Source organism: Euleptes europaea, chromosome 3 (genome assembly GCF_029931775.1).
Source record: "Euleptes europaea isolate rEulEur1 chromosome 3, rEulEur1.hap1, whole genome shotgun sequence".
In the NCBI taxonomy this organism is placed as follows: domain Eukaryota; kingdom Metazoa; phylum Chordata; class Lepidosauria; order Squamata; family Sphaerodactylidae; genus Euleptes; species Euleptes europaea.
Window position 1 is genome coordinate 6815655 of NC_079314.1, and position 70708 is coordinate 6886362.

At 49.7% G+C, this 70708-nt stretch overlaps 3 protein-coding genes across 3 annotated transcripts in view; 2 read left to right on the plus strand and 1 right to left on the minus strand.

Annotated features, from left to right (window-relative positions):
* Window positions 1-1991: 1991 nt before the first annotated feature.
* NOVA2 (NOVA alternative splicing regulator 2) lies at window positions 1992-45903 on the minus strand. Its single transcript, XM_056846093.1, has 4 exons — window positions 45795-45903; window positions 22053-22196; window positions 10124-10290; window positions 1992-3366 (listed from the first exon to the last, which is right to left on the minus strand). Exons 1-4 carry the CDS (start codon window positions 45877-45879, stop codon window positions 2350-2352), a joined length of 1413 nt encoding a protein of 470 aa, XP_056702071.1. The 5' UTR covers window positions 45880-45903; the 3' UTR covers window positions 1992-2349.
* A 14299-nt stretch (window positions 45904-60202) lies between these two features.
* Window positions 60203-63271, plus strand: MYPOP (Myb related transcription factor, partner of profilin). The gene is made up of 2 exons (XM_056845794.1): window positions 60203-60653; window positions 62595-63271. The coding sequence occupies exons 1-2, from the start codon at window positions 60203-60205 to the stop codon at window positions 63269-63271; spliced, it is 1128 nt and encodes a 375-aa protein (XP_056701772.1).
* Window positions 63272-69973: 6702 nt separating this feature from the next.
* Window positions 69974-70708, plus strand: part of IRF2BP1 (interferon regulatory factor 2 binding protein 1) — a 1830-nt gene continuing 1095 nt past the window's right edge. The window contains exon 1 of the mRNA XM_056846955.1: window positions 69974-70708. This exon is cut by the window's right edge and continues 1095 nt beyond it. Within this exon, the coding sequence (XP_056702933.1) occupies window positions 69974-70708 (735 nt within the window).

A 70708-nucleotide genomic window follows, 5' to 3' on the forward strand; every position in this document is an offset into this window, starting at 1 on the left:
AAGAAACGACAGGCTGCAGCCACCAGCTGAAAATGCAAGGTCCCCAACATGACCTAACTTTCCAAGTGACCTTCTGGTCAAAAAGGAGATACAAACCAGCATGGGACCATGCTGTCAGTTTGTTCCGACTGATGGCAACCCTTGTCACTCCATATGTCCAAGAAGCAGGGGGGGGGGGAAGACACTCCTATTCAAATGTGGGGACCTTCAAAAGCAGGTAGAACTAAACCCTCCCTATGATTTAGAGGGTGTTGCTAGACCTGTATGTAAACATTGCAGGGAGACACCCTGATTTTCTTTTGTACCCCTTTAAAGGGAACAGGTGGGGCAGGTGATCAACAGCATGCATCACGGAAAGGCTGGCAAAATACATCAGGATAAGAAACGATTAAAACAACACACAGCCCTGTACTAAATTGAAAGGCTGCCTGTTTGGATGGCGGGACGGTCAGAGGGTGAAAGGGAGGGCCATGTTACCATCCACCCCCGCATCACCAAGGGCGCATGCATCAGTTGCCATCCAAACAGCGGGCATTCAGTGGGAAACGGGAATGCACAGAGAGTGCAAATTTTCACAAGAGAGAAGGCCCTCACGGGAAGGAAGTTGAGTCCCTGCTGTGTGACGGTCAGCATCAAAGGCCTCCTGACAGCTGCGGGCTGATAATACTGCTTGTTCATGCAAGGGCTTGGAGGGGGGGAGATAAAGAGAGAAAGGTGGGTCAAAGAGAACCCCCCAACTGAGTTAGGATCTCAAGAGCTGATGGACTTGTAGTTCCTTTACGAAGCCACGCCAGGAGCTAATACTGATAGGGGCGTGGGCATGCCCTAGTGCTTTCGTTGCATGGGGGGGGGGGAGCAGGGACTGTGCAACTTTAGTTAACTTACTGAACACACCAGGCTGGGCCCCTGGAGAGACAGGAAACATCTGGAGTAAGCAAGTGGGTGTTTTCTTTTCCATTGATACCACCCAAACAGATGCAAAAAGAATAGCACTTCTTGTCACAAGGTATTATGAAAAGACATGGCTGGTTTAGACAGCGGCCCCCGAGAAACCAAGGAGAGCTTTCTTCCTACTATCGAGAGATATACTGCGATGCCAAGAGGCCATGCCGCTTCTCTACGAGAGTCCTCGCCTGCTGGTTACATACCCCACAGCTGAGAGACACTGGTGATGCAACAGCAAGCAGACCAATGTATCTCAGGAAACAAACCACAGCACACGGCTCTGTGTGACAAAGTAGCTTACTACGTCACTGGAAGGAGTCCAAGTGCCCCCAGAGCATCACAAGACCCTGCCTTCCACTTCATGGGAAGTAGCCCACTGTGCTGGTTCTTGGACAATCGTCTCATCTCGGGAGACTCATTATTCTTCTAAATGGTCTCTCTAACATCCTCAGTACTTATCAAACCACAGCAGAAGCCGCCTAGCCACCTCAGTGCCCTGTTTCCAATCAAGTCATAGCTTGCTCTTTCCAAAAAACCCTCCACCATGGACACCATGATCCAATCTCTTTGACATCCCCCAGCCACTTCTTAGGTATATCACAGGGTCATTTCTCATCACCAACCCTTTGCTCCAAATACCTCATTCTTTTTTCTTTTTCTTTTTTTACAACAGGAAGGATACACATATGTAATCCCTCCCAAATGAAAATATGCATGGGTAAATAGCAATCCCACCCCACCCAGTTCCCCATTTCAGATTCCACCCTCTCCTACCTCAACCTCATCTCAAAATGAGCAGGGATAGCGCCAATTTTAGGGTTCACAGTCACAGGGAAGATGGCACTTTGTGAACCGCCACGCCAGGATTCAAACCCAGATCGGCTTCCCTCCCCCATGCATTTGGAAACCCAGCCTGAGCACCTGTATCCCGTAAAGGTCTGAGTGGGCATCAAGAGGGGAACACACACACACACACACCCGCCAGGAAATTCTGAACCTGATCTACACACGACGGTGTGGAGGAAGGGGGCTTAAGAGGCAGACCCTCCCCCTTCAAGACGGTTGATTCAGGACATAAGAAATAAAGAGGGAAAGAGATAGGATATTTTTTTTCTTAAAAAATGATTTTTTTCTATTAAAATCCATCAACTCAAAAAGAAAAGAAAATGTTGCCATATATATACATATACAGGATCGCACCAATGGCGAAATAAAGGTCCAGCAGAGGAAATGCTGAGCTGTTTCCCGACCAGAGGAATGAGAGAGAGTGTTTGTGTGTATGTGTGTGTGTGTGAGCGCGAGATGGACATTGGGGGGGCTGGTGTCAGGTAGGTTACAATTTGAACGATTTAAAGACTTGTTTTGAATTCTACTCCTTCCCCCAGCCTTCTCTCCAGCCTTCTCTTATCCCACTTTCTGCGGGTTGGTCGCTCGAACTCCTTGCTCGTATGTTACTCGCTGGCTGATGAGATACTGGGCTGCTTGGGTGGCGGCTGGCGTGCCCGTGATGGTGACTTTACGGTTCCTAGTGCCTGGAATAAACTCCCCCTTTTTGGAAATCTGGATGCGGGCACCTGTCAGCTCTTGATACTCAACCAACGTTTTGCCTCCTTTCCCTAAAATGGCGCCCACTAGGTTCTCCGGCACTGCGATCTCCACCATATCTTTGGCGCTTTCCACGAGCTTCTCGGTGGCCAAGAAGGAGCTGGCCACCAGCGGGGAGGCAGTCCCCAGGTAGCCGTTGGCTGCTCCTGTGGCTGCAGCTAACGAGCCCAAGGTGAAGGCTCCGACTGCACCGGCTGGCGTGGAGGTGCTGGTAGAAGCCTCATTGGCATAGGAAGCTAAGAGATTAGCGGCGGCAGCGGCGGCCGGGTTGGCACCGGCGGCGACAGCTGCCAGCACCCCAGAAGCAGCTGCTGAGTTGAGGCCTAGCCCCAATGAACTGGTGTTGTATCCATAGCTTGCCAATGTGTTGAGAGCCGTGCTGATGGCTAACAGATCGCTCCCGGAGAAGCCCGGCAGAGCGGCTGGGAAAGCCCCGACTCCGGCAAGACTGGTGTGACCCAGCAAGCCCGAAGCTGTGGCTGCGGCTGCAGCCGCTGGCAGCACGTCCGTGGAATTAGCATAGGGTGATCCTGTTGGGTTAGAGTTGGCCACAGGGCCTGTGATGTTGGCATAGCTAATGTTGAGGCAGCTGCTACTCTGCGGATCCTCCTGGATCTTCTGGACGATGATGTCGACTGCCTTGTGGATCTGCTCGGGCTCCCCGCTGATGGTCACCACGCGTTCCTGAAGGTTGATGCCCTCAGGCTTCTGGCTCAGCTGTACCCAGGCGCCCGACTGTTCCATGATGGCCTTGACCGTGGCCCCGCCTTTGCCGATGATCAGCCCAGCTGTGCTGTTAGGAACAATCACCTTGGCCTGCATTGGAGGGAAATGAGAGGTGTGTGAGTGGGATATTTGAGTCACTCACATGTCAGTTCCTGCCCACCACCTAAAGCCGAACAGTTGTCATTGACTGTGAGATGAGCTTTGCTGAATGTCACAGGAAGCAGACTATTAACTCACAGGATTGCATCATATCTGAAAGGAAGTGGCAGATTACCTGACTCATGAAGTTCTTCTTCACCAAAGACCTCCAGTGTGGACCTCCCATATTCTGTATCAAACCGGCCATTTGAGTGGTGACCAATGCCTGGCATAAAGGGCTTGTATGGTGGGGATGTGGGGTTGGAGGGGTGTCCCTAACTGTATCACAGCCCTGCTGGTCAAATGCAGTTTTTCAATCTGGTCTGCAGACCACCACGCCCATGTTGCAGGGAAAGGAAGTGATCCCTGCAGTGTGACAGGAAGCAGCATGCTGCTTTACCATGAGAAACATGAGGACAGAAAGATCCACCAGAATGTTGAGAATCTTTCCTTCCATTGACAAACACAATCAGAGCAGGTTTCTAGCTCTCACTGGCGAGGCAGTAGTTTTGAATGGTAAAGGCTGTGGCTCAGGGATTTCTTTTTGCCAGATACTCCTCTTGCAGTAAAACCACACAGGATTCTAATGGCACCTTAAAGAATAGCATCATTTGATTCCAGCATCAGTCTTTGTGGACTGGAGCCCTCTTTGTCAGAGGCAAGGGTATTGTCTCTGATGAAGTGGGCTATAAACCATGACAGTTTCTGCTGTGGTAAAATGCCGTTGGCTTTTAAGGGGCAGACAGGCTCCTGTTTACCATTTTGGTATGGAGAGGGTTCCTTGCCATCCCTTCTGACGGACAGACTCCTAACCCCCCCCCCACACACCTGCCATTGATCCCACCCCTCCTTCCTTTTTAAAAGGCATCCCACTATTATTCGGCAATCAGTCCCAAGCGCCAACTTGGGGGAAGGAAGTTCCTTTCAGCACCACGGAGAGCAGCCAGCACCCTGCATTCAAGACCTGCTCACCATCTCTGCTGGGGAAATCTCCACCAGAGGTGTTCTGACCCCCCCTGCACCCCCACAAAGCTCGTGAAGAAGGGGCAGCCCGGAACCAATGGGACTCTTCCACGTTTCCCAGCACCCCTGTAAACTGGGACTGTTTTGTGACAAATGGACAGACAGGCCTTCCGCCCAGACCAAGTGAGAAACTGAGGCACACACATAAAATTAGGGAAGACAAAACTATCTCCATTTCCCACCAGAGTGGCAAATGCCACAAGATTTTTTAAAAGATCCATAATTCTGTGTCAAGAACCATTGAATTTCACAGCCTGAATAAATTGTGCAAATTAAGTGTATTTGCGTGACATCTTTTATTTTGCATGGTTTAATCCGTTTCTGCTCTCTATGGGGAGGTGCTCTCTATGGGGAGGGGCAAGAGAGTAGGGTGCCAAAGTCCTGACCCCAACCATCAGAAATCCTATTCAGCAGCTAAATTTTAGAAAAGGAGTCCGTCAGTACCTTGAAGACCAGCATAATACATTCCAGTATAAGCTATTGTGAGTCAGAACTCAGATGCGTAGGAGTATAAATCCATCAGGCCCATTTATTCAGCAACAGAAATATTATTTGCCTCAAGTTTCAGGTCTTTGCCCACCAGCTTTCAAGCATATCTTCACAAGCATGAGAAACAGAAACTTTGTTGTTGTTTTTAAATTAAAATAGTGAAAAGCAGCTTTTCTTAGGAAGTTGGATACTGAAGGCACATTGTGGGGCTGTTCTGTACTCATGAAGAATGCATACAACTTTTATTCAAGTCTGTGGTAACAGCAGCAAGAATAATATTTGCAGCAAAGTGGAAAGCAGACAGCTCTGGAAGAATGGAAAGACGAATTGGCAGAATATGGTGTCGTGGCAAGTCTAACATCTTATATACATATCAGACCAAGACTGGAATTTCAGGAAAAATAGGAAGTCTTTTATACATATAAGGCTGGAAACTCAGATGAGAATTAAAGTACCAAAGGAAAGATTTAAGGAAGAAATGTTTTAAAAGAAGTTCAATATATATCAGACCTTTAATGGAATAAAAGAAGCAGGTTAAGATAATACAGAGCTTATCGGATTCAATAAAATACAGTAGTAAAAATACATTATAAACACAAGTATCGTTTGCAATAGACAAGCTATTGCTTGTCAGTGCAGAGATTCATAGTTAAATTTTTGCCAAATATTCGGCAACTGCTTCGGTCAAGTAGGGGCACTTATCGACTAATAAGAGTTGGGTGGTCCTCTTTGCTGGGCCAGGGAAATTCTTAATATTTGGGACTATGAAGCGATTTCTTAGACTAGAAAAGAAGGGGCAGAGCAGTAAAATGTGAGTTAAAGAGTCAGGTTCAAGGAGACAGTATTTGCATAATCTATCTTTAAATGGGATATTATGAAATCTCCCAAAAAGGACAGCCAAGGGGAAGACATTCAGCCTGGCGAGCATAAAAGCACGCCGATGGAGGGGATTGGTGATATTTTGAATGTAAGGGGCTCCCCCTGGGGGATAGTTCGACAATCCGTGAAATCTGGGGGAGCATGTTGTCTTGGAGCCTGCATATATAATCTGTCCCTCAATGTCCCTTATTCTTTGCCGGATGATAAAAAAGATATGGGACTCACCACAATTATTTAGAGAGTCTAAATTAATTCCTAAGGAATTAATAATCAGCCAAATGTGCTGATACCCGGAAATGCCCCTTCCTGCAGCGGCGTAGCCATGACACCCTTTTTGGTGTTGTACCCCCACTTTTTTCAATGGGGGCATTTCCCTTCTTTTATATTTTAAATTCCTTTTATTTTATTTTCAGCGTGGAGGCAGTGCAGCTGCGTTGCTCCCGGCCACTACCTAACTGCCCTCCCCTTCAGGAATGGGCTGTAAGAGTTATTGTGAAAGCATTGTAATGAAACCCAGTATAGAAACAAATTATTAGAAATGTAAGTAATAAGTTCTATATATAGATGTTAAATTTATTCATTGTTACCGGTGTGTTGCAAAAATAATAAAGTCTTTTTACAGCTAAAAAAATAAGAAATAAATAAAAAAGAATGCATACAACTTTGCTTATAGCATTCCCCTAGCAGAATAAAGTGCATGTGTTTGTGTATGTACAATGTAATTAAATATATGTATGGTTTTGCCCCAGGGCGGAGGGGTTTGAACTAGATTTTCTTTGACTCTTACTCACCCACGTGAGTCTACAGTTCTATGAGTTGAAGAGAATCAGAGGAATGGGGGAGTGAAACAGTGGGTACAGCGAAAAATGGCTTCAGGGACTCCTCCACCCTGCCTAGCCTTTATATAACCACGGAGAAAGAGAGAGCTGTTCAGATTTAGCAAGGAAATGCTCTTATGTAATCAAGTCACTGGCATCCCTTGAAATCCATCGCCTCGGTCAGCCGGTCTGTAACGATGGGGTTGGATTAGAGAGGAGAGTAAAGGGAGAGGAGGAAGTTCTGCTCCTCTGCTGGCAGAATGGGGCAGCGGTCCCATTTGGAAAGCCGAGAATTAGTCATCTCCTCCAGGCCAGTTGGACTACACAAATTTGGAATTGGTTATCATTAACAGCTCAGATCCCTGACTTGGAGGGCCCAGGCTGGCCCTGGTCTTTTATGCATGGCTGTTTCCCTCACTGTCACCCCTCCGATGACTTTGGGTTTTTGCCATTTCTCACCCTCAGAGGCCGCCTCGCTCTCCCCCTGCTTTCCCCGCATTTTGCCCGCGTTTTGAGGGAACTGTTTTATCTCAAATTTGAAAATGTGGGGGAAACGTGGGGAAAACATGGGGAAACGCAGGGGGAGAGTGAGGCAACCTTTAACATGGCATGCATAATCAACACAAAGACTTGAAGTCATCGGAGGGGTGACTGCGAGGGAAATCACCATGCATAAAAGGCCCCTATCAGATCTTGGAAGCGAAGCAGGGCAACTCTGGTTTGTGCTTGGGTGGGAGACTGCCAAGGAAGTCCAGGATTGCTAGACAGAGGCAGACAATGGCAAACCACCACTGATCATCTCCTGCCTTGGAAACCCTATGGGTTGCCATAAATTGGCTATGACTTGACGGTACTTTCAACCACCACCACCACCACAACTAACAGTTTGTTCCTGAGCCCTGCAGCAGCCGAGGACAGCGTGGCCATGGTGTTGCGGTGGCACCTCCAAGAAAGTTTCACGGCTGCAACTAGCATAAAAAAGGGGTTTTCCCATGGAAAAACCGAAAATGGGGGGAAATGGCCCATAAGAAACAGTGAGGCTGCGCCACCAAAAAGGTGGTGCAGCAACGCTGCAGCGTAAGGGGGCATTCCCAATCCGAAAGGGTTAGGAATCTGCCTAGTGGCAGCTCAGCCCCCCACCCCCAGAATTCCCTGGAATGTGTCCTGGGGCACCAGTGCAAGGACTTGTGCCGGGAGGATGCCAGCGGGAGACCACGCTGGCGTCCTAGAGCCTAGCTGCTGCGGCCGTCCAGAAGGGCAAGAGCAAGTGGTACTATGCCGGCGTCTGTGCCAGTTTGCACAGTGCAAGTGGCTCGGACACCAGCATAGGGGTCATGGCGCCTCCTAGGCTCAGGAATGCACTGTTTTATGCTTCTTTGTTCCAAGTTTGCATGAGCCCCCTTTCAGCCCCTTCCCAGTTAGTGTCCCTGTTCTGGTGTCTTTAAAACCAGTACCTTCCCTTGCTCTGATGTTCTTAATGTTAGCAATAGCCACTTAGACAAATACTTCACTTTTTCTTTATCCCAACATTGCCTTCCTCTTTATTGCTGTCAGGGCTTTACATCTTTGTCCCCACCTTACCATTTTGTTACAGTACAGACCTATTTACCTGTGCACCCTCCCCCCCCCCGAATAATAATTCCGTTTTGTATAGTTTGCGGAAAGCCAGGAGAGTGCTTAGCTTCTAAGATCTGATGAAATCAGGCTAGGTAGCCATGTGAAATTGCAATGACACTTTGACCATCCACACTAAAAAGTTTGCAGCATGTTGTTGTCGTTTTAAATCACCACCGGGGATGCCAAGAAGGAAAACACTGGAATGCAACAGAATGCCAAAACTCCCAGGCTGCTCAGAGTGAATGAATCACAGCTACTCCAAACTAGCAGTGCAATCATAAGCAGGGCTTATGATTCGGCATCCTTCTATGTCCACTGATGTCAATGGGTTTAGAAGGATGCCACTCTGCACTGTAAATGGGTAGTATAAGAGAAACACCCCCACCCCCAGTTTTATAACAAGGAGCCTAAGCAGAGTATTGCAAAAGAAATTCAACACAGAATTTCCGCACAGCTTCATAAAGAGAGACGAGGCAGGTCATTCTGCTTGCAAGGGGGGCAGTAATGCACGCATCCAGTGGGATCCTTTGGGAGCAGCCCCAGAAAGCCCCTCTCTTCCACTCCTGCCCTGTGCTACACACAACTAAGGTGTCTGGGCCATAATCCTTGTGCTCCACTCCAAGCCCATAGCTGGCTTTCCTTTGCGCTGCCATGGAAACGGCACAGCCGACCAACAATGAAAACCTGCATTCCCGCCTCTTCCACACACCAACCTTCAGTGGGCGAGAGATACAGCCTCCCCCTCTTCCTTAGGCCCCTTTTAAGCCCTTTTTTCTCTTGGCACTCCAATCTCTCTATAGAGACATGATCCTCAGGCAAACAACCAGTTTTTATAAACAACCAATATTTCAGCTTCTCTCCCCCTCCCCTTTACATTGCTGTGACTAATTTACTTGGAAACGGTCGATTTTTCCCTTATTTGGCCTTAGGTTTTGTATGCTACTTTGGGCAACTCTGGAAAAAAAGGCCTGCTAAAAAGAAGCATTAAAATACAAAATTAAGAAGCAATGATTTTTAAAGGATCTCCCTGACTCAGATATGCCTTGACCCCGATAGCTGAGGCTAGCCTGATCTCAACAGATCTCGGAAGCTAAATAGGGTTAGTCCTGCTTAGTACTTGGATAGGAGACCACCAAGGAAATCCAGCCTGCCCTGGCCTGGATAGCCCAGGCTAACCTGATCTTGTCAGATCTCAGAAACTAAGCAGGATCAGCCCTGGAAGACCACCAAGAAAAAGTCCAGGGTCGCTATGCAGAGGCAGGCAATGGTAAACCACCTCTATCTGTCTCTTACCTTGAAAACCCCAACAGGGGTCACCATAAGTCAGATGTGACTTGATGGCAGACAAAACAAAACAAAAACTCAGTTATGAATTTTTAAAGGAACATGGGCCAAATGTGTCACTTTGGTGTTTTTTTTTGGGGGGGGGTCTACCATGGGACACACACACACACACACACACACACACACACACTCTGTGGTGTTATCATCATCATCCCAGAAGAAATTCATGGAGGTTTTAGGTTTCTCAGAGCTCCTAGACAGGATAGGTGGATGGAACCACAAGATGCTGGTTACAGGAGAGTAGATTAGGGTTGAGGATTAGCAGAATTTCTGGAATGGTCAATGCAATTTGATAAAGTTGCCCACCTGTGTGGTGGGCGGGCTGTCCTGCACAAGAAGTCTTCAAACAAAGGCTGGAAAATGCTCTAGCTTGGGATTTCCTGCACTTAGCAGTGGGTTAAGCTAGATGGCTTACAAGACCCCTTTTGATCCCATGATCTGATTGGTCACGTTTTGAAAAATAGCACCCCTGGTTTGATCCAGTAAAACCTCTCAACTTCCTCACAAGAATCAGATGGCTTATCTGCAAGATCACCCACCTGCTTGGCCCGGTCAGGGTTCATGGTTGTTTGCGGTTGCAAAATATTGACCGACTCTGGCTTCACCACGGACTGGGGGATCTCCCGGACCTTCTCGGCAATAAAGTTATGCACGGCATTGAGGGCTTCCGACGTGCCTTGAACCAGACACACACGTTCTGTGGTCCCTGTATCAAGAGGAAGAACGAGACAAGTTTTAAATGGAGGCAAAGGGCATGGAAGAGGGGCTGGTTTCAAAAACATGGTCTCTCTTGTGCAAACTTGCAGGGTCAAAGGGGACAAGAAGGGAAGGGAGGGATCTCTAACCTGGCAAATAAAAAGAAAGCAAGATGTGGCTATGCAGATGAAGGGGCAGGGCTGTGCAAACAGAGAGAAATCCGGGTCTCCGTGACTCACACCCAGTTCTTTTGGGCAATGTCAACAGACTGTATTCTGGGACATACCTAAAGGAAGCAAAAACCCCTCCTGATGCAAGCATTGAGGCCTATGAGGAAAATACAGCCCTCCCAATTCCTGGCATACCAAAAACAAGGCTAGCAGTAGTTTCAATGGAGTAGATTTGGATGGGGTGGAGAAGGCTGTCCCCTCCCCCTACAACCCTAATAGCAACCTTTCTGATTGTTTTTGAAGCAAGGGGGGGTGTCACATCTTTCCTCAGATCCCCGCCCATGTTGCATCTATTCAGACCCTCAAAGTGGGTTTACACACGTACAATGGTCTCGGCAATCATTGCTCCTACACATTTTTTCAACACCCTTGACACATTGTAGAAAAGATGTGGTTGGACCAGGGACTCAATTAGTCCATGGACTCTTTTAAGGTGTAAAGCAGGTGGGGTGGCACACAAGTAAAAGTGAAGAAGCAAACTGAAAATCAAAAAGTCACAAATTTGTTTTTCATGCTTTGTCCTGCGTGACAAGCTGCCCCTGTCTTTAGAGCAGACCAGCTCCACCTACCTCACAAGGTGTCTGTTGTGGGGAGAGGAAGGGAAGGCAACTGTAAGCTGGTTTGAGACTCCTTAAAGGTAGAGAAAATCAGGGTATAAAAACCAACTCTTCTTCTTCATTGGGAACCCTGTCAAAAGACTTACTGAAATCCAGGTAAACAATATTGACTGTGTTCCCTCGATCCAGCCCCTCCAAAAGACTTGCCAGGGTTGACCTGCGTAGCTTTTGAGATCTGACGAGATCAGGCTAGCCTGGACTACCCAGGGCAGGGCTCCTGGTAGCTACCAGCACTTTTTAAAATACTGAGAATTGGCAACCAGCTTGCTGCAGAGGCCTGGAAGCAGACTTCCCCTCCTGACTGACTCTTAGGCTTGACTTACAGAAAGGGCCAGAGGGAACTGTCTCGAATCTCGGGTTTGCGTCTAAACTGTGCTGCAACTCACACAAAGCAGCGATGTGCAGTTAGTTAGCAAGCAGGCATAATATTGGCAAGAAGGGTTGCCAATGGGTTGCCATCTTCTAGGTACTAGCTGGAGATCTCCTGCTGTTACAACTGATCTCCAGCCGATAGAGATCAGTTCCCCTGGTGAAAATGGCCGCTTTGGCATTGAAGTCCCTCCCCTCCCCAAACCCCGCCCTCCTCAGGCTCCACCCCAAAAATCTCCCACTGCTGGCAAAGAGGGACCTGGCAACCCTAGTTGTCAACCTCCTGGTGGGGGCTGGGAATCTCCTGGAATTACATCTGATCTCCCGACTACAGAGATCAGTTCCCCTGGAGAAAATGGCAGCTTTGGAGGGTGGACTCTATGGCACTATAACCAGCTGAGGTCCCTGCCCTCCCCAAATCCCAGGCTCCAGATCTCCAGGAAATTCTCAGCCTGGAACTCATAACCCTACATTGCTGTGCTAACTCAAGTACTTAGCTGCCGAATCGAAATGTTGAGCCCTCGCAGGGTCGCACTGGGAAGGTCTGTTTAGCCTCATGTTTAAATCAGAAGATCCTGCTGGATTCTCTTGCTCACTCCCCCCCCCCCGCCCGCCCTCTTTTCTAGGACGCCTGCCTTGTGCCTTTTCTCTAGAACCTGGAGTGAGCCAGAAATAAACAAGTATAAAAGGAGTCTGGGGAGGAGCAGGGGGGTGATCTGGTAATGTGTGTAGCAGGGAAGGAGAAATGTTTTCGGCCACCTGAGCAGGCAAAGACGAGCACCATGGATACCAGAAGATGAGTGCTCGCATTCTCCAGCCACAAACATTGCTTCTCCCCGCTGCCCCCCGCCCACTGATCCCTGCATCTTCCGCTTTTTCCTCAGCTGCTGCTGCCTCAACAATGCATCTCTGCTACCCAGTTGCCATGGCAACCCAGAGCGGCCTTCTCTCCCCACTGCCACCTCGGTTGCAGGCCTCAAGGGCCCGTTGTCACGGCAACCAGCACCCCCTCATCCGCAAAGGAGGAATGTGCTCGTGGAGGGGGGGGACCGGGAGACAAATCACCTGGGCAACAAGACAGGGGTGGGGCGGGACCTGAGGATGCCTCTCTTCTTTGTCTGTAGCTCCCCCCCCCCAATGTGAAAGAGAAGGGTCTTAGCCATCCCCCTCCCCTGTTAATGATGGTACCATGGCACTTAGAAGGGAGGGGGGGTTCTTGGGCTCAGCCCCAGAACCTGTTTTTTAACAGAAGGAGTCAACCCTAGCACAGGGTTGCCAACTCCGGGTTCGGAAATACCTGGAGTCTTGAGGGTGGAGCCTGGGAGAGTGGGGTTTAGGGAGGGGAGGGGCATTGGTAGGGTATAATGCCATGCAGTTAGGGATGCCAGCCTCCAGGTGGGACCTGGGGATCCCCCAGAATTACAGGTCATCTCCAGACTACAGAGATCAATTCCCCTGGAGAACATGGCTGCTGTCCTCCCCAGGCTCCACCCCCAAAATCTCTAGGAGTTTCCCAACCTGGATCTGGCAACTCTACACACACTGACTAGGGGGGACCTGGCAACCGTACACGCAGTCCACCTTTCAAAGGACCCATTTTCTCCACCATAAGTGGAATACATGTTTTAAAACAAACAAGGAAATAAATAAGCGATGTATGTCGTCTGGAGATCAGCTGTAATTCCAGGAGATCTCCCACCCCACCTAGAGGTTGGCAACCCTAACCAAGGAGGTAATAACCTCTCTGAGCATATACAGAATGCCTTTCACCTAGCTAGTTCCCTCCATATAACTGGGATTCCTGGTGGGTAGGCACCTGATCAGAGGATGTAACATCCAAGTGGACTGGGGTCTCATTTTAGAAATTAACAATTACACAATTTCACAGCATGTTAAAAGTATTCAAAGTGCCGTAAATTATATTATGCTATCTCAAAATTCAAGTCCACTAGCACCTTAAAGGCTAACAATTTTTTTTCCAGAGTATAAGCCTTTGGGAGTCAAGGCTTTGGATCTGACAGATATACCCATATACCTTGGAAAATTTTGTTGGTCTTTAAGGTGCTAGTGGACTTGAATTTTGTTCTACTGCTACAGACTAACATGACTACCCAGCTGTAACTATTACACTCTCTCAGTAATCTTTACAACAGTCCTGCAAGGCAGGCCTGTATCACCATACTGCAGACAACTAAGACTGTTAAATGAGTTTGTGCCTGAGGTTAGATCTGAATCAGGAAACTTCTTCACATGCAGAGTGCAAGCCTCACTTTCTCCCTCATTCTACTCAAGTGTCACCACAAAGGGCTTGATTATCCATATGCACATCCAAGTTTCCTGCTTGCCAGGTGCCTGAGGATCGATTGGGACTGGGACCATGATGTGTGAAGAAAATGAACTTTCTCCCTGAAATGGCCCCAGTGGAGCAACTATTTGCCACATGCATTGATGGGGTACCCTGATTTGGATTGCCCAAGCTAGCCTGATCTTGTCAGATCTCAGAAGTTCAGCAGGGTCAGTCCTGGTCAGTACTTAGATGCGAGACCACCAAGGAAATCCAGGATTGCTACGCAGAGACAGGCAATGGCAAACCACGTATGCATGTCTCTTGCCTTGAAAACCCTACAGGGTTGCCATAAGTCAGCTGCAACTTGACCTCAAAGAAAAAAAATGATGGGGGTACATGAAGTTTTCCCCAACAGGACAAACAGGGCCCCTTGAGGGCGTCTTGGTTCAGGAAAATAGGGTGGGGGGAGGCATAAGCACCTGATCCAAATTGGGCCCTGTGTGCCTAGCCAGCAAAGAACTTGCAAGCACACATCTGTTTGATAGTCCTCTTGGTGGCTCCAAGACTCTGCTCGTGTATCATTGTCTTAAAGTCAAGATGGAAACTAATGACACAAAAAAGGCAGAGGGACCTCTGCAGCGAGTCACAACTCTACACCCCAAAAGCATGTAGAAATACTTTAGCAATTTCTGTCGCAAATGGTGACAAAGAGTGGCCCCCCTGCATGAGATGGGTACCCAAAAGGGAGGGGGAGAGGATTTTCAGCCTTTATGGTTTCTTAAGCATTTTTTCTTGCTTTTTAAGTTTAATATAAGTGCAACTATATGCATTTTAATAATGAATTGTTTGCCTCTGTGGTTAATCAAATTTGAAGAAGGAAGTGTGAAGGTTGAGAACTTATTTTGAGAATGCATATTGGCATCTATGTTTACATGTTGTTTCCTATGTCATCTATTCATCTGACATGAGATCAAGGTTAAGGATAAATGCTTGTTAAGAGAAATTTGGTCTAATTCATACATTTTGTCTTTTGATGCTTGAGAATATTTCAATATTCTCATAACAATATGTCACTGTTCTCATAACAATCAGACTCTGGAAGGGTATAAATAGGGACTTAAAATTGTAAGAGGTTGGAAATTCTCTGTCAGACATGATGTTTGTATGAGAGTTTTCCCGACATGGCATATTAATGGGTATGTATCTACTGTATTTTAATTGCTGTATTCAGATCTGTTAGAATTTGTCATAATCTGTTAGAATTTGTTAGATTGTTTCATGTAACCTAACTTTCATATATTTCATATATATACTAGTGTTTTTTTTACTTTTACATTAATAATTTTGAAGCACTAACAATAAAAAGAATTCTACACAATTCAAAATTGTATTGTTACTTGAAGTGGCTGGTTAAGTAAGATATCTTTTAGTGAGATACAAAATCCAGAAACATTGCCACTAAGCACAGTAATTGATCAGCTTCAGTTGGGTGGGGCAAGACAAAATAATATATAGAAAAGTGTTCATTTTAAGATGCTGATATCTATATTAAAACATTAAAAGTCATATTAAAAGAAAGCAACATGGCAACTAATTCAGGTTGATAAACTTAAATCACAAACCAAACACATTTTGGCCCACTGGCCTTCATCAGTGGTATAATAAAATCCCTTGTAATGCACACATACACATTATACAACATATATAACAGTATTATATCAGAATTAAAACAGCCCAGGTATGTATGTTGGGGTTGTTGGGGTTCCAATTTGACTCTGTGCCCAATATATTTGATCAAATTAAAGAGCCCCACGGCCGTGGAATACATACTAGTTGTTCTTTTCCAGGCTATGTTAGCCTCCCATACAAAGTGTGTATACTAGTATCAACCAGATAAACCAGCTGCCTTTCTTTCATAGGGCGCTCAAGGTGGCTTACAATATAGATCAAATACATAAAAATAAAATACATAAAGTCCATTTTAAAACCCCAAAATTTAAAATCACAGTTTAGGACTGATAGTAAATTAATCAAACGTAGTCCTAAATAATGTGGTCTTCCACAAGCAATGGCACAAACTTTGTTCAAGGAAAGCCAACAGCTGGAATGGCCATAAGTCATTTGCCACAATACGGGTTAATAAGAGGGTTACCCATATATCCCACCATGATACAGTCATTGGGTACCACAGCCCTGGCCATCCCTAAGAGCTCTAACATGTACACACTGTCATTCCAAAGGCGGCGGGCGGGGGGACCCTTCTCCCTCCCTGCATGCCTGCTCTGAATTGGGAGCATGCCTGCGTGAAAAATTCAGTTTTAAAAAATCAGAGAGCGCTCCAAATGCATCATTTCCCGTGCACATCCGGCTTGGCCCTTATGGTTCATGCAAACATAAGCTCACACCCGTTAGCCAGCCTATCGTATTCACACACAGAGGAGCTAAAGAGTAGATTCCCCTGCTCTTGCCCTTCTATAATGCAGCAAGGATTTTAATATTGGCAAATTCCAGCTCCTATTTCCCCTTGCACCTGGACGGGGAACATTTCCATTGGCTTTCTGGGTGGCTGTTTTCAACAGCTGTTCATCAGCAGCTGGACTGTTCCCCAGAGGCAGGTGCATGGCAGAATTTCCACAAGGGGCCGGCAGCCATGCTAAGCCAAAGGGGACTGCCGCGTCCGGGAGGCACAGACCTTTGAACTCCGGGGTTGAGCAACCGTGGCCACAGATGTGTATGTGGGTGGTGGTGGGGGGAGATTCTGGACCATCTGACCCAGCAGGGCTGTCTATCACAAGGCTACTAAGAGGGTGTCTCTGTCTGCTTTGCAAAACTCCAAATCTTCTGAGCAGCCCAGAACCCAATACCTTCAGGGGCCTAACCTTCTGACTGTGGCCACAGGGGTGGCAGCAAGTTGAGTATTCCACAGCAATGGCCCGCTTACCCACCCATCACTCACCATGCTTTGGTTTTCCAGGGAACAATAAGCCCAGCCCAGCCAAAGGTTCCTCAATGCTGTGTGAAGAGGAAAGGGAGTGGAGGGAGCTGGAGCACTCTCAGGGCCTGGCACAGAACGGAGAGGCCAGCTACCAGAGCTCACGTGGCTTCCCAATGTCCCTCCTGCTAGCTGAGATGGCTGCCAGCCCCACACTAGGCCAAATTGGTTGTGGGGGGGGGGGGATGCAGTGAGAGAAACAAAGTTCCCCAAGGGTTGCTGTAGCCACCTTTGGTGGCAGACCAGGCTCATGCGCCTTTAACCAGCTGCCCAGTTTTCAGTATCTGCATCTCTTCCCAGCAGTGTGCTTCGCATGACTTACAAGTAGGGTTGCCAACTACCAAGTAGCGGCTGGTGATCTCTCACTATTACAACTGATCTCCAGGTGACAGAGATCAGTTCCCCTGGAGAAAATGGCCACTTTGGAAGGTGGGCTCGATGGCATTATACCCCACTGCAGCCCTTTCCCTCCCCAACCCCTGCCCTCCTCAGGCTGCAGCCCACAAATCTCCAGGCATTTCCCACCCTGGAGGTGGAACCCTACTTACAAGGTCTTGTGGGAGCAGGTGGGCCAGTAAAACTCGGGCCTTGCCTGTGTATTCATTTCTATTCTGCTTTCCCTCCTAGTTTTCCAACTGGCTTTTCCATTGTTCCTTTGTTTTTTACAGGGTGAAACAAGGGTTATGCACACATTCCTATTTCCTCGACAACTGAGCACGGAGTGTCTGCGTACCCCTCCTAGGACGCGTTTCCCGAGGCCTCCCAGGTCTGCAGCTGAACCCACTTCCTTCCGAATATACCCAACTTGTACCCTCTCAGGAACAAGGATGCTGCCCCTTCTCCCCTGCCTGGGTGCTCTGTTCCTTTCCTGTCCCCCACCCCCACCTTTGAAGAGGGGGTAGAAGCAGCCAGTAGATCCACAGTCTGGATCAGGGACCGATACGTCACTCGGTGGGAGTCCAGCTTGCCTTTCTCTGGCCACCTTATCTGGAAGCGCATTTCCTGCCATTGAATCCGTTTCCCCAGCCGGCCAGCCCAGCCACGGTTTCCTGCTTCCTTTCCTTACCAGCCCCCACCCTTGCACAGCAACAGCCTCAACAGCTGCAGGACATCCAAGGCTGCGGTTCGGCTTCTGCAACCCATTTCCAAAGGAGACCCTTCCCTGCCATCGCTTTGTGCACATCTGGGGCAGAGGCAATAAGAGGCAATATGAGATTGCAGAGGCACACATCAGAACATGAAATCTAGAGTGACTTTGTCCCTGTGCTCCCCCCCGCCCCGCCAATGACCAGGGGTAACCTGGCAATAGGGTTGGCAGCTCCAGGTTGGGAAATACCTGGAGATTCTGGGGTGGAGCCTGAAAAAGGTGGGGTTTGGGGTTGGGAGGTACTTCAATGGCGTATAATGTCATAAGAGTCCACCTTCCAAAGCAGCCATTTTCTTCAAGTGAACTGATTGCTGTCGCCTGGAGATCAGTTGTAATCCCTGGAGATCTCCAGCCATCACCTGGAGGTTGGCAACCCTGCCTGGCAACTCTATCTCTGCCTCCAACCCTTCCTCTGAACCCAGGAGTCCTGCGTCCCCTGATGCTCTAAGGCAGCACCCTTTCTGGACTTTCTTCAAGAGGAAGCCCTACTGACCAAAACTGGGCTTTACATCTATGTTTTGGCTTCAGCTGCAGCCTTTCATTATGACACCTGTTACACTGTAAGCAAACTGGGGCAGGGACCTTGTGTTCTGTGAACAGCCACACGCAGTACTAAGATGACAGGAAAGGGCCCAGAATTATGCTTCTCAAAGAGTGAGGGTACAGCCATCGACCTTTTCAGGTATTCCCTGTGCTTAATCTCTGAGACGCCCTGACCTGGATGGCCCAGGCTAGCCTGATCTCATCAGATCTCAGAAGCTAAGCAGGGTCAGCCCTGGTTAGTATTTGGATGGGAGACCACCAAGGAAGTCCGGGGTTGCTGTGCAGAGGAAGGCACTGGCAAACCACCTCTGAGTCTCTTGCCATGAAAACCCCCCAAAAAGGGGTCGCCATAAGTCGGCTGCAACTTGACAGCACTTCACACACACACAATCTCTGAGACACAGATGCTCTGAAATGTGTTTTAAAGCTATATCCTGACCTAGTCGCTAATAAGAACATGTGCATGCCAATGGGACAGGGCTCAGTTCTTAGTGGCTCCTGGTATCCCTGCAGATTTATGGGTGCTACCAGTGGTATGGGGCACTCTGCATATGGTCAGAGGTCCTGCCACTTCTCTGCATATGCCAGGGCTATATTTTCTTTGCACTGACAACCAGTTTGGGGACCAAGCACTGCCTCAAATGAAGCTTGGAGGGCCGGCTGCAAGAAACTTTGGTGTGGGACTGTTCTAGGGTTGCCAACCTCCAGGTACTAGCTGGAGATCTCCTGCTATTACAACTGATCTCCAGCCGATAGAGATCACTTCATCTGGAGAAAATGGCCACTTTGGCCATTGGGCTCTGGGGCATTGAAGTCTCTCCCCTCCCCAAACCCTGCCCTCCTCAGGCTTCACCCCAGAAACATCCCGCCGGAGGTAGACCTGGCAACCCTGGACTGTTCCCCTCCCCCCAAGAAGCAATGTCCCCATCATCACAAAGCAGCTCTGGTTCCCTGTGAGTGTGAGAATAGGACCGGGGGTGACAGTGATTCTGGATTCACTCCCAGAGAAGGTAAAGGGGGCCATCTGGGATATGTGGCCTAACCCACACTCAGAGATTAAAAAAAGAAGAGAATGCTAGTCTGCACTGCAAGACAGGATGACCGCTGAATTCTGAATGCATTTCTTCTACCACTGCCATAGAAAGGGGAATGAACAGGGATCTTCTCAGTAATCACAAATAAACAACGCACCTGCTCCCCATTGCCATGGCAATGCAGTCTTGGGGGGGGGGTCCCTCCCTCTCTCTCCCCCAATCCTTTTGCAGTGGTGAGGATTTGACAGCCAGGCCCATAATCCCGCAATCAAGAGTGGAGGATGTGGAAGGAAAGCCGCTTAGCAGGGGCTGCCCCGTGAGGGCTTTGTCTGCCCTTCAGTCGCCACTGGGATGATGGGAGAGGAAAGGCTGAGGCAGGCAGCTGCCCTCTCCCCCCCCCACCCTCCCCAGACTCCAGCCGAGGCGATCCATGGATGCCCTCTCATCCCAGGGCTGAGCCCAGAGAGGGAACCGTTTGGGATGATGGGAAGGCAGGACAGGCAGGGTTGTCCAGTGGGGCAGGGTCCGTTCTCCCTGCTCTGAACATCAGGGAGGCGGGAGAAGAGCAGGACATACACTAACAAAAGGAAAGGCCTAAAAGAAATGGAGGCGGGGAAAGCCAAGGAACGCATTATTACTTATAATAAGGATTTATAATTTGCCACCTTCCTGGGGTGCAAAAGGGTTGCCAGGTTGCTTGGATTTGTGGGCAATTGATTGGATTGGCTGGCTCGGAGCAGGGGCCGCGTGCAACTCAATTACATTGCTTTTGGGTTTACCCCCAGAAGCGCCGCATTGGGCCGGGACACTTTAGGGTTTGAGTGCTAAAGCATCCCACTGCGATGAGGTGCTTCTGGGGGTAAACCTGGAAGTGATGTAATTGTGCTGTGTGCAGCCACGCCCGTGGGATCACCACTCCATCCCCACTCCAAAAACCTCCCGCCAGAGGAGAGGGGGGACCTGACAACCCTAGGTGCAAACCAGTGTACCTTAAAACCCTGCTACATAAAAGGTATAATTAAAGCCCCACAAATGGCTATAAGCTTTCCCCAGTTGTCCAAGCCATCCTCCTACACAACCAACAGGGCCACGTCCACAGGACTCAGTCCTCACCAGTGGCAGGAAAGAGACCAGTGGTCTGATTCAGTATCAGGGAGCTTTGTGCATATGTCCTCACCAGTGGCAGGAAATAGTGGGTGGGCCACTTGGCCACTATTTCCTGCCACTGGTGAGGACATATGCACAAAGCTCCCTGATACTGAATCAGACCCTTGGTCCAGCAAGGCCCGTATTGCCTACTCAGATTGGCAGTGGGTGTCCAGGGTCTCAGGCAGAGAGAGGTCTTCCATATTACCTACTACTTGAGCCTTTCAACTGGAGATGCTGGGGATTGAACCTGGGACCTTCTGCATGCCAAGCAGATGTGCTACCACTGAGCCATGGCCCCTCCCAGTGCCCTACAGCCCCTGTCATCACCTCCAGTAGCCTCAGCCTGGTCTGAGACAAGCAGGTCTGTGGCAACACCAGTTGCTGGATCATCCTGGGTCCTGGGGCATTTGATAATCCCAATCTGCCCAAGTTTCCCACTGTGTCCAGCTCCAGTACAGGTTCACAAACACACCGGCTCAATGGCTGCACCCCGTGCCATGGGATAACCTGTACTCCCATTCTGCAGATGCTCCATTGGCGGCCCCTTTGTTACTGGGCTCAGTTCAAGGTATTGACTATCACATGACTTTGGTCCCTCTTATCTGCAGGGCCGCCTCTCCTCCTATGCTCTGCTGTGACAGCTTCGCTCCTCTGAGCAGGGCCTTCCCCAGGTGCCGCCCTCCAAATGGGAAAATCAACTACTGCCCATGCACGTGTCTTCTCCACTGTGGGCCCCACCTTGTGGAATGGGCCGTCCAAGGAGGCTCCCGCTCTCCTGGCTTTCTGCAAACTATGCAAAACTGAATTATTCAGGAGGGCCTTTTTGCACAGGTAAGAGGGGTGCCCTGCCTAGAATGATTCACAAAGTTTCTTGGATCAAGGATTAGGGACTGTGGTCTATACTGCTGCATACTGCAAGTAGGATCCTATTACATAATTTTTGTACATCTTAATGTGTCATGTTAATGATTATGCGATGCTTGAGTTCTGTCTTGTAAGATTTCTGGTTGGTTCCAGACTTCTACAATCCCATCACATTGTTTATTGAATGTCCCCTTTTGTTGATTTTACCGACTCACTCCGTGTAAACTGCCCTGAGTCCCTGTGAGAAAGGCAGACTATAAATCATGTAAACAAATAAATAAATATGTGTGACTGATATTAGTCGCAGGCCTAATAGCACAAGCAGAACTTCCAAATCTCCACCCTAAGTGCAAATCCTTTTCAGAGGAGCGAGTCTGCACATTCATCAACCAGGGACAGGCACGTGTCAGCATTTCCCAGGCTCTGGGTTTGGAAGGCCGCCCGGGAAAGGATGCTTTAGCACTAGGGGTCTACATCCACGGTCAGGCCCTTTCCCACTCAACTCGCTCCCAAACGGTGTCTTTGTTGGTCCAGACTCACCTGGATAGAAGTCCTTGGATTTGGACAGTTTGATGGTGGCTCCCGTTTCCTTCTGCAGCTGCACAATGGTTTGGCCTCCTTTGCCAATGATGGATCCAGCAGCATAGCTGGGGATCAGGACCTTCAGGAAATACTCGCCATCCTCTGAAAGAGAGGAGCAGAAATGGAGGTGATGTGGCGTCATTGAAATCCCGCACCAGGCGAGAACTGGGGTGGAGTCTCACGACCATCTGGACCAGAGCAATTGCAGGAAAATAGCATTCCATCCCAGAAACACCTGTTCATAATGAAAATCAGACCTGGCCCAGATCAGCTTGTGGCAGGCCACCACAAAGGGGGCAGAAGGGTCCCAGCTGCCTGGAAGCCAGCAAAGGCGGCGCCCCCCCTCCCCCATAGGTGTTCTGGGCAGGTGTTTATTGTTGTCAATAAATCCAATCTGACACAAACACATATATGCCAAGACACCAGCCTTGTCGCAACCCCCAATTCCTGCACCTCCCTAAATCTGCCCAGCCCATTTTAGATGCCTCAGAATTCCAGTTGTCATTTCATCCCCTCACCACCACCACCACCACCACCACTCCGCGCAAGCAAGTTTCCAGTGCTCTCGATTGGATGAAATATGTATGAAATCTTGTAGGGACAAGGATATCTTCAGAAAAGGATACCATTCAGAAATAAAACTGCCGTGTGCTTTATGGTGACCTATCTCCAGGGTTGGCCTGGATAGCCCAGTCTAGCTCGATCTCATCAGATCTCAGAAGCTAAGCAGGTCAGACCCTGGTCAGTAATTGGATCGGAGACCACCAAGGAAGTCCTGGGTCACTACACAGAAGCAGGCAATGACAAACTGCCTATGGTCTCTTGCTTGGAAAACCCTACAGGGCTGCCATAAGTTGGCTGCGACTTGAAGGCAATTCCCACCACCATCTCCTCTCAGAGTGCTTCTGCCGCACCCTGAGAATTTTCATTTCTAACCAGGAGTGTGATTCCAGCCCTTTGGGCTGCCAAAATTTATGACAGCCATCTCTTGCCTTGCAAACAGCAGGGCAGCGGCACCTCGCACGGGTTGGGAGATGCAGGCTCCTGTCCTCGGCTTCCAAACTAAAAAGACGAGCTGGACAAAAAGGAAGGGGAGTGGAGAGGAAAGGTAAAAGAGAGAGCGCGGAACATCAGATGGAAGAGAGAGAATTTATATCTGGGGGGGACAGCTTGGTCCTCCCCAGGAGAATTTTTTTTCTTGGGAGTGAGCAGATGCAACCTCCCCGAGGCCTTGGGATTTCAATGTAGCTTTGACAGTGCATAGAGACGATGCCAGCAAAATCTCAGGACTGGGAACAGGGCCAGCGTCAAGGCTTCCAGCATGTCAATTTTTGTCATTTCCTTCCCCCGCCCAGCAGAAGCAGCAAAATGGCTGCATTTCTGCCTGATTAGAGGTTGAATGCAAAATAGCCATGCTGGGTGGGGGAGGGTGAAAGCCTGTCCTCACTTGGAGTATCTTTCTTCTAAATTCTCTCCTGGGGGTCCCGGCCCGAAAAGTGTCCAGCTGTCCTCGACCAGGGCTTTCTCAGCCATGGCTCCAGCCTGGTGGAAGTCCCTTTCCATCAAAACTAGGGCCCTGCAGGATCTCAAACAATTCCGCAGGGCCTGCAAGATGGAGTTATTCCACCAGGCCTATAGTTGAGGACAGCTATGGTTTTATCATCAATCCTGGCCTCCCTACCCCCCAGCCTCTTATGTTTCTTAAATTTATGGGGGCCCTGGTTGCCTGCAGGCCCTGCTGCAGCGACGCCTATGTTTTCTATGAGCGCCATCAGTTATTTTAATTGTTAAATTATTGAATATTACTACTATGTAATTTTCTGGGGGTTTATTGTATTTTATACTGTTTTATTGAATTTGTTCCATGTTGTGAGCCGCCCTGAGCTCGGCTTCGGCTGGGGAATGAGGGCGGGATACAAAACTAACTAAATAAATAAATGAACATCTTAATGAGAAAAAAATATGAAGATGCAATTATCTTTATCCGCATTTATTTATGTGAGACACATGGAGCAGAAGACTTCTTGGGTTGATTTAATACTTTTAGATACTACAGGTTAGATCCCACAGATGCATTCTGCCAGAAGAGTCTCTTTTCTCTAGAAGAAGGCTCTTCCAGCTGAGAAAATTGTCACTGCTAACACAATGGATCTGTGGGATCCGATTCTGCCTTTCCGCAAAAGTGGGCACAGAACAGTCAGGAGAAAAGTCAGAATAGCTCCAAGATCTAGACTTAGAGTTGCCAACTTTGGCTTTAAAAATTCCTGGAGATTGTGGGTGGAGCCTGGGGAAGGAGGTGTTTGAGGAGGGGAGGGACTTCAGTGGGGTCCCTAGAGTCCACCCTACAAAGCAGCCACTTTTTCCAAGGGAACGGATCACTGTCATCAGGAGATCATTTGAAATTCTGGGAGATCGCCAGACCCCACCTGGAGGTTGGCAACCCTAGGTAGACTGGCATTCCCCCGCCACACAAGGGCACGGATTTCTGCATCCAGCTCTTGCCACTGAGTTTTTACTTGCTGTTTAGGGTGGCTGCCGGACTCCTGTCTATCTGTCTGGTACAACTTGCCCTTCCTCCACGACACACAGGGTGGCACCCGTCGTTCTTCCTTCCCCATTTCATCCTCACGGTCCTGGTAGCTGAGAGACTGACAGGCCCAAGGTCACCCAGCACACTCTGTAGACAAGTGGCAATTTGAACCCCAGTCATCCTGGATGGCCCCGGCTAGCCCAGTCTCGTTAGACCTTGGCTTGGAAACGAAGCAGGGTTGGCCCAGGGTAGTATTTGGATGGGAGACCGCCAAGGAAGTCTGGGATTGCCACCCAGAGGTAGACAATGGCAAACCACCTCTGTTTGTCTCAGCTCTGAACTGGATGGCCCAGGCTAGTTGGATCTCATCAGATCTTGGAAGCTAAGCAAGGTCACTCCTGGTTAATACTTGGATGGGAGACCACCAAAGGAAGTCCAGGGTCACTATGCAGAGCAGGCAATGGCAAAACACCTAGAATCATAGAGTTGGAGGGGACCACCAGGGTCATCTAGTCCAACTCCCTGCACAATGCAGGAAATTCACAACTACCTCCCCTCACACTCCCAGTGACCATTAATGCCCAGAAGATGGCCAAGATGCCCTCCCTCTCATGATCTGCCTAAGGTCATAGCATTGCTGACCAGACGGCCATCTAGCCTCTTCTTAAAAACCTCCAGGGAAGGAGAGCTTACCACCTCCTGAGGAAGCCTGTTCTACTGAGGAACCGTTCTGTCAGAAAGTTCTTCCTAATGTCTAGATGGAAACTCTTTTGATTTAATTTCAACCCATTGGTTCTGGTTGTTGCCCTCCTCTGGACACATTCCAGCTTGTCTACATCTTTCTTAAATTGCGGGGCACCAAAAACTGAACACAATACTCTAGGTGAGGTCTAACCAGAGCAGAGTAAAGCGATACCATCACTTCGAGTGATCTGGACACTATACTTCTATTGATACAGCCCAAGATCGCATTTGCCTTTTTAGCTACCGCATTACACTGCTGACTCATGTTCAGTGATTGGTCTACTAAGACCCCAAGATCTTTTTCGAACACCCTACTGCTCAGACAAGTCTCCCCCATCCTCTAATTACGCATTTGATTTTTCCTACCTAAATGCAGAATTTACATTTATCTTTGTTGAAGTACATTTTATTAGTTTTAGCCCAATTCTCCAGCCTGTCAAGATCATCCTGTATCCTGGCTCTGTCTTCTACCGTATTTGCTACCCCTCCCAATTTAGTATCATCTGCAAATTTAATAAGCATCCCCTCTGTTCCTTCATCCAAATCATTTATAAAGATGTTGAACAACACAGAGCCCAGCACAGATCCCTGAGGCACTCCACTAGTCACTCCTCTCCAAGTGGATGAGGAACCATTAATAAGCAGTCTTTGGGTGTGAACTGTCAACCAGTTACAGACCCACCTAAGAGTAACAGGAGCTAAACCACATTTTCCCAATTTGTCAACCTCTAAATGTCTCTTGCCTTGAAAACCCTACGAGGCCCAGCTGCAACTTGACGGCACTTTCCACTGCCACCACTCCCCTGTCTTCATCTGACACTCTAACCACCACACCACGTCGGCTCTCCATGCTGATATAGGGTAATGTGCTAGTGTGCATTTTTGTGCATATTCAAAGGGTGCAGACAAGAACTCCAGTTTCACCAGCCACCTCAAGTAGCCATGCACATCTGCCTAGGAACAACCCTGGTCTGGAACTGGCTGGCCGCATCACAAATCAACTCCGCCATAACATATTCTTGCCCCCCATCTTCTAAAGAAAGCTTTACAAAACAAGGTGTGCAGTTATGGCTCTTCTCTTTTTCTCATGCCAGAGGATTTGATAAGCGCTCACTCACTTAGCAGACACAAAATGCTCTGCTTGTGTTTATTCTTAGATTAGAGAAAATTTCAAACCATTCTTAGGTGGGTCTTCATAACGGCAGACACTTGGATGGCACCGGTGGAAGTCCTTTCACCACTCCAAGACAGAATGAAAGGGAGCCTCCATGTTCAGATGCAGTATATTTCAGGGCACCAGACACCCGGGAACAAATGGCACCAGGAGCAGCCGTCACCTTGGTAGCTTCCTTGCAAACTTTCAGAGGTAACTAGATGCCCACTCTTGGACAGTATCTCTTACATTTTTATCCTGTCTGCCCTCCAAGGATCTAAGGGCAGTGTACGTGGTTCCCCTTTCCCTCATTTTGTCTTCACAACAATCCTGTGAGGTAAGTTAAGCTGAGAGAATGTGACTGGCCAAAGGTCACCCAGTGAGCTTTATGCCTGAATGGGGATTTGAACCCTAGTCCAACACACTAACCACTACTCCTCACTTGTTAGGCTGAGAGCATGTCTGTGACCCAGGATGACCCAATGGGGGGCGGTCACAGCTAAGTGGGGATTTGAATCCAGGTCCTTATTTGACACTCTCCAACCACGGCACCACAGTCATTCTTTGGTCTCATCGTTTGCTCAAAAATTATGATTCCCATACCCAATAAACAGAACCACTTATGGTCAATGCTGAATGCCAGAATCTCAGAACTTCAATACAAAAAATACAGGGCATCTAGAAATAGGTTTGGTTTGTTCCCCAATGTGGCAGCGACAGCTGATAACCCGACCTCACAAGAGCGACTTAACTTCTTCCCCGGCTACATAACAAGCGACTTCCTCCTTTGCCCATGAAACAAGAGCACCTATTTTTATCTGGCCTTGGCGGAGGGGTTGGGCCGCCGTGGCACACGGCTTACTCACTCGAGACTCAGGCCTGACCTACTTCTGCTCTGAATCCCCTGCTGAGGGAAATGTCAATGGCGAAGCTGGAGAGAAGCTTTTGTGATAAGCGATTTGGGCCCGCTGCTGCGTCCAGATTGTAACGGTCCCCCAGGGTATGGCATCAAAGCCCTCCGAGGAAGAAAACAGATCTTTCTCTCTCTCTCATTCTTTTTTTGGAATGAAGCCATCACACAAGGCCCCGAACTGTTCACTGGGGCTCCATCAACGGTGGCCTAGAATCCAGGCTAGGATAAGACACCTCTTTGCCACCATTTCGGAAGGCCGACCCATGAGTTTGGCTTTCAAGATGGAAAATCTACCCAACCTCTGATAAATTATGTGGGGCCATTCTCCCAGGCCAGCCCCATTGACATGAATGGGAGGCTCTGCTTATTTCGAGATATTTATTTATTAGAACATATATATCCTACCTTTCCTTGTGGTTCCAGGAGGCTTAAAATAAAAGTTGAACGCCCCCAGCTAAAACCAAAGCTAAAATAGCAACCCCCAAATTTCTCCCTCCTTAAAAGATGACTGACATTCAAACCAGACTACAAAATCATTTCTTGTGGGCGCCTGGCCATCAACTGGCCTGTATGCTGGGTATGAGACAGGCTGGTTTTGACACTTATGTGGTGGTAGTAGAAAGTGCTGTCAAGTCACAGCCAACTTATGGCAACTCCATAGGTTTTCCAAGGCATGAGACGTTCAGAGGTGCTTTGCCATTGCCTGCCTCTGTGTAGCAACCCTGGTATTCCTTGTTAGTCTCCCATCCAAGTACTAACCAGGGCCCTGCTTAGCTCCCGAAATCTGATGAGATCTGGCCAGCCTGGGTCATCTAGGTTAGGGTAGAGACAAACAGAGGTGGTTTGCCTTTGCTTGCCTCTGCATAGCACCCCTAGACGTCCTTGGTGGTCTTCCATCCAAGTACTAACCAGGGCCGACCCTGCTTAGCTTCTCAGATCAGAGGAGATGGGGCTAGCCTTAGCCATCCAGGTCAAGGCAATACTTACCTAGGTTTCTTTTAGTTGCCTTCTATTTGTGACAAGGTTATTTCTGTTTTTTTCATTGCTTCCCTCATAAGCTACTTCAAGACACCATGGGTGGTGGAAGAAGCAGGATTTTCAATATATGTTTTAAAGAAAAGATCAAACCAGTAAATAAAAGGTGAGTCCACATGTGTCTGTCCTATGACAAGATGTACCAAAGGCTAAAAGCAGCCGCAGAAGGGTGTGCACAAATACTGTGACTCAGATTAGGGGGTTAATCCTTTTCCCCAGGACATTTCCCCCAATGCAACACCCCCACACCCCCACACACACATAGAGCTGCTATTTGTGCCCCATAGGGCAAAAAATGCAGCTGGTGGTGGCAACTGAGATCAGGAAAACAGTGCACAAAGAAAGAGTTACAGCCCCCTCACCCAGTGCACAGATCCGAATCTCATCCCCCCACATACACACCTAACAAATGACAGCCAGGCCATCATCACCGGCAGCGGGGCAGAACCCGGGCTTCCAAACCTTTGCGGAGAAAGCATAATGCCCGTTTTTATTACTGGGTCAGAACTGCCTCGTGACTATTACAGGGTCTTCTTATCCTTCAGAGCAACTGAAAGCAGGGAGGTGGCAAAGAAAACGCGAGGACTGGATTTCTACCAAACTCACCCTTGTGCCTTCTTTCTTTCAACACGTGCCGTTCCCTTCCCCACCCCAACACATTTTGCCAAAACAACTAGAAGCTTGCTGAATAGAATTTTGTTCGAGAGCATGATTCTGCCTTCACACAAAATGTACATTTTTTTCCCTGTCTATCGCCAACTTCTTCAACATAAGCACATCCCCTCATACTGTGGAGAAGGTGGCTTTCCCCAGAACCTCTGAAGGGAGATCCCCTTGGTAGCTTCGGGGTATTTATTCGGAAAGTGGTGTAATTCCCAAGCAAATATTCAAGCCATAGTCTCCCTGGGCTTCTCAATTCAGGACTTTTAATGCTGCCAATGCTTAATAAATGATATATGATAATAGAAGGCTTATTCCACACAACTGCTCAAAGCAATTCACTCTTCTGTGCTTTTGGCTGACCACAGCTACTTGAAGAAACATTCAGGCCTGGCTTCGTCTCTTCTCCTCCCCAGCTACTGCAATGTGTACTGCTTGGAAAATTTATTCATAAACCTGAGCAAATTGTTCTCCTCAAAAAGAAGAAGAGTGGATTTTTATATGCTGATTTGCTCTACCTTTTAAGGAGAATCAAACCAGCTTACAATTTCCTCAGCATTGCTGACAGATGGCTATCTAGCCTCTGCTTAAAAACCTCCAGGGAAGGAGCACTTCCTAAGCCATGACCTTCGACAGGCAGAACTGATGAAAACACAACCTAAGCCCCCAGGTCTTGCACCTTCTTACCTAGAGCTGCATAGTCTCTTTTAATATGTTAAGGGCTGTGTTGGGCAATATCATTTGTTCCCACATGAATGAGCAAGAAATAATCTGTGGGCTTGATGAGTCTTCCTACCCTTTCTGTCACATCCTGGATGCATGCACCTGGTAGACAGCAGACCTCTCGAGATGACAAGTCTGGTCGGCATACTTTAGACTCTACCCCTCTCAGTAGGGAATCCCCAATTACCAGAACATGCCTCTTCCTAACTTGGGGAGCAGAAGATTGAGTTCTCTCACGTGCAGGACCCTGAGAAATTTCTTTCACGCTTTGGGGGGGGGGGCGGGGTAGCCCTTGTTCTAGTGGCCCAGATTAGTTCACCAGATTAGAATCCGCTGCTCCAAACCATTACACCATGCTGGCCACTTTCTCCAATATGAACCTATTCAGACCCTGAGATCACCTAGTGAGCTTTGCGCTGTGCCCTTTCAACAGGTAGCAACACGTGACAGGGTCTTTTCAGTGGTGGCACCAAGATTATGGAGCATCCACCCTCAAGACGTTTGCCTAACAGCCTCCATCATGGTGGCTTGCAAAAAGTTGGAAAAGACAGTATTATTTTGACAGCACCCTAGAAATGAGGACATTAAAATGGCCAAGGGGCATTCTGAGTTGAGCGGTCCCAGCAACATCACTACCCAGTCGCAGCTTGCTCAGCCCAGACTCAACCAGCATCCCCAGTGGCGTGGCCAGCATTTCTGCGGTTTAGCTTCACTTGTTCCGGGTCCCAGTGGCCCTCCAGAGCAGTGGTCCACCAGGATCTTCCTCGGTAAGTTGAACGGCCAATCCATCCCTGGATTGAAGATTGTTTGTAACCTCCTATGAGTTTTAACTTTTTATCTGCCAGCTCTTTTTTATCGCAGTTGACTGCAACCAAGAAATCCAAAGGAGACTGAGACTGGAAAGGGCAGCCATGAAGGAGCTAGAAAAGATTCTTTAGTGTTAAGGATGTGTCACTGGCAACCAAGATCAAGTTAATTCATGCAATAGTATTCCCCTTTACTATGTATGGGGAATCAAGAAAGCTGACAGGAAGAAAGTAGATTCTTTTGAAATGTGGTGTTGGAGGTTTTATGGATACCATGGGCCACCAAAAAGACAGATCAGTGGGTTCTAGATCAAATCAAGCCCAAACTCTTCCTAGAAGCTAAAATGACTAAACCAAGGCTATTGTACTTTGGTCAAATTATGAAAAGAGAAGACTCACTGGAAAAGGAAAAGTCGAAGGCAGCAAGAAAAGAGGAAGACCTAACATGAGATGGATTGACTCTATAAATAGGGTTGCCAGCTCTGGGTTGGGAAATACATGGAGATTTTTGGGGCGGAGGCTGAGGAAGGTGGGGACTATAATGCCATAGACTCCAATTGCCAAAGCGGCCATTTTCTCCAGGTGAACTGACCTCTATCAACTGGAGATCAGTTGTAATAGCAGGAGATCTCCAGCTACTACCTGGAGGTTATCAACCCTGTCTATAAAGGAAGCCATGGCCCTCAGTTTGCAAGACCTGAGCAAGGCTGTTAGCGATAGGACGTTTTGGAGGACACTGATTCATAGGGTTGCCATGAGTTGAAAGAGACTTGACAGCATTTGACACACACACACACACACACACACACACAAAGATATTTTATGGGATGTGGAATGGTATGGGATAGCCCGATCTCAGAAGCTAAGCAGGGTCAGTACTTGGAAGGGAGACCTCCAAGGAAGACTTTGCAGAAGAAGGCGATGGCAAACCCCCTGTGCTTCTTACTAGCCTTGAAAGCCCCTTGCTGCTGGCATCACTGTAAGTTGGCTGTGACTTGACAGCACTTTACATACAACGAGATGTAAGCTGTTGTGTCTGGCTGCTCTGCAAAAATAAGTGCTCGCGCAAGCAGCTTACTCGTGTGAGCGGAAAAATGGGGAGGCTCAAGGAAGAATTTATTTAACACAATTAGAAAAATTCCCATCTCCCTAGCCAGCACAATATCCATTTTGTGGTGTGACGGGCGCTTTGGTTGCAAGGTGGTTGCATCCAGATTCTGTTATGCATTTAAACCACTTCCAACTCTACTAAACAGCCACACATTACAACCAAAGAACCTCAAGAATGGGAGTTCTGCAGAGCAGGTGGGGACCTCAAATGAAGATTTCTGAGCGCTCTCATGAAACCACAAATTCTAGATTTCTTTGGCGGGGGATCCCCTGACACTGAGAGCAGTTTTAAATCAGCAGTATTGGCTAGTTACTAGCAAGATTGTGTAGCTGGGAAGGTTTCTACAGAGTAAGCCTTGCATCTTTCCTCCTGACCAAAGAAAAAACCTTGATCATGCACTCCGAGAACTTGTGTTCTTGGAAGAAGCCAGCTTCATAGCAAACTCATGGGGGAGAGGTCTATCAGTGGCTACTGGCCATGGTGACTAAAGGGAACCTCCATGTTCAGAGGCAGTCAACTTCTGATTCCCAGAGCCAGGAGGCAGCATCAGGGGAAGGCCTTGGCCTCTATGCCCTGTGGTTGGCCCTCCAGAGGAACTGGTTGGCTGCTGTGAGAGACAGGATGCTGGACTAGGGGGACCCCTGGTCTGATCAGCTGGACTGTTCTTATGTTCTTAAACTAAGAGAGTGAACATAAGCAGGTCTGCTACTCAGGTGTATTCAATGGGACTTAGTCCAAGGAAACTATTTTTAAGATTGCGCTGTTTGTTCGCTGGGATATTGGAACAGGCCAGAGCTAACTAACTAGGCTTTGTGTGACCCTGGACCATTTGACACATTTCAAAATAAGAAATCCCCACAAGACAAAAGGTATGGGGAGAGGGTCGGTAGCATCTCCGGGCACCTCTGTCTCCTCCTGGCACCTCCATCTGTTGCTCACCATGATTTTTGTAAACCCAAAGGATCTTGTGGGTAAATCCACTTAAAAGAACTCCCGTGTGAGTAGATTAAACCAGTTAATTCATTAGCAACCTGCAATAGAGCTCAAGCTGATCAGCAAAGAGAAGCACAGCCCCCTTGGAGGAAAGCGCTTCTCCAGTCCTCCCTAAGGTTGCCAACCTCCAGGTGGTGGCTGGAGATCTCCCGCTATTACAACTCATCTCCAGGTGATAGAGATCAGTTCCCCTGGAGAAAATGGCCGCTTTGAAAAGTGCACTCTATGGCAACTGCACTGGCTCCAGCTGGAGTATTGGATCAGGTTCAAGGTACTGGTTTTGACCTTTAAAGCCTTACATGGCCTAGGACTTTCGTACCTACAGGACCGCCTCTCCTGGTATGCCCCCCACCCAGAGAGCTTGACGCTGTATGAATGATAACTGAGTGGTGGTCCCTGGACCACGGAATGTGCAGCTGTCCTCAACAAGGGCCAGGGCTTTTTCGGCCCGGGCTCCAGCCTGGTGGAGTAACACCAGGGCCCTGCGGGACCTAAATGAGTTCCACGGGGCCTGCAAAACGGAACTGTTCCACCAGGCCAACAACTGAGGGCAGCCACAAGTTCTTCTCTTCCATTACCATCATTGCTGGCCTCCCTGTCCTCTCCCCACAACTTGGTTTGGGGGTGGGGGTCCACTGACTGGCCAGGTTTCTCCAGTGCCTGTGTTTCGTAAAAACTAATGCCATCTTGCTTTATTGTATTTATTGTATTGGTTGGAGTATGTAATTTTAAAGTATGTTTTTCTGAATTTTAATATTGTGAAGGGCTATAGATGAATGAGGGCGGGCTACAGATGCATAAATAAATAAATAAATAAATAAATAAAATTATACCTCATTGAAGCCCCTCCCCTCCCCAAAACCTGCTGTCCTCAGGCCCTGCCCCCAAACCTCCTGGTATTTTCCAGCCCGGAGCTGGCAACCCTACCTCCGCTACAACCCAGGAATCTTAACCCTACCCTGAATTTAGGGTTGTCAGCCAGGTTGGAAAATACTTGGAGATTTTGGGGGTGGAACCTGAGGAGGGTGGGGTTTGGGGAAGCGAGGGACTTCAATGGGGCACTATGCCATAGAGTCCAATCTTGAAAGCAGCCATTTTCTCTAGGGGAATTGATCTCTGTCACCTGGAAATCAATTGTAATAGCAGGAGATCTCCAGCCACCACCTGAAGGTTGGCAACCCTAATTACTCTCACTGCCTCTTCCTTCAGCCCACTCACAGCAAGACTTTCCAAAGCCCGACCAAAGCATGGACGGGATATGTCATCTGAGGAAGTGAGCGGTGTGACTCAGGAAAGCTCATATTGAAATAAACGTTGCTAGTCTTTTAAGTTGCCACTGGACTTCTACTTTATTTTGCATCAACATGATAGCTGCCCCCAGTTGTTCCCAGCATCTAGGACTCAGAGGTATAATGCTCCTGAACATGGATGCTCTATTTACGTTTCAGGACTAACAGCCACCAAGAGAGCCGAATGAGCCAAGAGGAAAGGTGGGATATAAACTTTTTCATAAACGGAACAATAAAGTCCATGAATTTCAGCAATTCCTTTTCTAAAAAACTGTCTAAGTTACTGGCCGTTACCACACTCTTGTAGTAAATCCCATGTTAATGAGCAATGATGTGAAGTGTTTCCTTTTGTGTATCCTGAAGCTCCTTCTGATCAACTCAGTCGCGTATCCCTTCCCCAGGGTTGTCAATCTTTAGGTGGGGCTGGGAGATCTTCCTGAATTACAGCTGATCCCCTGACAACAGAAATCCATTCCCCTGGAGAAAACGGCCGCTTTGGAGGGTGGGCTCTGGGGTATTATTGCCCCCTCCTGAGCCCGTGTGAATGCAGTGCCACAGGGGCTTGGCACAGACCGAGCACCACAGAAGGGAGCAAAAGAGCTTGAATTGCATACTTTGCTTGGAGCTTGAATTGGGCCCGTCTCTACACCCTTTGGGGGGTGGCTCACCTGTGCCTTGTGGCTTAATCCTTCCGTTTCTCACACACCTTTAGCGCCAAGGTCAGTGTGATTCAGAAACTTAGAATATCTGACCCAGTTTCCTTAGCGTTGTTCCCAGTATGGGAACAACCAAACCAGCCGGGGAGGAGCCAAAGACCATTTTTTTTAGCAGGTACAGACCTTCAGACTCACACTAAAGAGGCCTGCACAAGACGCTTCCTAGGGTTGCCAACTCCAGGTTAGGAAATTCCTGGAGATGTGGGGGTGGAGCCCGGGGAGGGTGGAGTTTGGGGCGGACCTCAGTGGGGTATAATACCATAGAATCCACTCTCCAAAGCAGCTGTTTTCTCCATGGAAACTAATCTTTGTAGCTTGGAGATCAGTTGTAATTCCAGGAGATCTCCAGGCCTCACCTGGAAGTTGGCAAACAAAGGGGTTAGGTATGCTCTTGCTGCAGATCTGTTGCCACCTTGGGGTTGGGAAATTCCTGGAGCTGGAGCCTGGGGAGGGCAGGGTTTGAGGAGGGGAGGGACTTCAGCAGGGTATGATGCCATAAAGTTAGCGTTGCCAGGTCCTTCTTTGCAACCGGTGGGAGGTTTTGGGGGCAGAGCCTGAGGAGGGCAGGGTTTGGGGAGGGGAGGGACTTCAGTGCCACAGAGTCCAATGGCCAAAGTGGCCATTTTCTCCAGGTGAACTGATCTCTATTGGCTGGAGATCAGTTGTAATAGCAGGAGATCTCCAGCTAGCACCTGGAGGTTGTCAACCCTAGTCCTAGCTCTGGCACTGCCCTGAGAGCATTCACAATGCTGGCTTCATTTATTTGCCCCACCACTTTAGAAAGGGGGAGTACTGTTCGGCAAGTTAAGGTAGATTCTTAAAATACCCATTTTACAAATTGGCAAAACAGAGTCTGTGACAAGGATATGTTGTCCCTCTGTCTTAGACGTGGATGGCATGTTCTTTGCTCAAGGTCCTTAAAATCCAGAACTGGGGTTGGGGCTTCAGCCAGTTAAAAGCCTAAAGTGTGGAAGAACCAGTTCTGTGGAACAGCCAAGGCCAGATGGCGGTTAGTTATACCAGCTCTTCCCAATCCCGAGTCTTCATACTGCCCGCCAATGGCAGGACCCGATGTTGATTAGCTTTGTTTTCTTCTGAGGCTGGAGACCACATGGTCCCCTATCAGATTCATGGCCATGTACCTGTCAATCAATCAACCTTTCTGGCTATTCAGCTGTACTCTCCAACACTGCACAGACCAAACCAGTAGTACATTTCTAGTACTCCAACTCTCATATCCCACCCAAGTTCCCCACCACCACTACCAGCATCTTTTTTGGTGTTTTTTTGGATGCTACATTACTTCCCTTTTCCACAGCCTGGCTTCCAAAAGCCAGAAAGAGAGACCAGAATTGTCCTGCACTTGTTTATCACCGGTTCAAAATGCATCTCAGCACCTTTGCGTCATCTTTGTGTCCCTGCGCATGCAGTGATACTTGATAGATCGGCTCCCCACTCTGAGCTTTGAACTGAAGCATCACAACAGTCTTACCAAAATGCAAAACGAGGGCCAGCGGTTTAGAAGGAAGAGGTAGAAGGAAACAGGGACTGTCCCTGGTAAATAAGAAGCACACAGTTGAGCCGCAGGGCCCTGAAAGGTAGAGGTTGGACACTTACTATGCCCATGAGTAGCAAAGTAAATGCTGCTGGCGGCAGAGGACAGGACTCGCAACAATGGGTTTCAATTATGGGAGGAATATTAGGAAAAAATGATTTACAGTGAGAGTAGTTCAGCAGTGGAATTGGCTGCCCAGGAAGGTGGTGGCAGTCTTCAAGCGGCGGCTGGCCGAACACTTGTCAGGGATGCCCTCGGTTGATCCTCCATTGAGCAGGGGGTTGAACCAGAAGGCCTGTACAGCCCCTTCCAACTCTATGATTCTATCCTGTTCATTAAAGGAAGAAATAGAGGGGGGCAACACCAAACCAAAACCAAAGCAAAGAACCAATTGGTGTAAGAGAAATAATGTTTTAATAAGTTCTGTAACCTCAACATGTTTCATGTAACCTTCTTTAGGGGGATCTTTTGCTTTATTGCTTGCATAGGAAGCTGAAGTAGAAAAAGATCCTCCTGAAGAAGCTGACACGAAACTCATTGGGGTTACAGAACTTATTAAAATATTATTTCCCTTGCACCAATTGGTTCTTTGCTTCTGCTATCCTGTTCATTAGCCATAATCAGCAGAAGGGTACCATGCCCACCTGAGCCTTGCTATCCCACAACAAAAGCCGTCAGCCAAGGCATGGATGGTACATATTACACGCAAGCGGCACAAAATCCAGAGAATAAATTATGCTCAAGGTCTCATCTGAACCTGAGCGTCCCAGCCACACGTGTCATGTCCCCTCTCCCCACACTCTGTAAGACAGGCCATTTTGGGTAGTACTGTTTAAAAGTGGGGAGGGGATTAATTAGTAAGTTTTTAAAAACCTGCTTAGGGTGCCATCCTGTGTGTCTCCCTCTCCGACACAGCACCACAAGGTTATGGCCCAAGGTCACACCGCAAGCTTCATAGCACAGGAGGGATGGGAGCCCAGATTTCCCCAGTACGAGTCCAACACTCTAACCACAGCCCAGTGGAACCCCCAATGGCAGCAATGAACCGATTCCAAGGAGAAGATATGAAAGGAAAAGAAAACAGCCCTATGAAGGGCTTCTTTCGCATTTCCTCCTTCACATCCCTGTGTAGGGTTGCTAGTGCTGGGTGGGGCAATTCCTGGAGATTTGGGGGGTGGATCTGGGGAGGGCAATGTTTGGGGAGGGGAGGGTCCTCAGCAGCGTATAATGCTATAGAGTCCACCCTCCAAAGCAACCATTTTCTCGGAACTGATCTGTGTAGTCTGCATACCAGTTGTAATTCCAGGGGATCTCCAAGCGCTTCCTGAAGACCGGCATCCCTCTGACCTAGGGTTGCCAGCTCTGGGTTGGGAAATACCTGGAGATTTTGGGGGTGGGGGCGGGTTTGGAGAGGGGAGGGACTCAATACCATACAGTGCAATTGCCAAAGCAGCCTTTTTCTCCAGGGGGACTGATCTCTGTCACCTGAAGATTAGCTATAACAGCAGGAGATCTCCAGCCACCAACTGGAAGTTGGCAACCCTACTCTGACCTTTGGCAAGCTCTTCTTTCTCTGGACTGGCCTTTTCCTGATCCACATTCATCTCACCTCTGCTACCATTTCACAACTGCCTGAGAACGGCTGTACCAGTTCACAGCCAAGGCCCATCTAGCTCCGCTACATGCCCCCCCCCACATGGATCCCATGGGTACCAGGGCACCTGCCAGCATGTCTGTGTGCCCACCACCACCTTCTGGAGCCTTAGAGGTAAAATCCAGGAGTCTGGAATGAAATGGGGAAAATACAAGGAAATTCTGGTTGCTCCCCACTAACTGACTTAGTAGCTATGGCCCAGGGCACTGGGCTTATCTTGGGCAAGTACTTGGCACCCACGTGCCCTCTGCCTGACCACAGAGCAAACCCTCCCCTTTCCCTGGATTAAAAAACCAACCAGCATCTCTTTCTCAAAGACAACAGTCACGGACGAAGTTGTTTTATGCTTGGGCCCCCAATTGCCAGCAGCCTTCTTCTGGGGGATCTGTTAGTCTTTCACTGTTCCTTCAGCAAGAGGACAAAATCAATAGGAGTTGGCAAAACATAGAGGGGAATTTTTAGCTGAGTGGTAAAATATATATTTTACTTTACTTGCACCATCGGCCTTGGCCTTATTTTTTATCTCTTGGTGACTGGTGCAGCCCTTTATTATCTCTGAGATTTTTTTTTATGACATCAGTATTGGTGTTTTATACCACCATCTTCCAAGAAGCTGGGGACAGCATATAAGGTCTCTTCTCCCCCGGTATCATCCTCATAAGAACCCTCCAAAGTAGACTGGGCGGGGGTGAGAGGGAGATAGAGTGCGGCTAGCAAGAGTTTTGAAACTGGGTGGGGATTTGAACCTGGGTCTCCCCACTCACTTGTACCACTACACTGCTGCACCGAATTCACTGGTGTTGTGAATGGCAATAGAGATGCCACAGACAGGCTAGGCAGAAAGGGATGGTTGGCAGCAGCACTAGCTGGAGTGGCATCTCAGCCAGCCAGCAAGCAATGGAGGAATTGGTAAAAATCACAGCAGCAGCAGGAGGAGGAGGAAGAGGAGAAGAAGACAGCCCGCTTTTTCTCAACCTTTAAGGAGTCTCAAAGCAGCATATAATCGCCTTCCCTTCCCCTCCCCACAACAGACAACTTGTGAGGTAGGTGGGGCAGAGAGAATTTGGAGAGAACAGTGACTGGCCCAAGGTCACCCAGCTGGCTTCATGTGTAAGAGTGGGGAAACCAACCAGTTCACCAGATTAAAGTTCACCGCTCATGTGAAGGAGTGAGGAATCAAATCCAGTTCTCCAGATTAGAGTCCACCGCTCCAAACCACTACACCACACTGGCTCTCTGAGTAGACTTCCACTGGCTTCTTCATCAACAATCCACCTTCCAGCACGCAAAAAGGTCAGGTTCAGGGCCTGCCAAGCTTGGCCAAAGCTGCCTCATTGTCACTGCCATTCTAAGGGGAGTCTGAGCCTCAGTACCAGGCATGGAATCAGCATGGCATAGTTGGCCCCCAAAGGGAGAGGTGCTCAGAACTGGTTGGGTCACGTCTAAGCTAGGACGATGATCAACTCCTGCTTTCTCCACTGCTCAAGAGTAGACCCTTGCATGGGACAGCTGCAAACAGCTGGATGGACAAAGACAGACTTTGAGGGCCAAATATTATAACCCCTTCCCCAGCATATTCCCTTGTCTTGCTCTGCTAAGACGTGAACACAGCAAGCCAGGGATTAGGAGGCGTTGAGAGATTCCCGGACCTAGGAGTAAGTGGGGAAAGCTGCATCTCTTGGGATAGGGAAGGATTTTGATTGAAAGAGTATCTTTCTTGGGAAAGGGTGGCAGAGAAGTCCAGGATGGCATTTCTCCTTTAAAAACATACAGAAATCTAATTCCTGGGAGTCTGCTGTGGTTAAATTACTTTTTAAAACAAGCACCAAGTACCGTACTTGTTAAAAATCTCAGTACCTTTCTGCTCACTGACCAGTGGGGGCAGGATTACTTTTAATAGAGCATTAAGAAGAGTATTGCCCGAGAGGTTTCTTTCTTGAGGACTAGAACGTTTGTTTTAAAAAACTGAAAATTCCTGAAGTCTTATCAAAGGGACCCTCACAGGATCTTCACCTTCTCAAAGAGCACAGCCAGATGGACCTCTACAATTATTCTGGCTGCCTCTTTCTGTTCTTTTTTCACTGAGCTATCTGTCTACGCTAACCAGAATACTCCTAATCCAGGAGATCAGGTGACACTGAAGAACCAATCCCACACCACTGCCTGCTGTAAAGTTACGTGATCTCCTTTGTGCCCAAGACCTCAACCATCCCCTCTGTGCTTAGAGTACAACAGCCTCTGCTGTAGGCACTTGCCCCTCGCCCCAGCCATTGGGGGCTGCATCTTGCCCATGCCTAGATTTGGATGCAAGATGGCATCCACAAAAACAGATACCCCTGTTGCAGCCCCCCGCACCACCACTACGGGGAGACAGAGAACCACAGGACTTGGCATGGTCTAGCAACTGAAATGGCCATCCTGTGTTGCCTAACAGCCACCAGAAAGGCCCACAATTCCATTTGGTTATCACTTCCCAAGAGCCAACATTTCCGGTACGATATCTTGATGGAGTCTGCCAGAGCGCCCAGAAGCAAAGCATCTTGGGGCAGTGGAGTGAATCGCCATGTTGCATGGTGGGATTGCTTGCGCCAGTTTCTGACACCCAACCTTGTTACCCTCATACTAAGACTGGGGAAGACAAAACCCTTCCCTGCTTTTTCCACGTACCCTGCATAATCTTATAATCTTCTCTCGTATCCCTCCTGTGCCATTTTTTTCTTTGTGGAACTAAAAATCCCCCAGCCTTTCTTCACAGGCAATCGAAACCCTTGATTGAACTGGACTGTCACCTCATTGGGGGGGGAGTTCCTTTCTTTCGATGTGAAATGGGATCATATTGGACTTTGGGGACCATTTCCTACTTACAGTACATGCTAAACTGGATGAAATCACAGTCATGTTCCCAAAGGGTTCCACCACGGCGACATCCAATTCTGGGAACAACTCAGGATTAGGGTTGCCAGCTCTGGCTTGGGGAACACCTGGAGTTTTGGGGGATGGAGCCTAGGGAGGGTGGGGTTTGGGGAGGGGCAAGGTATAATGCCAGAGATTGAATCCTCCAGCCATTTTCTCTAGGGGAACTGATTTTGGTCATCTGGAGATCAATTGTAATAGTGGGAGATCTCCAGGTGCCAGCTGGAGGTTGGCAATCCTCCTCAGGATTGAACGCCAGGTCTGCTCCCCTCACCCCAATTCTAAGCATAACCATTCCAGTCAATGATCATTTCAAATGCTTCTCCTTCTTTGCCGTGACCCAAATGTAGATTTATCCAATCAGTGCAAGGATACTCAGAAGTCACCCATTTGTGTAGCATTTTCTCCTTTGGCTGCCTCCTTGATCACCCCCTTTTACTTATTTCAAGATCACCCTCAGAGTTTTGATCAGGATGGTAGAGGTGGTGCATATCCCTATTACTAAATTACAGTTTGGCTTTGTAATGTCCACCCTCAGAGATGCGGAGGAGGAGTCGATTCCTCTTAATTTTTCTAGGCAATTTGACTCAATGCCCTCTGTGGCATTCAAGGAAAGGCCACGCCCTCGGCCTATGCCCTTCCTCCTTCTTTCTCTTGTAACCAGAGAGAACCACGTCCCTCGGTTCCAACAGGTTTCTGATACGCCCACTGATACCCATGCTCTCATTCAATATCAATCCTGCCATTGTGGCTGGGAGGAGGCTGCAGTTTGTCTGTGATCGTTTCATACACCGCAGGGCCCTTTGTGCACCCCATTTTCCTGACAATTCTGTCATTTGCCCATGGGCCAACTTGTATCCTATCCCCACTTTGAGGACCCGGAACATTTATGCTCACATCCCTAAAAGATTAATCATCCTAAACCCGGTCCTCCTCAGCTTCTATCAGCACTCTCTTGGAAGTCAGTTTAAAAGCTGTTCTCTGTGCCCTCCCTGATATGAAATGCCAACAGTTTGGTTCCATGTGGGTCCAGGCAGAGACCCTCTCCTTTTGTGCAGGGACACAAAACGTCCCCTTGGAGCTTTGTAAATCTAAACCCTCCTGCCTGACACCACCCTCTCATCCACGACTGAGAACCCTACAGCCTCCTTGTTGGGCCCGACTATCTCTGAAAATGCTGCCTCAGGGGTCCTGGACTTTCAGTGGCAACCTAAAGTTCGATCCCCAGGACCACACAACTACATTGCTTGGTGTGGTTGGCGCTGGTACACCCCAAAGCCCACTGCCTCCTGCACTCAACCATCTCAGCCTTAAACAGCAGGGGGACAAGTTGGCAAGTCGCTATGAGATTTTCATGTCCACTGCAAACCCATCTTGCAGTGTTCTCCACTGTCAAATATCCCCCTTCCAGGAGCACACCCTCAGAGGTGCTTTCTCAGCAATTCGTCTTCTGAGAAATGGGTCCTTTCTAGGGGTTTGTTTGCCTCTTCCTCCCTCAGGTGGGCTCTCAACCTGCCATAACAACAGAACAACTGTCAGCTGGAGAATCATCACTCTCCACCTTTCTTGCGGCCCTCCTTTTTATATATATATATATAATTATTATTTTTGCCTCAAAATCCATAATACCCAGGAGTTCACTGCACCAAATGGACACCTTCTGGCTTCTGTTCAGCAGGCAGAGTCAGACGTGGGACCTCCCACCCCCATGCAATGCACTAGGGATCGCCCACTTCCCCCCTGCTAGATTGCAAGCCTCGTTTGGGGCTATTTCATCTTTAAGGTTTATTTTTCAAGCTAAGACCTGTGCAGTAAGTTCAGAAAGGTCTTGTTTTAAGCTCAGGGTAGCCGTGGGCAGGGCCACTCTTCCCTTGGTTCCTTGGCCCTGCTGCCAAACCAGCACAGGTGTTCAACTCACCTGGATCCTTCCTTACCTCTCTCTCAGCGTTTTGTCGCTGGAGTTCCCTCATGCCCCCAGAGCACCCCATTCCATTTCAACTTGCCCCAGAGATACCCCCTAAAAAGGCAGAGAATTTCCCAGGGGTTGCAGCCTTGAAATTTGGTCTGAAGGGTCTCAACATCTCCGACTGTCCCCTGCCCCCCAGTCTGGTCCAGGGACCAGCCTATTTTGCAGCCATTTGGGGAAACGGGGCCCGCGGCCAGCAAAAGAGAAATCGCTGGAACAAATCCCCTCCTCGCCTGGAGAGTCAAGTTCTTGCCATACCGGCAGCCAGAAGGAGAAACACGACTCCTCCAAGGTCACAAAGGGAAACCAGGGGCTGACCCTGGTCCCAATGTCCAACCTAGATCTCCAGGTGGTGCATTACCAGCCTACAAGCCATCAGGGCCACAGCCATCAGCCCAGAGATGCCCCTGATGCCAGGGGAAGAAGACCTTCTTCCCATCACAAGGCCTCACAGTGCCCTTTCCCACTGCCAACCTTGAAAACCTCCCTTGCCACAATCCATCCTGGGTTCCTTCCCACCCCACTGTGCAGGCGACAGCCAGAGAGCCGGCTGCCATCCGTCTTCCTTGGGTCAGCACCACTGCCAGTGACGTGGGCCCTCCCTGCCACCAGGAAGGCCTGTTTTTCCTAGCACAGCTCAAAGGGGATGGCCTGGGCCTCAGCGGAAGCCCCCGAGGGTAGCACGAGCCCCTTCCCAATAGCCAGGATACATCATTTCACACAGATCTGCCCCCCACAACGGTCACCGGACACATTCCTGTCCACCCAACCACTCTGTTCCCCTGCGGCTCAGATGCCCAAACTTCAGCCTGCACAAAAACGTCCCACCCAATTTGACCTTCAGCCCCACACGAGCAATGACCCCCAGATCAGACACCAGTGGCGTTCGGGCACCCCCACGGTCGCTAACCTCCCAGCTGGGCCTTGAGGCCTGCATGGCTGTCGCTCTTGCGCATTTCCTCAGCGATCGGTGTCCTTTGGCAATGCACGCTAGGTACCACTAACGCATCCCCCTCCATCGCCGTCACACTCCTTCTCCCCCCCCCCGCAATCACCCATCAATGCCACTTCTCCTCTTCCCTCCCCCCCCAAATCAACCACTGGAATCAGCCCAAGCCTCAAACCCCCCAGTTGTCAGCACTTAAAAAATAGAAAAGAAGGCAAGAACCAATAAAGGAGAATTGACCGGCTGGCGAAGGCCGCCCGGTGGCATTCTTCAGCATGTCCCTTCCAAGCTTCTGCTGCAGCACCCACCATTGCCAATGGCAGCCAGCCGGAGAAGGCATGCTTGGAATATTCGCCAGTCTTTGCTTCACACACACCCCCATACACACATTACTGCCCTAAACCTAAATCACACACACACACACCTCCTCTGCCACTGATTTTTATTTCTGATGGCTACATTACTCGCTTGAAAAGCCATCGTAAAAAAGAAGGGCGATTCCCCAAGAGGATGGCTCTTTCAGATGCAATATTTATCGCTTCTTGCCTTAACGCCGGAGCTGGCAAGCCTCTCAAAATGTTAATTACATGGGGGGGTGGGGGCTGGAGCCTGCCATCTGAGCCAGAAAGGCAACCTTTTCCAATGCATTACTATTAATATTATCATCCTCATCATCTCTACAACAAGACAAGGCACAAAAGCTGCCACTTGGAGCACAACAAAATGAGCTTTGGCCGCCCTTCAGCAAAGGAAGGGTGAGTCAGAGTGTGGGGGGGGGAGGCGCAGCATTCGGGGCTTCACAGACCCCCATGCTCAGGCAGCTCTGGTGGCAACCGGAATCCGGGTGGTAGGAAAGAGGGCTTTGTCTTTTAAAGCCTTCATCTCCTTTCAAATGTCCAACAGTCTTGACTCTGTCACCCCCCAATTCATTTGGGATTTCTCCTCCCCCCTCCCCAGCTCCTCACAAATCCCAGGAACACGCTGTGCCTTCTGATGTCCCGGCTGTCCGCATCCTCTTTTCAAATTTTCACATCCTTCCCCTCTGCATTTCCTCAGGCAGACAGTAATGGGGGGGGGGGGCTGGGGGGCTGACAGGTTTTCCATAATGTCTCTGTGTGTGAGAGCGAAATCTCTCCACCTCCTTTCCCTCCTCCCCACAAGTAGACAGTTATTCTAACAGACTCCATTTTGACCTGCCAGCTGCATGTACATGGGCAATTTTTTTTGCAGAAAAATGTCTCTTCTTGTAAGGGGGGGGGGGTTAGATTGCTGTGCCCCCCCACACTTACCCATGCCAGGCAAAACAGATAGTTTATAGAACCCCCTAGCAGGGCTTTATCCCTCCAACTGCCTGGCTCCGTTTGTAGGAATGGGGGATACAGGAAGGGATTAATTGATGGGGAAGGAGGGGATCTTTTGAGTCCCAAATTGTGGGGGATGAGATCACCCCTCGCCCTAAGGGAGGGGGCAAAAGGGGAGGGGCCAGTTGTCCACATAAGTGGAGAAGGAACAAATCTAGGGAGGTGTGGGAGATGGGGTGCAGAAGGCTGGGGGGCAGAGGGATGGGGCAGGGAGCAGGTGGAGGCAGGTGAGCGGAGAGAGAGGTGCGGGGTTCGAAAGGAGATCGATGCAGAGATGAAGGAGAGGAAAAAAGTTCAGGCTGGAGAACAGAGACCGGCAGAGGGTGGCCACAGCCGGAGAGGACGGCCGAAGGGTGGGCATTGGAGTGCCCGTCTGTGTGTGAGGGGGGGGCAGCTCTGAAGGGAGATTTCGGGGTAGCGGCGACGGGAGATTAGCAGGGCAGGCCTCTGGGGTGAGGACAGAGAGCGCCGGGCATAGCCGGGCATGCCTGCCGGATTTCCTCAGACCCCCCCCCCCGCAGCAGCCCCTAAGGACAGCTCTCCTTCCAGCCCATGCAATGGCGGGGGGAGGCAGGCAACGTGCCCTGCTGACCCCCCCCCCGTCCCTCCCCACACACGCAGCATCCACTCACCTCCCGTGTTGCTCCGCTTGGTGCTGATGGCTTCCGTGGGGGTCTCCAAGGGTCTTTTCCTAGAGTCGGGGGGATCTGAATCCATGTGGGGCGGCGGGGGGGCTTGGGGGGGCTGCTGGGGCTGAGGCCCCCCGGGCTGCTGGGGCGGCTGCTGCGAAGCCGAAGGGAAGATGCCGTTCTGGTGGACGGAACCGCCGGCCATCATTTTCATGCCGAGGGCGCGGAGGACTTCCCCCCCGCGGTACCCGTGAGACTCCAGCAGGGGGAGGTGGGGGGGGGGGAGAAAGGATGCTCGGATTTGAGGGATGCTCGGATTTGAGGGAGGGGTGGGAGGCGGCGGCGAGGGGGAGGGGTGTCCAGCCCGGGAGCGCCCGCAGGTGAAATTGACAAAGGAAGCGAAATTGACCAGCCAGGGGTGGGAGTCAAGCGCCTCTGCCCTGGGGGCTGGTAGTTCCCCCCCTCTCTCCCACCCACCCCCACCCACTCACCCACCCGCCCGCTCAAGGAAAGCAAAAACCCCAAAGGGAAAGAAAGGAAGGGGGTGCAATGGACGGGAGGGGGGGGAGACGAAGGGACGGCGGACAAGAGAAGACCCTCCCCCAATTAAACCGGCAAAGGTGCTTAATTAAAAGGAGGTGGGAGAGGGAAGAGGAGGAGGAGGGGCGGAGCAGGTTGGGGGGGCCGGGGGGAGGAAGCGGCCGCAGCGCCTGGAGTTCATGAAGAAAGGACAAGAGAGAAAGAGGAGAGAGCGAGCGAGCGAGCGGGCGCAGGCAGAGAAGTCGGGCTTGGTCCTTTGGTTAAAGCATCCTCCTTTGAGCCGGGGCTGGACGGCAGTGGAGGGGGGAGCCAGCAAGCCAGCCCCTGACGTCGGAGGAGAGACCCACCTCCCTCCCCCCAGCAGATTGGCTGCCAGGAGCCGGGCCAAGCTGACAAGCCGGCTCTGGAAGGGGGGGAGCTGTGTGTGTGTGTGCCTGTGTGTGTGTGTGTGAGAGAGAGAGAGGGGGGGGGGCTATTCTGTGCCTTGGGGGTTGGCAGAGGCGGGAGGGCAGCAGGTGGGCGGGAGGGGAAGGGAGACAGCTGTGGGTGAAAAGACGGGGGGGGCGAGAGGATTGGGGAGAGGGATGTGGCACTGGGGTCTCCACCCCTTCTGCGAGTGACTGCTCCGACAGCGACCGGCTCTCCGGAAGGTCTGGTGCCCGAGGCAGGCGCTCCCATTCCCGGCTGCCTGGGCTGGAGCCCCGGCCCCCCCGTCCCGCCTGGCCCGCAGCCCTCCCGCCCCGCCGCTCTTTCCCAGGGTTCTGGTCTCTGGGGCTTTTTAGACGGAGAGGGACCTTCCTACCTGCGGGGCAGGTGCTCTGCCCCCGGGCCAGGGGCCGGGCCAAGACCCTCCAGCTCAGCACTGTCTCCTCTCCAGGGTCTCAGGCAAGGAAAGGCTCAGAGGGGGGGGGCGAGCTGGTCTGCGGGAGGGCCGCGAGATTCGAGCCCAGAAGCACCTTCGAGACGGCTTTCAGGCCTTTCCTGTCACCCCTTCGGGGAGATCCTTTCACTGAAGATGCTGGGGACTGAACCCTGGGACTTTCTGTGGGCTAGGCAGGGGGCTCGGCCACATAGCAAAAGCTTCCTGGAAATGAAGAGGCGCTGCACCTTGAAGAGGAGGACTTCCTGGGCGGGGGGGCAGGCTGTTGCCTTGTGGGTCAGCACTGTCTCCCCCACCATGTCAGCCTGGGGCACCCTCCCCCTCCCCTTGCCTCCTGGGGGAGGGGGGCTTCTCTCAACTTCTCCCCCCCCCCCCATGACCAAACAACAAAGATCTGCTTTCAAGCTCAATCTGCAGTTGTGGGTGGGGAAGTCATAGAAGCCTTTCTCCGGATCTTCTGTACCCACCCAAAGTTCTTGACAAGGCACTGATTGGTTAGGAAACAGCTCTCTGCCTCCATGTTTCATCTGAGGTGGGGTTCTGTTTTGGAATGCACCTTACAGACTCCTTGACGCATACAAACCCACCTGGGAAAATCCCCAGGTTTAACCGGCACACACAGAGACACACCTCCGCTTAAAAGATCTCAGGTAATGGGGCTGAAAAAGATCTCAACCCAAGACCTTGGAGAGCTCCTAGCTAGGTGGGCGGCAGAGGGGCCCATTTTCGACTGAGTGTAAATAAGCTCTTTATAATCCACATGGGCAGAAGAGCGGCCATGCAGGATCAGACTGATGGTCTATCTAGTTTGCCAGACGCCCCACAGAGGCCAGGTGCACAGACAAAGACTAGAGTGGCTGGTATTTAATGGTACACTGTTCTGCAAGATGGAGGTTTCTTTTAGCCAGTTCCTCTTAAGCATAAGAGCCGTCCCACTGTATGAGTCTAATTTCCTTCAGAAGTCAGCCAGGTGCATGCAGGTAGCTGGCAAGTGGGGCGTGAAAGTAACAGATCTCCTCCCCTTTTTGCCCCCAGCAAAGTAAGGGGAAGACTGCCTCTGAAGTTCCATTTAGCCACCATTGCTGATAGCCACTATTTGGGGCCTCTCTTCCCTCAAGCTGTCTAATTCTTCCTCAGAGTCATTTCAACTAGCGGCTATCCCTATATCCTGTGACCATGAGTTCCACAGGTTAATGAAGAATTACTGGGTGAAGCAGTGCTTCATTCCGTCTGCCCTGCAGCTATTGCCCACCAACTTCACTAGCTGCTCCTGATGTTACGAGAGAGGGAGAAGAAAATCCCACTGGCCATTGGCTTCATCCAGTGCAAAATTTCATAAAGTTCTACCATGTCCCTCACCCAGTCAATCTTTTCTAGAAACTAAAAAGCCCCAAACTCCTCAGTCTTTCCACATCAGGACGGTGTGTCAACCTCTCAGTCATTTTGGCTATGTTTTTCTGCCCCGTTTCCAGCTCTATAACACTATGGGGGCAACCAGAGTATTCCAAACGCAGCCTCATCACAGATCCATACAAGGGCCTTACAATTCTGGCTCTTTTGGTGCAGTCTCTTTCCTCGCCTGGAATTTGCATTTTTCATTCCCAACATTTTAGCAATTCCTCATCCACCTCTTGAATTCCAAGTATGTCTATTTCCCTGGTCAAACAGCACTCTCTGTCTTTTGGGGCCCAATTAAACATCAGACCTACCAACACGACTGTTAAAGGTGGTGGTGGGAAGTGCCGTCAAGTCACAGCCCTCTTACGGGTTTTCAAGGCAAGAGATGAACAGAGGTGGTTTGCCATTGCCTGCTTCTGTGTTCCGACCCTGGACTTCCTTGGTGGTCTCCCATCCAAATACTACCCAGGGCCGACCCTGCTTAGCTTCTGGGATCTGACGAGATCAAGCTAGCCTGGCCATCCAGGTCAAGAAAAGAGGTGGTTTGCCATTGCCTGCCTTTGCGTCTGCCTTTGCGATCTCCCATCCAAGTACTAACCAGGGCCCACCCTGCTTAGCTTCCGAGATCAGAGGAGATGGGGCTAGCCTGGGCCATCCAGGTCAGAGCTGTTATCAGCTTCCTCATAATTCCTCTGCCAGGAACTAGAGCACTGGATCCTTTCACCAAAGGGTGCCTTATAGCAGAGTTAAGATGTTCTGCCACTGCTGACCAACACAGGCGTCATCACAAAAGTGCATCTTGTGTGTGTGTGTGTGCGTGCGCCTAGAAGAGGGGTGTCAAACATAAGGCCCACAGACAGGATCCGGCCCCTTGAGAGCTCTTATCGAGCCCGCAAGCCAGCTGAGGCAGCCACCCCCCCCCAGTCCCATGGTGTCAGAGTGATCAAAGACTGTTAAATTAAAAAAAAAAATACTGCAAGAGTGTTGTTGTTTTAAGCATGTTTGTATTTTAAAATAAAAAAATAATATCATTAATTGGTTTTGCCTGTGTCTTCTATAAAGTTTGTATCTCCGGTCCCTGGCATTAAATGTTATGACACACATGGCCTGCCCCGACCAAGTGACATTTATGTCATATCTGGCTCTTGTAACAATTGAGTTCGACACCCCTGGACTAGAGCATGATGGAAACCAGGACAGATCACAAACCGATCTCCCACCACCCATTCCCCGTAGGCATCTGCATCCTGTGCCGGTTGTAGCCTCGGAACCATTTTTGAGGATGACCAGCATAACACTTGTCATTTGTCACAAAGGTCAGAAAAAGCTGTAAACAACTGCCAAGCTGGGGTGTAAGGCGAGGATTACTTTCACTGCCAAGCACTTTCTCTGCTCCTGCTGTCTAGCTGCAGAACATCCACCCCTCTTGTTGCCCTTCAAGAGTAACACTTTACATAACCCCATAGGAATGAGTGGCAAGTGTTCACTTCCACAGTAGAAAGACCACAATGGGTTAGTCTGTCAAAAGCAGTAGAAAAGAGTCCAGTAGCACCTTAAAGACTAGCAACATTTTCTGGCAGGGTAGGAGCTTTCGTATCTGAAGAAATGAGCTGTGGCTCACGAAAGCTCCTACCCTGCCAGAAATTTTGTTAGTCTCTACAGTAGAAAGCAAAAAGTTGTGTTGGTGGGACCCAACATAGACTTGGGAAAGGGCTGCGGCTCAGCAGCAGAGCAACCGCTTTGCATGCTGAAGGTCCCAGGTTCAAATCCTGGCATCTCCAGTTAAAGCCAGTGTGGAGTAGTGGATAGTCGTGGACTAGGACCCTGGACGGCCCAGGTTTGAATCCCCCACTTCTATCACGGAAGCTTGCTGGGTAACCTTGGGCTTGTCACAAACTCTCAGCCTGGCCTACCTCACAGGGTTGTTGTTCTGAGAGAATGGAGGATGATAGAATGATGTTCTAAAAGTCACTCTGAATCCCAACTTGGCGGGGGGGGGGGGGAAGCAGGATATAAATACATGAATGCAAATGCCTGCATGGCTCTTGGGCAGCAGGTCTTGAGAAAGGCTCTCTTTTCTCAAGACCCAGGCAGCCCCTGCCAGTCTGATGAGACAGTGCTGAGCTCGCTGGGTCACTGGTGTGAGCCAGAGGTCGTATCAGTGGGTCTGCTCTTGCTCCCTGCCTCTGGTGACCCCAGAGTTGGAGGCCAGGTTCATATTTAGCCATCCTCTTGATTAGGTTCCAAACCAGTTTCATTACTAGGTCACAATACAGCCAGACACTGGCTCCCAGTTGTCTGGGGATCTCATGTGGAGCGTGCAGGAAGAGATGCATCCCCCCCCACACACACACACACTACTGGGCTTATTTATTTATTTATTTCGTTTTAAACCTCGCCCTACCCCAGCCGGAATGGGGCTCAGGGCGGCTCACAAGAAAAAAAAAATAGGTACAATAAAATTAACATCAATTAAAAACCTCAGTTAAAAATCAATGTTCCAGCCCCATAATGCATCAATAAACAAAATCAACATGTGGCTCTCATTTTCAGAATATAGGGCCCCTGTAAGGCCTGAGAGCAGCCAGCGTTCCCACAACACCAGATTGAAAGTCAGTATGACATACAGGTGGGGGTAGATAGGGAGGTCAGCATAGATGGAAAAATCATGGTTGTCCTCAGCCATAGGCCCAGTGGAACAACTCTTGCAATATGAATAGACAACACCCCCCCCCCGAATACACACACGCCAAGCTTGCCACAGTGGCAAGCATTTTGCTACATGCAGGCTCAAAAATAAGCAACCCCCTTTCCATCAGCCTGAAAAGCTCAGCTCCCAGCCCTGCAAATGGCGACACGCTCTCGAGCAGACAGGAAGCAAGCCAGCAGCGCCCAGGCCACGGACCCCTCCCCACTCTTCTTTTAAAACGGTGTCATGTCCTTGAGGAAGCACCTTCAGTCATAGGACCCTCCTCACTGTTTGGGGCCTGGTTTCATACCTATGCAGGCTCTCTCATGCCAGCTCTCCCGGTCCGTGAAGTGAGGCACGCACAAGGTCCCGCTCACGTCAGAACAGAGTTGCCAACTGTTTGCACTAGCATGGCTCCTGCATTTTGTACAGCTGCATTTTGTACAGCTGCCCAGCAGGCAGCTGTACTCAGCGACTGAGTCTTTGCTCAGAGGAGCAGGTCCTGGGGGGGGGGACCCCAATTGTTCAGTTTGTCTGCTGTGCAGCAGTTAAAAGCATGGGAGCTCTTTGAGAGGGAGGGTGGTGACTGCTGTGTTCACACCAGCGATGGTTAGCCAACCGTCATGGAGGACAGAGCTGCTCTGAATTCCGTAATCGTACCAGAGAAAACTTCACCACGCCCAGCTTCTCGCTTCACAAGGCCTCCAAGGGCAAGAATCCCCCCTTATAGCCTACCACTGAAGCACCAGGCCCTGGCTACTCAAGGGAGCAGGAGGGATTTTTAATTATTTGTAGATGGAGATTATTTGTAAGGTGGCTTTCCCACCCAAGGGCTTCTCCAGGCAGCTTCAGGTCAGAGGGCTTGCCCATCATCTATGCCTCTGTCTGTGGCCAAGTGATCCTGCCCTTCCTCCGAGTGTCCATCGTTCCCCCTCCATTTTGTCCTCGTGACAACCCTGTGGGGTAGGATATGCTAAGGCACAGCATGTGCCCTAAGGTCACCTGATGAGCCTCACGGCTGAGGAAGGATGGGAACGTAGGCCGCCCAAGTCCTAGTCCAACACATTAACCACTACACCTCACTGCCTTTCTGCCCAGGCGAAACTCAGTGCCTGTCTTTTAAAAAAAGGAACTGTACCTTATAACTGGAATAGATCCCCGCCCCTGGCTCAGCCATGAACTCAATGCCAGCGGCAGCTCTCAGGCCAGGAGTTTGCCTCTCAGACTCGGTTCCCCTGACCTCTAAAATGGGTGCAGCATCACCACTGCTCTCTGGCCTGTTGTGAGGACAAAAATATCCCAAGACAGAAGAGCATTTTGTTGTGATTTGCGTGATTAAGCCGATTAAGTAACCACACACACACCGCTGGCGATTTCTGTGGACAGAGAAGATGGGGAAAGTGCAAAATTGCAACCTCTGCTTCTCAGCTGAATTTGGGGGGGGGGAGAGAGAGCTTGCGGCAGATGGGCCTTGGCGAGGCCTTTTCATCCTGGCAGCCTTTGGCTGGCTCAATAGCAGAGCAGGCAGGAGGGGGAGGGTAGGCAAGTCGGCCGAGCACGGCTTCTGCATGCTAAACGGCTCGGCCATTGTGTCAGCTGGCCCATCTGTCCTTTCTCGCTCCCCCATTGTCCGCAGCCGACACATCTGGACTATGAGCAGCCTCCCCTCCACCCCGCACTACACAGTCTCCAGAACTCCCAAGGCCTGCCCGGATGCCGACAGCCTGGCCCCGCTGCCTGATCCTGGGTGCAGGAGGGTTGCCACACACACCCAACCCCTTTTCTCAACACCCCATGGAATCTTCAGGCAGGTGGTTAAGCAGGATCCCCTTGAGGCACGCTCCTTCCTCACTGCCCTTGCATGCACACACACATGCACGTGCACACACACACACAGAAATTAGGCTCAGTCAGAAGGAAGAGCCCCCCCCCCCCCACTTGAGTTGCTGGACCACTTCATCCAGCTGGAATGGAAGCACTGGCTCCCTCTAGTGGGAAGACCGGGGTACTGCCACATGAGAACCCACACCCCCATGTATTAAAAACAATGTATTAAAAACAAGTTGTGGAAAAGGGGGGGATTTAGAGAAACTCCCCCTCCAAAACCTCCCCCACAAGCCTCTCTAAGCGCTGCATGGCTGGAGCAGGATCATCTTTCCATCTTTTTCTCACTTCCATTGTCAAGTCCTATGCTACTGATTGTGTTGACTCACGCTGAACAATCTGCCTTGAACCTCAGTGAAAAATGCAGACTATATATAAACTTTAAAAATGAAATAGGTAGAGTATGTTCGATTCTTATCATGCTGGGGGGTTCATTTTAGTTTCCCTTTTTATTTTTCTCTTGTTTAATTTGCAAAGGTTTATTTTTATACTTACCCCACTGGTTTTTGAACCCACCTGGTGTTTTGGCTGCTCTCATCATCCTTTAAACAACTTCAATTATGGAAAGAAATTGGATTTATTTCCTTTTGTTTTCTTTATGTCCTTTTTAAAGGAATGCAGTAACATCTGTATTCTTCAATCAACACAAATGCATCTTTTTAAAAACTCCAATGATAAACCAGAGCAGTTCCATCCTATTTATCCATCGTTAACAACCAGGATTTTTGGATCATTTTTGTGCTGCCATCTGGTGGTCTTTCAGATGCTTCAACAGTAGCCTGGAATTAACTAACCAATGTCTGTAAAGTTTAAAATTGCCATAACTCATTCACTCATGTTTTAACAGAGAATCCAGGCAACGATGTTGGTAATTTCTTGTATTCCCGTGCTTTCTCTGTTCTTGTCCCATGTAATTTCCCCCCAAACCTGATTTGTAGTTATTTTAAAAACATAAAACACAATTGCACCTTCAGGCTATCCACTGTGGACAAAAAACAATTGAAGTTTCTCAGGAGTACTGTTCCTCTGCATTTCCCTCCTTTTCTTCTGCTTGTAGTTGAATTATTCTCTGTTACATCCAGCAAGGTATTCATGAATTAATTTGTTACTTATGTTCTTCATTTGCATGGTTCTCATGCTAATCATGAAAGTAGCAAAAATCTGACCATACACACCCTGGGTATGAAGAAAGATATAACTTTATAAAACAACCAAAGGTGGTGGGGGAATATCCTACAGAAGACTGAGCATGCTCCAGGAGGGATGGAGACCAGCTCAAAGAGGATATGGGGAGGAATTTCCAAACTGTTAAAATTCTTAAGTGTAAGGATGTGTCACTAGCAACCAAGATCAAGTTAATTCATGCCACAGTATTCCCTATTACTATGTATGGGTGTGGAAGTTGGTCAATGAAAAAAACTGACAGAAAGAAAGTAGATTTCTTTGAAAAGTGGTGTTAGAGGAGAGTTATAAAGATACCCTGGACCACCAAAAAGACAAATGAATGGGTTCTAGATCAAGTCAAGCTTGAACTCTTCCAAGAAGACAAGAGTCACTGGAAAAGACAATGACACTAGGAAAAGTTGAAGGCAGCAGGGAAACAGGAAGAACCCACATGAGATGGGTTGACTCAATCAAGGAAGCCACAGCCCTCAGTCTGCAAGACATGAAAAAGGCTGTTAACGATAGGATGTTTTGGAGGTTATTAATTCATAGGGTTGTCACAAGTTGGAAGAGACTTGACAGCACAACGCACACACATACTATTCCCCCCATACATTATTCCTTGTGCACCCCAATTCTGTTATCACATGGTTATTGTTAGTACACCAAACAGGGCCACCTCAAACAATTTTGGGGTATCTCCATACTTGAAGAACTCCCCAAGTATCCCAGCAAAATAATAAACTGTACATTATAAAAAAAGACATCCCCCTTCCAAAGAAACCCTTGGCCTGATGCAAATTGATTGTGTTTCAGGTAGTGCATAATGCTGAGTCAATTATAGGAAATACAAACCACAAAAAAGAGAGAGGAAACTTGGCTTGTTGAAGTCCATCAGAGCTTATAGTACCCTGAAGAGAGGGGGAGATTTGGCCACTGGTGCATTTCCAGGCATGATTCAGAGAGGCATCTGTGCCCTAGAGTGTACTCAACAACCACCTCCCCCCAACACTAGTCTTATGCACAGCATTGTTAGGAGCACCCGACCACCACCTGAGATTAGGTGAGTGGTAACCAGGCAAAAAAAATACTAAGCAGCACCACACTGTGTAATTATACTGGATTTGGAGCTTGGTCATACGGAAGAGAGCCTGAACTTCTTACAGTTGTTTTGCTTATTGTCTGGGAATGGAAAGTCACTGCTTGAAGATCCATTTCATGGTTTTCCATCCTGCATTCCTCTGATGAAGATCTACTTCAAAACAGGACAATATACCAGACACCTGTCTTGCAGTTTTTGATGGACTCTTTGAATATGCATTTAGCATGGGTGAACGTAATTTTGTTCAAACAATCATCACCTCTATTGATATCACTGTCCCAAGAATGTTTTTTTTAAAGAGTGATGTATCCTGTCCAGCATAATTAGACAGTGTGGTGCTTCTTCATGGTGTTGTGGTTAAGAGCAGTGGACTCTAATCTGGAGAACCAGGTTCATTTCCCCACTCCTCCGCATGAAGCCTGCAGGGTGATCTTGGGCCAGGCACAGTTCTCTCTGAACTCTCTCAGCCCCACCTGTCTCACAAGGTGTCTGTTGTGGGGAGGGGGAAAGGAAGGAGATTGTAAGCTGATTTGAGACTCCTTAAAGGTAGAGAAAAAGCAAGGTATAAAAACCAACTCTTCTTCTTCTTTAGTTTTGTCATGACCTCCTGTGCCCAGCCCAGGGACTCTGAGTCCTCAGGAGGAGAGACTGAGGAAGACCCCCAGGGACCAGGGAGGGACCAGCACTGCAGAGGGGCCTCCTGCCGATGGCTCCAGCAGAGCCAGAGGCCCTGCTGCCGGAGCCTGCAAGGCAGGCCTCACCACCAGTCCCTGAAATAATCACCAGCCTTCTGCTGGGCAGGATCCGAACCTGGGCCTGTGGCCCCACAGGGGATGTTCTCACCATGCAGCTGCAGAAGGTCTGAGCGGAGGTGGCCCAAAGGAGACAAAGTGCTTGACTGGCTGCAATGCAACTCCATCCCCAAGCCAGGCAGTGAGAACAATAATTCTTTGCAGGATCCTGGCCCAACCACAGACTGTTTAGGCTGAGGCTTGGGAAGGTTGCCTGGCTGGATCAGGTGGTCCACGAGGCACAAGCCTGTGCCCCAGCTCCTGGCTGCCAGTACCTATCAACGAGCCGACGCCTTGCCATCTAGACCCAGAGGAGACCTGGCTGGCTTGCAGAGTGCAGGACACGTCTAGTTCTACACACTCTCTTTGGTGTGGTTTGTGGGTGGCAACCAGAGACAGGGCCTTCTTAGTGGGGGCGCAGTAGTTCAGGAACCCTCTCCCAGGATGCTGGCTTGGCACTGCCATTGTTGACATTTAAGTGCCAAGTTAAAACAAAAATTATTCTCTTTGATAAATTATTATACTTCTACCAATTTAAAATAGAATATACATGCTATTGAATCGCAGCATTAGCGTGTTTCCTTTAAAGACTTGCAAACGGCTCTGAAGATTATATGTGAAGAAAACTGGGTACTATTTTAACCACAGGGTGTTTCACAGATTGATTTTTGTGCTTATGTCTTGAGTGCTGAAAAAGGAACAAGGAGCCAACTTGCTATGTTTTAGGAGCATTTTCCTGAGCAGTAAAATGGCCAGCTGTTAGTAAATCTCCTTTTATCCTTCCATCCTCTTATTTCCTAGAATCCCACAGTGCCAAAATGTACATTGTATGCTCCTTGGGGACAGAGAACTAGGCTTGTTTCTCTGTAAATCACCATGTATGACTTCAACACAAATAGCATTTTTAAGGATAATCATGGATTGGATCCCATGCAACTGGGCTTCTTTTCAACAAAAGGCGCCTTCCACGTACGCAATAGCAGCAGCAGAGAGTTCTTTGCACCAGAGGAAAGCCCCACCTCTAGTGCCAAAGGTCTGCAGGATCCAACCTTATAATGTGTGTATGTTAAGTGCTGTCAAGTCGCTTCTGACTTATGGCAACCCTAAGAATTAATGACCTCTAAAATGTCCAGTCGTTAGCAGCCTTGCAAACGGAGGGCCGTGGCTTCCTTGATTGAGTTGATCCATCTCATGGTTGGGTCTTCCTTTTTCCTGCTGCCTTCCATTTTTCCTAGCATGATTGGTCACATTAGAAGAAGACTCCCTGGAAAAGACAAAGTACGATAGCCTCAGTTTAGTCATTTTTGCTTCTACAGACAGTCCAGGCTTGATTTGATTGAGAACCCACTTATTTGTCCGTTTATCTGTAAAACTCTCCTCCAACACCCACATTTCAAAGGAAACTACTTTCTTCCTGTCAGCTTTCTTCATTGTCCAACTTTCACACCCATACATAGTAACGGGGAATACTATGGCATGAATTAACCTGATCTTGGTCGCCTGCAGCACATCTTTACACTTAAGAATCTTTTCTAGATGCTTCATGGCTGCCCTTCCCAGTCTCAATCTCCTTCTGATTTATTGGCTGCAGTCTCCCTTTTGGTTGACGATGGAGCCAAGGAATAGAAAATCTTGAACAATTTCAGTTTCTTCATTGTCACCTTTAAAGTTGTGTAATTCCCCAGCAGTCGTTAATTTTGTCTTCTTGATATTCAGCTGTAACCCATCTTTGGCACTTTCTGCTTTAACAGTCTTCATTATTTTCAGTAATGTGGTGTCATCTGCATATCTCAAGTTGTTAATTTTCCTCCCAATTTTTACTCCACCCTCATCTGAATTTAATGCATCTTTCCTTATGATATGTTCTGCATACAGACTGAAGAGATAGGGAGATAAAATACATCCTTGTCCGACACCTTTGACAATTGGAAACCATTCTGTTTCTCCATACTCTGTCCTAACAATAACCTCTTGTCCAGAGTACAGGTTGCGCATCAAAACAATCAGATGTTGTGGCACACCCATATCTTTTAAAACCAATCATAGCTTTTCATGATCAACACAGTCAAAAGCCCTACTGTAATCTATGAAACACAAGCTGATTTTCTTCTGAAATTATTTCATATGCTCCAGTAACCAATGTAAATTTGCAATGTGATCTCTAGTACCTCTTCCTTTTCTGAAGCCAGTTCGAACATCAGGCATTTCTTTTTCCATATTTGGTAACAGTCTTTGTTGTAAGATTTTGAGCATCACTTTACTCTAATAAGAAATTAATGCGATGGTCCAACAGCTGCTGCAGTCTTTGCCGTCTCCTTTTTTTGGAATTGGAATATAAATTGAGCGTTCCCAGTTTAAGAACATAAGAAAGGCCCTGCTGGATCAGACCAAGGCCCATCAAGTCCAGCAGTCTGTTCACACAGTGGCCAACCAGGTTTGTGGGCCACTGTTTTGTTTTCCATATTTGTTTTCCATATTCTTATTAAGATTTTGATGGACTCTGTTTTGGTGGCTTGGAACCTTATAATACTACCAAAAACGATTATACATTTGTAATTTTTTAAATGGCCAAGGTCATCGCTACAGTTATTAAGAAAATAGGGGCTGTGGGCTTCAACAGTCAGTGGCGTGCAGTCAGCCAACTGTGTACCTAATGGAGCTGGATTTTCCCATTTCTACCTTCCATTGCAACTTTTGTTACTGGGGCAATGGACCCACAGAAACCATATAGGGGGCAATGTGGGGTTATGCAGTGGGAGGGGGAAATGGCAGAAACTCCCCTCCCTTGTTCCAAAAAGACTTGAGTCTTTGGTGCTGCATGGTCGGGTAGATGCCATTAGATTTATCAGCTTGGATGCTTTTGATGCTCTTCATATTATAATTACACAGCAAAAAGGGCATTGTGTCGATTTATTAAACGCTGACGATTTCACCGTTTTAACTTTGGGTCTTTCAGATTTCCGATGTCAGTATTATACTGGTGCGTGTCAACTGAGCTGCTATTTTTTTTGTAGACTCGTCCCCACCCCAAAAAAGGAAATAATGCAAATGTGTTCTTGAGCTGTACGTGAATCCACTTTCTATTAAGGACAGACCACCATGTGTCACATTCTTAGGTCATGATCCAGCCTCTGTAGCACATCTGACAGTAGACACTAACATTTAGAAAAAGAGAAGGACGTGAACTGCAAATGCTGGAATTGGGATGGGGAACAACCAGTTCGCTGTGATGGCAAAGCAACTTACAAAAAAATTTTTTTTGACAAAAAGTGGTTGGGACAGCTTCCCTCCTTTGCCAGGCCTGCCGTTGGCCAGCTGCAGGTGTTTTCACCTGCCCCAGATGCTGCTCGGGTGACCCACTTTTGGAGGGATGCAGCCAGAAAAAAGCTCCTCTGCTCTGAACCAATGTTTCTGAACCCCCAGCAGCCTTTGCGGCCCACTGCCTGCTGCCGGAGCAGGCAGGAGGCCAGGGTTGCCACGGAAACCACCCAGGCAGCCCCTTGGCCTGCTGGGAGTGCGGCTAAGGAGTGAGCATGCCCGAGGAGGAGGAACCAAAGAGCAACCGGAGGGAGGAGCGGGGGAGGCTTTTCAATGCAGCAAGGTAGCTGGAAGGGAGGCGTTGGAGCAGGGCCCGGAGCCTGAGCCCTCCCAACGCACCCTGGCCCAGGTGGGGGGGGGGGTTGGGGGGGGAGAAGGGCCAGAGAGCCTCCCTGGAGGGAAATTTGCAAAGCAACGTGCCTGCCTTGCACCGTGCCCCCTTTCACAGCAGCACCGTGCCACCCCTTAAGCTTCCAGGCACCTGACCGGCGATGCCAGGAAGCCATCTCTCTCTGGGGACCAGTGCCCACCCCGCCTCTGCCAGCAGCACGGGGCCAGCGGCACGGGGCCGGGCTTAGTGGAGCTGCTCCGTGGCCAGCGAAAATCCAGCAAGAAAAAAGGGAGGGATTCCAAGCAGACACGAGAATGTCTGGAGACAGTGAAGAGATCACCCGCCTTCGCAAGCCACGCTTCTCCTACGAGGAGAACCAAATCCTCATCCAGGAAGTGAGGGCCAATTATGGCAAGCTATACGGCACCCAGAGCCGGCGGGTGACAGTGGCGGAGCGCCGGCGGGTCTGGGAGGGCATCGCTGCCAAGATCAACAGGATCACCAGCTGGAAACGCACCGGCCAAGAAGTGCAGAAACGCTGGAATGACTTCAAGCGGCGCACCAAGGAGAAGTTGGCAAGGGTGCCCCATTCTACCCAGGGGGCAGGCAACACCTGTGACGAGTCCTTCTCAGCCGAGGAGGAGACCATCTTTGCCATCCTGGGGCCCAGCGTGATGACGGGCACGGGCCGGGGAGAGCCCAACGCTATGCAGAACACTCCAGGGTTTGCTCACAGCTACCGCCTGGCAGCAGAACACGGCACAGGTGAGTACAGGGAGCGCCAGACCGGTCCAGAGGGCAGGGAGTCAACCGCCTCCGTGTTGCCAGCAAAACGTTAGGCACTGCTGATGCCAGTTTTCCCGAGGCATCAGGAAGAGTGGTGATACTGGACAGAATGACCAACAAAAACAATGTTGGGCGTGCCACTTGGCAGGCTGGCATTCTGACCAAATGGAGGCACAGGAGGAAATTACATATTCCAGTGGCCAGTTTCTAAAACAGATGGATGCCAGGTAGGGGGGGTGTCAGGCAGGGCTTAACCTGGAACAAAGTGAAGTCATTTACATGGTGCCTCTGAGCATGTGCAGGTGTCTTTCCCTTGCTCCCTTGGACAATCACAGCCAGATCTCATACAGGATGGAGTGAAGGGAGGTTGGGGGAGCTTCCAGACAAGGCCACAGGTCAGTCTGAGCCCCACTGCTTGTTAAAAATCAGCACTTGGAGGGGGTCTCTGCTGCTTTTTTGGAACGAATCCACCACTACCTCCACATATAGAGAGAAAATTTATTGGCACCAGATGCAGTACAGATCCAGAGACATCATTTGAAACTAGGAAAAGAGGTCTCTTAAAATGTTTTGTTTTTACCTAATATATTATAAACTCAAACAATCCACCCAGTTGTGTTGGCTGGGCTGGCATCACCTTTATCTGCCCCTAAATCTACTGTTGCCATTGCCTCCACTTGCTTTCTCTACAATCGGAGGTGCGGGGCTGAGAACAGCCTCTGTTCTGGAAATTCCTGATGTGTAAGTGGGTTATAACTATTTCCTGGTAAAGGCACTTTTCTCATGCCCAGAGGCATTTATCACTCTGAGGATGACAATCAAGGGCTAATTTCTCTCAGCACCAGCTGTCCGGATTCCTCACATAGGTCCAAATAAACAGCAGAGTAACCAAAGCGTTGCTAAAATGCAGAAGGGAGGGGGCAGAGAAGGGCCAGCATGCATTCGAGCATTTGGGGTCGGGGGAGCACCTCCTCAACTATTGCCCTGACTTTCATCTCCTGTCTGACAAAGAAAATCACTGCTTTGTGACTCTTACTCTGTCTACCTCTGTAAAAATCCTGCCCCAGGGTTCAAGGTGAGGGAAAAAGGCCAAGGGTGCGTTTAGATCTCACTTTCTGCCTAAGAGAATCTGGATCAAGCGTCATTTGCCAGCACTCCTTAGCCAGCGTAATTCTGGGCCATGCGGGGGTAGAAAGAGGGCACAGCCAAAAGGGCCGTGACTTACAAATGCCCCCCATTGCCCCCTCCACTGCTATGCAGTTTAATTTGGTTTGCCAGCACTTATCAACAATACAATACAATACCTTTACTGGCATCTTGAAATAGAAAAACGGGCCGTACAGCCGGCACCAGCACTTATCTGTTGGAACCCATTTTCAGAGCTAGCTCAGAGGAGCATATCGAGGACAGGTCTGTCAGTCGCTAAATGGAGCCTCCATGACCAGAAGCAGTGGACCGCTGAATGCCAACTGCTGGAAGGGCAGCAACGGGAGGAGAGTTTGGGCCTCTGCACCCAGTAGCCATCCATTTAGCCAACGTGAGATACAGGATACCAGACTGATCGGACCTTCGTTTTTATCCCACTTGCAGTGTGAAGCAGTCTAGTCTAGGAAGGGCTATACCACTTACTTCTGCACACTTATATCAGCCCTCAAAGCAAGGACTGCCAAAACAGCCAAACAGGTCCAAAACACAAATTGTGAATTTTGCCTGTCTGCAAGTTGAAGTGAGACCGCCCCCAAATGACTGCTCCATCTGCATTTCTGCACATTTAAATCAGCCCCAAAGGCGAAAACTGGAAAAACAGGCCAGGGGGGAATGACATGGTCCATGGGATCAGGGCAAAGGGGGGGGGGATACTCCTCTCTGAGGGAGGGCTCCGGGTTCAAGCACTGTTGATCTTCTCCTTTCCCCCCACAGATATGCTCGCCCGGGGCAACACCTCCTGTAGTCCAGAGACTTCTGCTCGGGCTCCCTGCTGCACTCTGGATAGCGGGTTGCTGAGGCCCAAGGAACGTGACTCTCCAGCGCCCCCTCCGTGCCAGCCCTCTTCTCTGCAGATCGTCCAGCTGGAGCCTTCTCCAGCCAGCGTAGGCTGCAGGCTGCACCCTGAACACTCCCCTGCAGAGCAGCTGGCCACCCCATGCCCCTCGACCTCCCCTCCCTTGCGGCGCAGGCGCACCCACCTGGAGACGCCCTTTGAGCCCTCTCTGGATTTCCTGCAGGCCCAGAGGGACACAGCCGAAGCCATCCGCGAGCTGACTTACACCCTGCGGCAAGGCCTAGAGAGGCTCACCGATATCGTGGCTGCCCTACTGCCCCTCCTTCCCAGCCAGACAAATAGCCTCTCGTACCAGCAAGAGGTGACACCTCCCCCAATGCCAGCCCCTTCCACGGGGACCCTGCCCGGCAGGGACTCCTTCATCACCAAGGTGGAGCTGTTCCCGGAGCAGGGGGAGGACGAGGAGAGGCCTCCGCAAGAGGAAGGTAGGCCTGCGGCCGAAGCCAGGCCACCTCCGAACCAAGTCACAACGCCACAGAAACGGAGGAAAGGGGTCCCTACTCGGAAACGCAGGGGCCGCTGGAAGAACTTGTGAGCTCAGAAGGACTTGCTGCTGCCCCCTACAGACGAAAAAGGGGATAATGCACATCCTGTGGAGGTGGGGTCTTCATGATGTCCCTCTGTCCCCCCCCAAAAAAGAGATCCCACCACCACCCCACAAATAATGCAAGATTGCACCCTTCACCATACACTGCCCTCCCCGCCATCTTCAAATTATTGCTGCAACAGGTTTTGGTTGCATCCACAGCTTGTGTCCCACAAAACAAAATACAGGTTATTTTGGCCATGCACTTTGACCCTTGTTTTGGCTGGCCCAGGCAAACAGCAAAGCCAGGACAGTTAAATTGAGCCCCTGGTGGGTTGCCCCTTTGGGCTGGCAGGCTGCCTGCCTTTTGGCTAGCGGGTCACCAGATGTGTGGGCCAAGGTTCAATCAAGGACTGAAGGCCAGCCAGAGAAACCAGAAACCGGGGATGCAATGTAAATGGGCAGAGACACCTCTTCCAGCCTCGCTAGAACCCAACACAACAGGGAAGGTACGAGAGTCTGTCTGGCTTCACGTTCCAAAGACACCCTTCCCTTCCCCCTTAACTCTACCCCAACTTGATCCAGTGCCTGAAAACCAGATATGGAGGGGCAAATTGGGGTCTGAAGGCCAGCGGCCTCAGTGCCGGAAAACGTCCCTGCCTACCGCTTCAGATGACTGGAGACCAGGCAGCCGGATAACAATGCCCTCTGCTCTGCTGAACCCCTTTCCAATGGAAACTTAATAAACTATTTTGAATACTAGATCCCTTTGCATTTGTGTAATCATATTTGGAAAGTTGTGTTGGTGGTAGGGAGAGGAGCAATATGGGCTAAACCTTTACCCCAGGAAAAGGGTCCCTCCCTCCCTTTGATTACAAAACTGGAGTCTCTGTAATAATCCAGAAAGCAAATTCACAAAATAGTTGACAAGGTGTTTCCTGCCGTTCATTTCTCCCTTGATCTGGAGAACTGCCTTGTTAAGCCCATTATACAGATGAGAAACTGAGACCAGCCAATTGTCATATTGAGAACTGCCCAGGGCCACACGAAGGCGACCCTTGAACCCCGGTCTTCCTAGTTACGCATTCAGCTCTCAATCCACTGATAAACCTCTGCAATATTCACATTTCATCAGGCAGCCTTTAAACACAACACGCACGTTTTCGGTTAGTGTCATGCAAAATTCTTAGCCCAGCAGATAGAAGACACATTCTTAGCTATGCAGCAGGCAACAGTTGCATCTTACTAATTCATAACAACTTCAAACTGGCCTCTGGCAGTCCCTGGAATTGCAGAGAAACATTGCAGCGCTGCCTCCACATTTCAGAAGAGCCTCGGGCTAAGTTAGGAAGGGCCACCATTCCCCAGATGGCTCCCAATCCACATGGCACAGTCAAGGAGGGATGCTGGTGGTCAACAAATTGGGGGGAGGGTCTTCCTTTTCTCCTTTCCAGAGCTAATAACTAGGGAGGAAGGTCCATTTTGATTATTGAAACTGGGTGAAGGTGGAAGGGTTAAAACCCTTTCTCTTTGCTCCAAGGTTTTAAATTTTAATTTTTAAAAATTAAAAAAAAGAACACTGAGACGATCCTATCATCAATGTTCCAATATCCCACCAGTTTGGGCTCTTGTTTTAGGGAAAGTAATTGGATGCAGAAATACAGGCGAGCTGATAAATCCAGAGGGGTAGCCATGTTACTCTACTGCCATAAAAATAATTAAGTGTCTAATGGCATCTTAAAAACATTTTTATTCGACCATTAGCTTTTGTATGTTTTCTTTTTTTTAATTCTAGCATAAACTCTTGTGGACTAGAGCAATGGGTTTAGGCTAGAATAAAAATGTGTTACTCTTTCCGATTCCACAAGTCTCCTGGTTATTTTTGCTGGACAGTGGGTTCCGGAGTGAGATTTAGAAGAGAGGAAGGGGGTCTGAGGGATATTCTAGGGGCGTAGGAATTGTAACAGCAAAAAGAGGGAAGTAGAAGACAAAAGCAAGTAATTCCACATTTTAAAAAATGTTTGAAATTCTGCTCTTGGCATCTTATTTGGCGTGCACAGCCAACTTCATAAAAACTGCTCAGCCAGTGTGAGCTACAGCTGGTGGAAGGAAAAAGTTAATCGGGCAGGAGACTGCTATACTTCAAAAACAGACAGTAAAACATTGCTTTTATGGAACATGTCGCCCAGCTAAAGGAGGTCACTGTCTACTGTCCTACCCAAGCAGCTATACTTTTCAAGAAGCAAGAGACATTTCCTCACATTAACATGATGGTCTTATTGTGGATTGACTTTAAAATGGCACATCAATAGATAGAGGAGGGAAATTACCAAGCTAAGAGAAATGTGAAAGTGCCCAGGGAAGAATGAAGGTTTCATTCAAACTGAACATGAGTCAACAATGTGATATGGCGGCTAAGAAGGCCAATGCAATTATGGGCCACATCAATAGGAGTATTGTGTCTAGATCAGGGGTGGGGAACCTTTTTGCTGCCAAGAGCCATTTGGATATTTATAACATCATTCACGGGCCATATAAAATTATCAACTTAACAATTAGCTGACCAAGCCCCAAGCAGGCAGTTGCCCCAGATGACACCCCCCGGTGCGGGCAAGCAGGCAGGCATCCAACTGGTGGCGCACTTGCCCACCTGGTGGCACAGGATGGTCTGTTGCACCAGCCGGGCATAGCCATCCAGCCGCACCCCGGAGTTGCTCCTGCTCCACACGGTCGGGGCCGGATTCTACAGCCAGCTCCTGCTACCTCCACCTGCAGGGATGAAATGAGGACACACTGGCTAAGAACTCCCCCCCCCCCCTGCGCATTATGGCCCTGCCTCCTTTAACTTCTCTATTATTGCCACTTCCGCCCCCAGCCCTCTTGTAGTACAGAGGGAATACATTTCTCCATGGCCCGGGTGGGAAAGGGTTAACATAGTTTCTTGGGTGGTCCTAGCAGCTCCATAGCTAAGGACTCTTCCACAAGGGGGAAAAAAGGTTCCATTTCTTAGCAAAACAAACTCACATCTGCTGTGAACAGAGGCTATTCCTGTCCGCGGGAGGGGGCGGATTGCCAGTCTTAGATCCTTCTGAGCTAGAGATCTGCCAGGACCCATGAAGGGCCAGACCAAATGACGTTGCGGGCCTTAAACGGCCCCTGGGCCTGACGTTCCCCACCCCTGGTCTAGATCAAGGGAAGTAATACTACCACTGTATTCTGCATTGGTCAGACCTCACTTGGAATACTGTGTCCAGTTTTGGGCTCCACAATTTAAGAAGGATGTTGACAAGTTGGAGCGTGTCCAGAGGAGGGCGACCAGAATGGTCAAAGGCCTGGAATCCATGCCCTATGAGGAGAGACTTAGGTAGTTGGGTTAGTTTAGTTTGGAGAAGAGATTACAACAGTAGTGATCACTGTGGCTGTGGCCAATTTCTTAGTCGATGTGTTAACAATGAAAAATTTGGGAAACTCTGTGTTATGATTTTATGTTTGTTTTAGCTTTTTTAGCTGATAGTTGTATTTATACTGTTTTTTTCTCTTTGTAATATTGGATATGCCATTAAAGGTTTATTGATTGATGGTTTGGAGAAGAGAAGGTTGAGGGGAGACATAATAGCCATGTTTAAATATTTGAAGGGATGTCATGTTGATGAGGGAACTAGCTTGTTCTCGGTTGCTTCAGAGACTAGGACATGGAGCAATGGATTTAAACTAAGAGAAAAGTGATTCCACCTAAACATTAGGAAGAACTTCCTGACGGTGAGGACTGTTCGACGGTGGAATGCACTGCCTCGGAGGGTGATGGAGTCCCCGTCTTTGGAGGTCTTTAAGCAGAGGCTGGATGGCCATCTGTCAAGAGTGCTTTGATTGTGGGATCCTGCATGGTAGGGGGAGGGTTGGGGTCACTGGGGATGTATGGGGGAGGTAGTAGTTAATTTCCTGCATTGGGCAGGGGGTTAGACTAGATGACCCTGGTGGTCCCTTCCAACTCTATGATTCTATGATTCATCAGAACATAAGAAAAGCCCTGCTGGATCAGACCAGGTGCCTCTAGGAAGTCCCCAAACAAGACGACTGCAGCACCTTCCTGCCTATGTTCCACAGCACCTAATATATTTGGGATGCTTCTATGATCCTGGAGAGAACAGGTATGCATCATGACTAGTAGCCATTTTAACTAGTAGCCATGAATACCCCTCTCCTCCATGAACATGTCCACTCCCCTCTTAAAGCCTTCTAAGTTGGTAGCCATCACCACATTTAACCATGCATTGTGTGAAAAAATACTTTCTTTTATCTGTTTTATATCTTTTACCCTCCAGCTTCAGCAGATGACCCCGCATTCTAGTGTTATGGGAGAGGGAGAAAAACTTCTCCCTGTCCACTCTCTCCAAGCCATGCATAATTTTATAGACCTCTATCATGTCTCCCCTTAGCCACTTTCTTTCCAAGCTAAACAGCCCTAAGCTTTTTAACCGCTCCTCATAGGGCAGTTGCTCTAGTCCCCTAATCATTTTGGTTGCTCTTTTCTGCACCTTCTCAAGCTCTGTAATATCCTTTTTTAGGTGTGGTGACCATAACTGTACACAGTATTCCAAGTGTGGTCTTACCATAGATTTGTACAAGGGCAGTATGATAGCAGCAATTTTATTATCTATTTCTTATCTAATTATGGCCAGCATGGAATTTGCCTTTTTTACAGCAGCCGCACACTGGGTTGACATCTTCATCGAGTGATCCACTACCACACCAAGATCCCTTTCTTGGTCTGTCGCTGCCAGCACAGATCCCATCAGTGTATATGTGAAGTTGGGATTCTTTGCCCCAATATGCATCACTTTACACTTGCTCACATTGAATCTCATTTGCCATTTTAATGCCCATTCTTGCAGTTTGCAGAGATCCTTTTGGACCTCTTCACAGTCCGATTTTGTTTTAACCACTCTAAATAATTTGGTGTCATCTGCAAACTTGGCTACTTCGCTGTTCAACCCCAACTCCAGGTCACTGATGAACAGGTTGAAAAGCACCGGTCCCAACACAGATCCCTGAGGGACCCCATTTATTTGGCGAGCGCCGGTCTGTGCTCTGCACAGTACACGAAGGAGTTGCAGCCCCTAGACGTGCGTGAAGAAATACCTCGGTTTGGAGGGCGGAGTGTCCACAATATGCCCATCCTCGACATCTCTGGGCTGTTACATACCAGTGTTTTCAAGGGCCTCTTTTAAGGCAACGATGGGAAGCGTGCATCCCGTCATAGGAGCCCATGATATACGGAAAAGCACGTTTCCCCAGGAGTGGGACACTCGCCCCCCCAAAAAAACAAATTCCGCCGTCCGTCGAAATCCCCCCTTAGCGCCGTCCCCACAATAGAACTACCGCCTGCTGGGAGAGCGAGGGGGGGGGATAGGGAGGAGAGAAGGGGGAGCGTAAGGGAGGGGCAGGAAATGCGCAAGAGCATCCGGGCTTCTACGGCGCTCACCAGCCTGGGAAATGTAGTTTTGGTCCTTCAACGCCGAGAAGCCGAATTAACCCTTTACGGTTAGCCCTCACAACTCTTCCCTGTGAACTCTTATCCCGGGATATAATCGCCGAGTTGTGTGTAGGTCAGAAACGGGCAACTCGACCCTCTCTCTACAGTGACTCTTTAACATGTGTTATGAGAACGAATTTGGAATCTGGGTGTGAACTTTGCGGCTCTGTGGAACAAGACCGGAGGGCATGCCCAGAGCATTCCCCCCCGGAGAAGAGTTCTGTGAAGTTTGAAAGTTTGGTACCCAACTGAGGCCATAAGAGCATCAGTCGAATCAGTTTGGATCCCGGGACTGAATGCACAACAGTCCTAAAAAGGCAGACTGCAAGGGAACAGCCCTATTAGTCTATGGAAACCGACTTTTTTTTCTTTTTTGCGGTCGTCAGTTGCCACAACACAGTGACGACCTATTGCAACGAGTTCATCTTTTTGCAACAATGCGTTACAATGAGTTCCTTTTCTGCAACAGTAATTATCGCAACACCTCTTTGGCAGTAAGGCGTTTCCGCAACCCGTTACAACTCCAAATCTTTTTCCTCTCTCTCTCGCTCTCGGTGCCCTAATCAAGGTCAAGGATATCGCACCATTCCCTTCAGCCCGTTTCAGAGGCCAGCGGTCCGCAGCGGAGCAGCCATCTCCGAGTCCAGCCCCACCTCGGGGTAGGAGCCTCCCAGAGTCCGAGCTCCCTTGGCCAGAGGGCTTCGGCTAGTAGCCCATCATCAGACCCCCGCCTCCCCGGCCGGGGTTGGGAACGGCGCGGCTCAGAGCCCAGCGGCACCTTGGAGGTCAGCAAGAGGGACCTGAGCCGTCGAGGGGGGGGGCTCCCCGCGAAGGCGAGCGGCGCGCGCTGGCGGGGAAGCCTCTTAAAGGGAACGGCGGGCGGCTGGGGAAGCCGACCCTGTCGGGTCGGCTTCCCCAGCCGCCCGCCGTTCCCTTTAAGAGGCTTCCCCGCCAGCGCGCGAGAGACTACACCTCCCAGCTCCCCTCGCCGCAGAGTTATGTAAGTTTCTCGCTGCAAGAGGGCAGGCGGGGAGGGGAATTTTCCTCCATCCTCCTCCTCTCGCCCGCCCGCTTTTTGGCCCGCTTCCCTCTTCCTTCCCGCCCGCACCGCGCTCCCCGGACGGCGGGGCCCCCCGCCTGGCTCCACAGGTGGGCCGGGGCGGGGAGGGCCGTGCAAGATGTCCTCCTCCTCCTCTTCCTCCTCCTCGGCGCCGGCGTCGCGCAGACAATGGTGCTACTTGTGCGACCTGCCCAAGATGCCGTGGGCCATGATCTGGGACTTCAGCGAGGCGGTGTGCCGGGGCTGCGTGAACTTCGAGGGCGCCGACCGCATCGAGCTGCTGATCGAGACGGCGCGCCAGCTGAAGCGCGGCCACCTCCTGCCCGAGGGCCGCTCGCCGGGGCCGCCGGGCGCCAAGCACGCCAAGGAAGGGCCGGCCCCGGAGCGCTACGAGCCCCGCGGCCGCCTGGCCGGCGACTACGCCCTCAGCCCGCGCCTGCCCAACGGCCTGGCCCGCGAGGAGGGCGAGGGCAGCCGGCACAGCCCCACGGCCCGCCGCGCCCTGCTGGGGGCCGTGCCGCCCGGGCTGGGGCTGCTGGGGGGCCCGCAGGGGCTGCTGGCCGCCGTCTCCGGCCTGGCCGCCCGCCCCGCCCTGGCCCTGGCCCCCGCCTCGGCCTCGCCCCTGCTGGGCGAGCCGGGCAAGCTGGCCCGCGCCGCCGCCGCCGCCGCCGCCGCCGCCTACGCGGGCGACTACGAGAAGGAGAAGCAGCGCAACGCGGAGTGCCTGGGCGAGCTGCACGAGGCGCTGCGCGGGCGGGCCGAGGAGTGGCCCGGGCGGCCCAAGGCGGTGCGCGAGCAGCTGCTGGCCCTGTACGCCTGCGCGCCCTTCAACGTGCGCTTCAAGAAGGAGCAC

What these genes read in the sequence shown, in the direction of transcription:
- NOVA2 (XM_056846093.1), bottom strand. Translation starts at nt 45,879, where the DNA reads ATGGATTCAGATCCCCCCGACTCTAGGAAAAGACCCTTGGAGACCCCC. An exon ending in CAAGCGGAGCAACACGGGAG is followed by an intron (nt 22,197 to 45,794) that starts GTGAGTGGATGC and finishes CCTCTCTTTCAG; the next exon opens with AGGATGGCGAGTATTTCCTG. An exon ending in ACCCTGACCGGGCCAAGCAG is followed by an intron (nt 3,367 to 10,123) that starts GTGGGTGATCTT and finishes CCTCCAATGCAG; the next exon opens with GCCAAGGTGATTGTTCCTAA.
- MYPOP (XM_056845794.1), top strand. Translation starts at nt 60,203, where the DNA reads ATGTCTGGAGACAGTGAAGAGATCACCCGCCTTCGCAAGCCACGCTTC. An exon ending in GGCAGCAGAACACGGCACAG is followed by an intron (nt 60,654 to 62,594) that starts GTGAGTACAGGG and finishes TTCCCCCCACAG; the next exon opens with ATATGCTCGCCCGGGGCAAC.